The 72,089-nt window shown below is 39.4% G+C and overlaps 3 protein-coding genes and 1 pseudogene across 6 annotated transcripts in view; 2 read left to right on the plus strand and 2 right to left on the minus strand.

Moving 5' to 3' along the window:
• Window positions 1–1,365: 1,365 nt before the first annotated feature.
• Window positions 1,366–19,646, plus strand: LOC127657652 (E3 ubiquitin-protein ligase CBL-like; the record flags this gene model as incomplete). The annotated part of the gene is made up of 11 exons (XM_052146512.1): window positions 1,366–1,873; window positions 2,112–2,668; window positions 10,950–11,096; window positions 11,230–11,386; window positions 11,513–11,634; window positions 12,437–12,574; window positions 15,116–15,203; window positions 15,330–15,461; window positions 16,173–16,358; window positions 17,783–17,902; window positions 19,569–19,646. Coding segments are annotated over exons 2-11 (1,512 nt in total), but the record flags the coding sequence as incomplete, so codon positions are not given.
• A 16,134-nt stretch (window positions 19,647–35,780) lies between these two features.
• LOC127657653 (interferon-inducible GTPase 5-like) lies at window positions 35,781–36,732 on the minus strand (annotated as a pseudogene).
• Window positions 36,733–36,869: 137 nt separating this feature from the next.
• LOC127657464 (interferon-inducible GTPase 5-like) lies at window positions 36,870–45,464 on the minus strand. Of its 3 annotated transcripts, none has more exons than XM_052146228.1 (4): window positions 45,097–45,464; window positions 44,675–44,829; window positions 41,187–41,238; window positions 36,870–39,713 (listed from the first exon to the last, which is right to left on the minus strand). In XM_052146228.1, exon 4 carries the CDS (start codon window positions 39,703–39,705, stop codon window positions 38,533–38,535), a length of 1,173 nt encoding a protein of 390 aa, XP_052002188.1. In that variant the 5' UTR covers window positions 39,706–39,713; window positions 41,187–41,238; window positions 44,675–44,829; window positions 45,097–45,464; the 3' UTR covers window positions 36,870–38,532. The 3 variants fall into 3 exon arrangements, with proteins under 3 accessions (XP_052002188.1, XP_052002185.1, XP_052002187.1); XM_052146225.1 differs by lacking the exon at window positions 44,675–44,829 and adding an exon at window positions 44,897–44,961 and having other exon boundaries at window positions 45,097–45,183; XM_052146227.1 differs by lacking the exon at window positions 44,675–44,829 and having other exon boundaries at window positions 45,097–45,463.
• Window positions 45,465–60,184: 14,720 nt separating this feature from the next.
• Window positions 60,185–72,089, plus strand: part of LOC127657714 (trypsin-2-like) — a 16,739-nt gene continuing 4,834 nt past the window's right edge. Inside the window, exons 1-6 of one of the 2 annotated variants that reach the window (XM_052146556.1) lie at window positions 60,185–60,260; window positions 60,352–60,502; window positions 60,591–60,841; window positions 60,972–61,108; window positions 61,237–61,338; window positions 61,465–61,642. In XM_052146556.1, coding sequence (XP_052002516.1) covers window positions 60,221–60,260; window positions 60,352–60,502; window positions 60,591–60,841; window positions 60,972–61,108; window positions 61,237–61,338; window positions 61,465–61,512 — 729 coding nt within the window. In that variant the 5' untranslated portion in view covers window positions 60,185–60,220 and the 3' untranslated portion in view covers window positions 61,513–61,642. Of the gene's footprint in view, window positions 60,261–60,351; window positions 60,503–60,590; window positions 60,842–60,971; window positions 61,109–61,236; window positions 61,339–61,464; window positions 61,643–72,089 lie in introns of those variants that run through there. The other variant, XM_052146558.1, reaches the window with a different exon arrangement.

The following is a 72,089-nucleotide window of genomic DNA, read 5'->3' on the forward strand; positions in this document are numbered from 1 at the left end:
TCCGGGGCAGGGTATGCAAATTCTGTCAACTTGACATTGGCCTTTTCTCAGGTTCAGAGGTATGTTTGGCATCCCAGACCCCTTGTGTCACTTCATTCGACACAACGTCGAGTGAGTGACAGAAGGGGAACATCAGTTACACGTGGGTTCAGTCAGTAGACTGAGAACCTCTTGCACAATAACGTGATAAACAAATTAGGGTCACAAATATGGCTGGGGTAAGGGGTGTAGCTGGTCAGCCTGTCTCAGATAGTGAAATGCTGTGAAGGAGAGACCTCTGCTGATGAGAGACTATTATGAGAGAATATTATTATATAGTATTATTATTTGTCTTGTCAAGATCTGTTTTGTGTATTAATGCTTTGGCAATATAGTATGTAAACACAACCATGCCAATAAAGTACATTAAATTGAAATTGAATTGAATATTCACACTTTTTAACTATTCAATCTAAGTGACGATTTTGTAAGTGTGAGTGATTTATAAGATGCAACTGTGCAGTTTAAAGTAGCTTGTAGATTGCATTTTGTGTTTGACAAGATAAAGAGTGTGGCATGCCAATCACCAATCACCAAATTTTACAACTTCGAAAAAATTATTCTGGATTTATATATGGATTATTGAGCATTCAGGAAACATTCGCCAAAGAAGCAAAAATTAAATAAAATGAATGCTCAAATAAGTTTTTACCCATATATATACAAATAAATAAACCAATACAAAAAATAAATAGCGCCAAAGGGAATATTTCCACTGGTCGTTTTCAGAGAAACAGATGCTATATCGTTATTTCTCCATTAGAGGGCAAAAGAGCCCAATTTGTGTAAAAAGTGAGTAAATCCCAATATAACATATTGTCAGTGAACGCTGGTTGTTATTAAGAGACTGATATCAGAGTCCATTACTTGGTTTTTGTTTGTATCTGTCTGAACGGGGTTAGTCTTTGATTTGCGTAGTGGTAATGGTTCAGTTTTTGTTTTTATCATTAGTTATTTTTGCTTTAGTTTATAGGCATTAATTATACCTTACAATATTTACTATATGAATTGGAATACACGGAATTCAAATGGGTAAATACACATCAACTCGTGAATAGACATGCCAATATTGTAAAGCTTAGTGTTAAATGTATATTTTATGTATTAGTCTAATATAGCCTAATTATTAGCCCAACTCTACAACAGTCACAGCACAGAACCTCTCTCCCTCCTTCTTGTCTCTTGTTGTTCTGACATGGCCTGTCCAATACCCCAGATGTCAAACAGTGTCCCAACTGCACACAACCCATGCTGCAAGGCTCTCACACAAAGAAAACAAACCTGTTTGTCTGCCTTTATCTACCCGGAAACTGATCAGATAAAGAGAGAGAGGGAGAAAGTGAGGTGAATGAGTTCCTGTCTTTAACCAACGTAGTGCGTGCCTCTTCAAAATTGAGGACTAATCATTTACATACAGATACAGTCAGACAGAATGATAGAAGCCATCTGGATGGGAGAGATCATGGCTGAGGAAGAGTACTAAATGTCAATGTGAATGGGTGGAGTGACGGTGAGACCGGGAGGCTGGTTGAACTGAGAGCTGAACTTGGGTATTTCAAGTATTTTTAAACATTCTGTCACGTGTCAGTCATTGCCCTTCAGAAAGGCAACAGATTTTTATGACAAGAACATTGGACTTTTTTTTCTTTTGAGCAATAACCTGTTTTTGAGGACATCTGAAACCAACCCAAATCATTTTTGGTAAGGGGTTGCACATTTGCTTGGTAAGCGTGCTATTCTTTTCTTGTTCCGCGTGTGAAAACATAGGTCAGTGGCAATGATGACAAAAGTTTCTCGGGGACCTACTCATGGATAACATACACATTTTGTGTTGGTAAGATGATTGATCACTTTGAAAAAAGACTTGTTTAAAGTACTTTTTATCATCATCCATGATAAAAGGTCAAAGAGTTACCAGGGAAGTGGTTTTAGATAAATCACACAACCTAAATATAGATCTCTCTTCTGAGAATAATGGAGATGCAAAGGAACCAATTGTTATTGTGTCTGACTGTTTGACAAGCTAGCCTTTGAGACTTTCATCTTTTCATGTCATTTCTAATTAAAACTAGGTGACTAGGTGATCACCATAAATGTGTACATACATACACACAGAGGACATCTACATCACCCACACTTTAATTGTGTGAAGGAAGTGAGTAATGTCAACACTATCTTAGTCGACTGTTAATTCAGACTCTTCAGGCTGGCTAGCACTCCACGTGTGGCTCACTAGATGCTTGAGGTCAGTCTTTGCACTTAGCGCTTCTATTTGAGCATCTATAATGGCAACGGCAAGAAGTTCGGGGACCGGTTCCCCCACCAGCGCTGACCGTAAACTTCTGGATAAAGTTCTTAAGAGACTGGACAAACTGCATAAACTGTGCACTGACCCAAGGCTGGGTCTAAAAAATAGCCCACCATACCTTCCTGAGCTATTGTCAGAGACTGCAATCCACCTATCAGAAGTATGGGCGCCCTACAGGGGAACCATGATGGCTGTGCCACGAGGGGACGAGGGAGAGTATCTTAGGATCCATATCCGACACTTGTTGAACAAGATAGACAGAGCTGTACTACTCTTCAAGGAGGGCAGGGAAAAGATGTTTGAAGAAACATCAAGCTGCAGGTAAGACAAACCCATGAATTTGGAAGGTCAGTTTTAGTCTGGTCAAAGTTGTGTACAGTATATGCATTCTTCTTTAGAAGATTCAAAATTCGAAAATCTCAAAGACGGGTCAAAACATCTATCGTTGAAAATCTTTAGTATAGCATGAAAATTCCTTTATAATGTGAATACATTTCATTGGTGATATTATACTGTATGTAATCTACTTTGCAATCCTACAAGCAAACAGGTTCTACAACATGTCTGTAATGATCTTCATTCATCCAGATCATTGTAAAATGCCAGGTAGAGACAGGCTAAGTTAAATCATTAGTTAAAGATACAATGTGGAAAACACTTGTTAATTTAAATTGGGGTTAAGTACAGAGATTTATTATAAAATAATTACAAACACTAATAGCCAGTACAATGTGTAATTTTGAATTTCTCAAAATAGATTTAAGATCATTAAGAGTCCACCAAACACTTTTAACTATACTGTTGGGACAATGTTGATACATGCAAAGATTTTCAATTAACATTGAATCTTCTTTAATGCTGGGCTTTAAATCGCCCTTTCCCTACAGATAAAAGTATATCTCATATTGAACCTATGGGTGTTTTTAGTCTATTCTCAAGTTAAACACACTGTGAGGCTGAGGTGGAAACACAAAACGAGTTTTAATTCAGACATCAGTTAAAATTTATTTGCAAAACATCTTGTCTGTCCACCAAATGTACCTCTAAACAGAAGCAAGTGGCTTTAGCAAGAAAGTGTGTGGCAATATATTGATAATATAAATGAATAGGTATCTATTTAAATATAATAAATGGATAAAGGTAGCCTTAAGCATATAACGGGACGGCAATATTCAATGTCTGGAAAATTCGCATCAGTTTTACATAGAAAAGTTCCAAATCAAGTAACTACCACCTTACCAACAACCTAACTGCAAACAAATTGGCTTACTTTAAATCTCAATAAACGGCTATTTTTTCAAAGAAATGGCTATTTAGTCCTCATTGTGAGTTCACTGGTCTGCCGTGACTACTAATGATCAGTGTGTGTAAAGTGTGCCATTATCGTGGAAATGGGGGAAACTTCCCCCTAGCAATGGAAGCCAGCATCTTAATTTTATGTTTCCAGCATAGCAGTGGACACCAAAAGCAGGTCTTTTCAGTCCGGGATTACTTGGTGACATATGTGAAATAAAATATAACCAAAGAAAAAGCACTTTTTAACAGAGGTGTAAAGTAATTGATTGAGCATTATCTTTGGGGGGATTTGCACTTTACACAAGTGTAATTTAAACAGAATACTTTTACTTAATTTTACATTTTACTCCCTACAATTTTATTAAAACTTGAAAAGTACTCACTACATTTTTCCAGATCATTTTCTTTCATCTTACTGGACTGAAGCCGCCTTTTCACTGCATCCGACAAACGACAGACCAGAGGTCAGTCATTTCAAATGAAGTGTCACACAGCGGCTATGTGGAGTTCTGACCATATGCAAAGGCAGAATTTCGGATCTGAGTGTTGGATACATTGAAATATTTGTGCGACTTGACCACCCAACAGAATGTGATGTATTCATTCAAAACTATGAGCAGGAAGTGTGAAACACTGACGGTTTTAATCATACACTTTATTCTATGCCTGCTACTTCTACAGATTGCACAGTTTTGAAATAAATAATTATCATTCACGTTGCAAAAATATATATAAAATAGGGGTGCAACGGATCACTCATCTCACGATTCGGTTCACAATACTGATCTCATGGTTCGATTAATTTCTTTAAACTAAGCCTGAATCAAGAAAATTTAAGATTGGAATTTTTATTATTATTATTTTATAGACAAATGCAAAAGAGTTTGTTTCCTTAAAAATGTAGCTAAAAGTATTGTTCTTAAAAGTGTTAAATGAGCCATCAGAGATGTACTTTTTTTAGTATTTAAGTTACATTTAAAGTAAATACTTTTTTACTTTCACTAAAGTATATTTTTAGCTAGATACTTGGATTTTAATTGAGTAATTTCTCAAATGTATCCTCAAGGGTACTTAGTTGAGTGGTGTCCCAACCTAATAAATATATTTTAATAATAAACCAATGATCTGTGAATTGCTTTCCAGCTGATCAGAAGTTTATTAAAATTTTCTCAATGCATGCACCTCACAACTGGACATTAAGCATTACGAAACGTAATTGTCATTAAGCAGTTGCAGTATGACTGCGTGCATACTTTAAATACACACACATGTTGCCCTCATTTATATATGTTTATTGTATTTCATAAAGAGTATATATACAGTAGTTCATACCAAATTCCTCAAAAAGTTTACTTTAAATAGTATATCTCTCTGTTTGTAACTAATTAAATCAGGGTGTACTGTATATTCTTTGGCTAATTCATTTAATTCACCCACTAGAAGAGAAAACCAAATCACCACACAAATCTAATACAGTACATGTGGGTAAACTATGCTCATTTCAACTGATTTGTGACTACAAGGCATTTCAAAATAGTTAGTGGACAGGACAGTGCACGTGTGGTAGAACATTTACGAATGCAGTCAGGCTTGCAGAAGAAGTGTGATTTCTTCTAACAACACAGATAAAAGGTAGAAAAATAGAAAAAAGGAGGGGTTTGTGGCATGTAACAGAAATGGCCTACAGAGAGAGTGAGAAAAAAGATCATAAGTGATTGTCAAAGTGGAAAGATTCAGTTGCAAACACGCCACACAGTTGGTCAGTTTAGCACTTAGAGAAATTACGCTTCTCAACACACTAACTCAAAATAACCACAACAGAACAAGTACAACAGTTCAAGCAGTGCAAGTCTTAAAACATCTTACTACATCATTCTGATCAAATTGATACTCTGAAACATTACAGTATACAGTATATTACATATGCCTTTAGATTTTGAACTTCTCTGTTTTCATTTCTGTTAATTGGTTTTGTGCTTTGCTATACTTTCAACACTGTATTTTCACACAGTAACCACAAGTATTTAGTGTCACGTTCACTGTTGTGTTTTGGTTTTGTACTGTTATTTTGAAGTTTAGTTTAGTTACTGTTTTGGTTTTTTGTAGTTTCTTTTATTCTGTCATGTTCACTGTTGTCTTTTGTTTTGTGCTGTCATTTTGAAGTTTAGTTTAGTTCCTGTTTCCTGTTTGGTCTTTGTAGTCCTCTGTAGATTCTTTTTATGATTGGTGTTCCCCTGATTGCTTCTCCTTCCCTGATTGTTTCCCCCAGGTGTCCCTCATTCCCTTGTTTGTTCCTCTTGTATTTAAACCCTGGTTCTTTGTTCAGTCCATGTTGATCGTTGTTTGAAAGTTGATGTTTGTTCATGTTCGCTGCTCCTGTATCTTGTTCGTTCGAGGTCTCCCCGTGTTTTAGTTTCCTTTTCCCATTGTGGACCTTTTATTTTTCTCGTGTTTGTACAGTTATTATTTGTTCATTAATAAAGCCGCGATTGTATCCACACCTCCCGTCTGCCTTCTCCTCCTTCCACACAAGCGTTACAGAACGATCGAACCAAGAAATGGATCCAGCGGTCCAGCAGGCCAACTACCAGCTGCTTTGTTTGAAGCAGGGGGACCAACTGGTAGAAGACCACGTCCGGGACTTCCTTTAGCTGGCAAACATCTCCGACTTCCTGGACTCGGCCTTGGTGGTCTTCTTCTGGGGTAACCTGAACCCCTCGCTGAAGGAGCGGTTGCCACTGGCATCGCGCGGCTGGACACTGCAGGAGATCATGGAAGAGACTTTGCTGGTCAGCGACTCGCCACTCACTGTGGGTGTGGCAGAGGACCCTACCTCACCTCCCGCAGTGGTGACCTTCCACGCGCCCATGGTTCTTCCCATCACGCCTGCCCCACCTGTCAGCGAGCAAACCCTCGCACCAGTCGTTTCCCATGAACCTGCATGGTCCACTTCGTTTGCCCGGAGGAGGAAGAGAAGACGGGCTTCCGCCTCCCGGCCCACGCCTTTCACTGTGAGCGAGCCTGCGCCCTCGTCAGCCACGGTGAGCGAGCCTGCGCCCTCGTCAGCCACGGTGAGCGAGCCTGCGCCCTCGTCAGCCACGGTGAGCGAGCCTGCGCCCACGTCAGCCACTGTGAGCGAGCCTGCGCCCACGTCAGCCACGGTCAGCGAGCCAGAGCCCGCGTCACCCACGGTCAACCAGCCAGAGCCATTAGCCCCCGATGTCAGTGGGCCGGCGCCAGTAGCCTCGACCGTCCCTGAGCCAGCGCCAGTAGCCTTGACCGTCCCTGAGCCAGCGCCAGTAGCCTTGACCGTCCCTGAGCCAGCGCCAGTAGCCTCGACCGTCCCTGAGCCAGCGCCAGTGGTCATGCCCGTCCAAGAGTCAGCGCCTCTCGAGCCTCCCAGGGCTCTGCCTCAAGTCTCTCGAGTCTTCCAGGGCTCCTCCTCCCGAGCCTCCCAGGGCTCCGCCTCAAGTCCCTCGAGTCTTTCAGGGCTCCTCCTCCCGAGCCTCCCAGGGCTCCGCCTCTCAAGTCTCCCGAGCCTCCCACGGCTCCGCCTCCCGAGCCTCCTACGGCTCCGCCTCCCAAGCGTCCTACGGCTCTTCTCCCAGAAACTCCCGAACCTCCTACGGCTCCGCCTCCCGAGCCTCCTACGGCTCTTCACCCAGAGATTCCAGAGCCTCCTACGGCTCCGCCTCCCGAGCCTCTTACAGCTCTGCTCCCAGAGACTCTAAAGCCTCCTATGGCACTGCCTTCCTCGGCTCCGCCCCCAGAGCCTTCCAGGCCTCCGCCTCTGGAGCCTCCTGCGGCGCCACCTCCATCGGCTCCGCCTCCAGAGCCTTCCAGGCCTCCACCTCTAGAGCCTCCTACGGCGCCACCTTCCTCGGCTCCGCCTCCTGAGCCTTCCTCAGCTCCGCCTCCTAAGCCTTCCTCGGCTTCGCCTCCCTTTGCTCTGCCTCTTGAGCCTCTAACGGCTCCGCCCCCTGAGCCTCCAGAGTTTTCCATGGTTCAGCCTCCCTCGGCTCTGCCTCCTGAGCCTCCCTCTGCTCTGCCTCCTGAGCCTCCCTCAGTTCTGCCTCCTGAGTCTCTCTTGGCTCTGCCCCCTGAGCCTCCCACAGCTCTGCCAACCATGGCTCCGCCTCCTGAGCCTCCCTCGGCTCCGCCTTCCGTGCCTTCACCGCCTACGCCTACGCCTTCTGCGGCGCCTCCACCCAAGTCTTCGACTGCTCTGCCTCAGAAGTCCTCCTTGGCTCTGCCAACTTCCCCAGTGGCCACTCCTCCTCCCAGGCCCCCTAAACCGGTCCTTACCTGGTGGCCACCTCCCTGGCCTCCTAAACCTGTCCCTACCCGATGGATGCCCCCCAGGCCACCTGACCCTGGCCCTACCTCACACCCCCATAGACTGCCTGCCCGCCTTTTCGGCCTCCCTGGTCTGCCTGCCTGCCCCCTGTGCCCCCGTGGACTGCCTAATTGGCCCCTGTGCCCCTATGGACTGCCTGATTGCCCCTTACGCCCCCATGGACTGCCTAATTGCCCCTTGTGCCCCCTTTTGTCTGTCTGTTTTCCCCCTTTTCTAGCCCCTCTCTCCTTAATTTTTTCTATTTTCTTGTTTCTTAGGACCATCTGGAATCAGGTCCTTTTGAGGGGGGGATTCTGTCACGTTCACTGTTGTCTTTTGGTTTTGTACTGTTATTTTGAAGTTTAGTTTAGTTCCTGTTTCCTGTTTGGTCTTTGTAGTCCTCTGTAGTTTCTTTTTATGATTGGTGTTCCCCTGATTGCTTCTTCCCTGATTGTTTCCCCCAGGTGTCCCTCATTCCCTTGTTTGTTCCTCTTGTATTTAAACCCTGGTTCTTTGTTCAGTCCATGTCGATCGTTGTTTGAAAGTTGATGTTTGTTCATGTTCGCTGCTCCTGTATCTTGTTCGTTCGAGGTCTCCCCGTGTTTTAGTTTCCTTTTCCCATTGTGGACCTTTTTTATTTTTCCCGTGTTTGTACAGTTATTATTTGTTCATTAATAAAGCTGCGATTGTATCCACACCTCCCGTCTGCCTTCTCCTCCCACACAAGCGTTACATTTAGACACGTTTGGACACTTAAAAATGTATACATTTCATTGCATATATAACACAAAACAAAACCAAGTGACATCTGCAAACAAATGATGCTGGAATTCTATTTTCTTCACTTTTTTTCTTTTTCTTTTTCTTAATCTTATTTTTATTTTTACTTTTAACTAAATAGTCTCAAATGAATAATTCACCCAAAAATGAAAATTCTCTCATCATTTACTCATCCTCATGCCATCCCAGATGTGTATGAATATCTGTCTTCAGCAGAACACCAACAAAGATTTTTGGAAGAATATTTCAGATCTGTAAGTCCATAATGTTTTGTAAAAATGGTTACATGTGCTTTTTTGGAGATTAAAAAAATTCACACCCATTCACTTGCATTGTATGAACCTACAGAGCTGTGAAGTTCTTCTAAAAATCTTCATTTGTGTTCTTCTAAAAATCTTCAATAAAGTCACATCACACACATCTGGTATGTCATGAGAGTGAGTAAATTATGAGAGAATTTTCATTTTTGGGTGAACTATCACTTTAAAGGGCACTGCTGCGGGAGGGGATGCCACTTGAAAGCTGAAAGCTTACAAAAATTAGAAAATGAATCTTTCCTCGAAAGGGCCCTTCCACAAGATGAAGGTTACATTCACTACATACACCCACTTCAATGTCTCTGCACTTCGGTGTGAGTAGGGTATAGGGAGAATCACTTGCGATTAGAATCCACCCCTGATCTGCTGTAGCACATGCTGTTAAAGGCACCTTTACTTAATTTTCTTTAACAGACCCTTGATTTACAAACAAATCTCATAATGACACATTAATTACTGTTATAGTGAGATTATTACGAGATTTTCATATATATATATATATATATATATATATATATATATTTTTTTTTTTAATTTCTTCCTTTTTCTGGATGACCAGAAGTGCACCTCGCACCCTTGCTGCCCCCTTCTGTGAACGTCAATGGAACTGACAAAATAATAACTCCCTTTTCACTGTACATTTTGCCATTGCAGTCTTTAAGAACCATCTTGATTTCAAGCTTGAATAAACTTCCTAGTGCTTGACGCATGCAAAGAGTGATAGATAGCGCTATAGGAAGTGCTAATATTTGTCATTAATATTCAATATTCAATATTCAAGCTTGAATTCATGATCACCAAGCAGATTTTTGATGTCAAGATTTATAGGTAAAATTGTATTTTGGTCTGTTTGCAACCAAAACCAATTGGTTCGCTTCAGAGGACATGGATTAAACCACTGGAGTCTTATAGATTACTTATATGCTGTCTTTACATGCTTTTTGGAGCTTCAAAGATTTGGTCACTATTCACTTGCATTGGATGGACCTACAGAGCTGAGATATTATTCTAAAAATCTTTGTTCATGTTCTGCAGAAGAAAGAAAGTGATCCACATCTGGCATGAAGTGAGGGTGAATAAATGATTGAGGACTTTCCATTTTGGGGGAAATATTCTTTTAAGGTCATTTTTAATGGATGTATTAAAATCGCACAAGTGCTTTAGCAGACTAACCACAGGTGTATTTCATCACATATTTGGACATGTTCCACTAACGTCTGACATCCATAAACTTTCCAAATACTTTTTGTCTTAATAAATGATAATTGGTTTGATATTTGATTATATAAAGCAAAGACATTCATGCATTTTGTCACAACTGTGGCTGAAGTGTCAAAATACCATTTGGGGCCCACTATACATATCATTATTTTCTCTTAATTTGGAAGAGCATCTCTCTTATAATGAGATTTGTTGGTGCAAAGTCTATAACAGATGAGAGGTGCTGTTTTGTGCCATGCTGTAGAGGATGCTGATGTTACCATAGCAGTTTTGGTCAATAACTAATGGAAAATGTATTTCAACCCAACCACAATGACTAAGGACAGGAAGCATGAAAGTGTGACTTCCTGTCTCTAGTAGTTAGATAGTATTGTTCTTTTTTTCATGCTTGTATTTTGGCAAGTGTAAGAATATATTGTGTATACACAATAAAACATGATTATAAAGGAAATCACATATCCAGAAAAAATGAAGTACTGCATGTGCATATATACAAAAATCAGCAAATAAGCACCACAGTGCTCCTGTACATTTGCCCTCTCTTTATCCAAACAGAAATGCAGACAATGTTTGTTTAATATTTGTGCTCATGAAACCTTTTTGTTCATATTTATATAAAAAATCTTACATTTTAGTTTGCTCTGTTTTTCAGGAGAAATCTTACAAAGATGTCACTTCTGTTCAGCCACATGCTGTATGAGCTGCAAACTATGTTTCCTGGGGGACACTTTCAGGGCGATACCTATATGGTTACAAAGACAGAGGCCAAAGATTTCTGGAGGAAAGCCTTTGGACACAAGTATGAAAGAAAAAAAAATTTAAATATAACTTAGTGTTTAGAATTATTAATTATAATTCTCTCTCTCTCTCTCTCTCTCTCTCTCTCTCTCTCTCTCTCTCTTTCTTTCGCTCTCTCTCTCTCTCTCTCTCAGGTGTATAGTGCAGTGGAACATTTTTAAGCAGCAGTTGAGGAGGGTTCATTACTTTGAAGAGGGAATGGAGGCTATGGCTTTGAAGTCCACAATTGATCTCACTTGTAACAATCACATATCCATATTTGAGTTTGATATTTTCACAAGGCTTTTTCAGGTATACTTAGTATATATAATATGCTTTGGTTGCTCACGTGAGAAATGCTACTTAAGTTTGCAATTTCTTTCCTTTTCCATATTATGATCACTCAAAAAATAACACAACATAATTTTCCTCCTTTAGCCCTGGTCAACTTTGTTACGGAATTGGAATCAGCTAGCAGTAACTCACCCTGGATACATGGCGTTTCTCACCTACGACCAGGTGAGGGTCCGACTAGAGCACTACAGACATCGTCCTGGCAGGTAAGACCCCCAGTGTAATGTGTAATGTGTGTGTTCATGTATTTCATGTCTTTTATTTTGAAAAGTTTAGTTCTTGTTCATGTCATGTGCTCCCTTGTCATGTGATTTCATGTTTCCCTCCATGTTCATGTGTCTTGTTTTCATTGGTTAATTGTCTTATCAGTTCTAGTTTGTCATTGGTTTAAAGTTATTAGTCTTTTTATCTTGTTTATAGTTCTGTCTGTTTATTGGTTTTCTTGTTATTTGTTTTACCCAATGTCTGTGCATTTAAGCCCTCATGTTTGCCATTGTCTCTTGCCAAGTATTGTGAATGTAACTTTGTTGTTTTGTTCATGCCATGTCAAGTCAAGTCAAGTCAAGTCTAGTCTAGTCTTTATGTCAAGTTTATGTCAAGTCCAGTTTTAGTTCAAGTCAAGTTCATGTTTATGTTTAGTTCACATTTATAGTTAGGGTTTTTGGATTTCATGTTTTGTTTAATAAACTGCACTTGGGTTCATCACTCCATCTTCATCATTGCCATTGCCACCAGCATCAACGTTACACCCAGCAGAGAATTGTCAAGCCACAATGAGATGCGGGGTCTGCAAAAATAAATACTGTAATTATTGAGAGTCCAGAGGTTAAATCTGGGCAATCTAGAGAAGGTTTAAGGCCATCTTAAAATTAATTCAGACACAGGGTTGGAGACATTGAATTTAACCACTATAGTTAATATACCTCAATTCTACTGAAATTATTTATAGTAAAGTCTTGAACTTTAGACTTATGGTTTAACTCTAAATGGTTGTTTGTGTGTCCACAGCTACATTTTCCGCCTCAGTTGCACACAAATGGGTCAGTGGGCAATTGGTCACGTGGCCAATGATGGCAGCATTGTGCAAACTATTCCCCAGAATAGACCTTTCTGCCAAGCACTCATTCAAGGTTTCATGGAGGGCTGGTGAGTTCACAACTTTTAACTTTTTAAATTATCTAGAGCAGTAAAAACAGTGGCCCCAAAAAGTGTTTTAACATTTAAGCCTCACTTACAAATGCATTATTATCTTGGCTTCATATTATAAAATATCAAACCATGGTGGCATTTACTTTGAATGAATGTTAGTACCAGCATATGTTTCAAGCAAAACATTTAATAAAAGATGTATTTAGGCTTTAAATGGTTTTAAATTATGAAATGGTAAATGTTCTGTTCGAAACTAAAATAAAAATAATAATTATTTAGACCCTTTTTTTATTTGGACACTTTCTTGTTGTCAAATGTTAGAGGAATATGTCCAAAGTTAATGTGATGAACTACACCTGTGGTTGCTCTGCTAGAACACCTTTGTCAACCTGCGAGTAACTGACCAAAAAAAACCTTTAGACCGTTTTGCTAAAAGTCCATCCATCCATTTTCTCCCACTCATTGGTTGTGGGGAGCAGACTGAGCAGGAGGGATACCCAGACCTCCCTCTCTTCAGCCACTTCAGCCAGCTCTCCTGGGAGGATACAGAGAAGTTCCCAGGTCAGCCTAGTGATATAATCTCTCCAGCTTGTCCTAGGATTGCCAAGCTGTGTGTGGAAGTAAGCCCGACTGTATCTAGCCGGTATTTCGCCATCTCCCACACCAGCTTGGGATTCTTTCCCACCAGTGAGGTTACATTCCATGTTCCAAGAGCCAGCTTCAGCAACCTAGGATCAGACCGCCAAGGTACAGACCCGGCGCCAGACACAAATTCACGGACGGGCATTACATTTTTTTCAGGGGGGCACAACTGAGATAAACCTAATTCCCTAATTGCATAATAACATTAAATGATATGACCGATTATGAATTGAATATGTATGATACAATGATAATGATCGATAGTAGCCTGTTACATAATGTACTGACGCTATTCAAATTCATAACTGACGCTAAACACATTTTTATTTTTATTCAGGAGTTTATTCATCATGTATATACAAAACGACAACTTACCAACTTGTAACGAAAGTTACAGTAGCCTATTGATAAAAAATATAAATAAAAGTGCAAACAAGCAAGGACTGGTGGTTGGTCGACTCCCGCGGGACTACTAACATTTACGACTAGATTTGATGGTCGAGTGCAGGCGCAGGCGGTAATGGGTTGCGGGAGAATAAAACGATTCGTGGGACTCCCTATCTAAATAAAACATCCAAAAACAAATACATTGTTATTCATCTATTGCACAAAAGCAATAAGAACATCTAAACAAAATAACGATTTACAGTCGCAAGCATAAGTAGATGTTCTCATTAACCTATAACGTGTTTTTGCAGCGTTGTGCAATGTAGCCAATCACAGACATATGTGTTGATTTCTAAAACGCAATGGCAAATCAGATGCATTTCAGACAAAATCCACTCACCGCTCAAAACATTGGAGTTTTTGTTCAGTGCTGAATTTTGCATGCTGCATAATAAAAGAGCTTTGTGAGATCGCGATTAAATGAGATGTGAGATGTGACGTAGAGTTGATGAAGGGAGACAGGATCGTCCAGGGCGGGCACTAGTGACTCACAGGGTGGGCCAGGCCCCCCAATGCCCGCCCCTGGCGCCGGGACTGCCAAGGTACCAGCCATCGACTGCCACCTGATCCACGCTACACCGGACCCTTATGTCTCCTGCCATGGGTGGTGGGTCCACAGCTGCACAGTCCCATGTTGCTCTTTCAGGGCTATGCCCGGTCGAGTCTCACGGGTGAAGGCCCTACACCAGGTGCTCCTCAACGTTAAAGTTCGAACAGCCTGTGGGATGTTATTTTCTTTGGATACAAATACAGCTCCCATCTTCTTGAATTTGGAATTGCCAAAATCTCCAAAATGATTGGTCAAGATTGTGAGCAAATATGATATTTCAAATCAGTAATAAAATTTCACAAGTGCATCGTATATTGTGCTATCAGTCTAAAAAATGATATTTTGCATGGTTGATCGTGTTAATGTGTATGCATGTTCTCGATGAAACCTGATTGGCATTGTCTCTATCAAAAAAGCATTTGATTGGCTCATTTCACCATAAGGCAGGACGTCCATTCCTAAAGCCATCATATTCTGCCTTCCACCAGTGACCCATCTCATTCTATACAGCACCATTTGTTTCCAATGCTACTGGGTTAGATATTTTGTATTCATATGCATAATTTACTTTTGCCATGGCTGATGGCAAAAGCTATTTTGCCATGGCTGATAGCTATTTCAAGTCCCCACTACTTGAAATAGCTGACAGCAGAGCTATATACAATACAGAATAATACAGAAGAAACATCTACAATTGTTGAGCAGGTGCTTTCATTTTGTTTCTGTATGTTATAATGAATGGCGATTCTGGATGCCCTTAAAGTGAACATTTTACCACTACTAGACCAATAAGTCATATTTAATATGGATTTATCCACTGCTGAAATATTCCTGAGACCGACAATGACAAGTATTGGGATAGTTATTAAAGTTCTAATTTTTAATACTTATATTTGAAGCTACTTGTACCCCGATGGGCATGATGTAAACCCTGACCTTACCCACATGTGCAATCCAGCTCACAAGGGTCGAGTCAAAGTTACAGAGGTAACAATACACTGTCACCAAAAAGAACATTTAAGAGATTCTGTACTAATGTCTGGTTTGCATGTTTTTTTGTTGTGTGCTACCTGGACATCATGCTCTCTTCTTTTGTTTAATGTTTCTCTCCAGGAGCAGTATGAGTTATATAGTGAGATTGGCAGCACTTTTCAGCTATGCAAAATTTGCACAGAGCGAGACAAGAACATTCGCATTCAGCCTTGTGGGCATCTGCTGTGTCAGCCCTGCCTGACTGGCTGGCAGGTATATTGTTGTTCTAATTGTGCTCAAACCATTAGATCTATCTCCTATTCACATGCACATTCACTGACGCAATCAATTCTCTGCAGACGCAAGCGGTTCTCTTGCTGTACAATACATGATTACATGTACAGATTGCGTGTTTTGCCTTCTGCTTGATCAAACATAATAAACATGATTTATTGGAAACTCTTTTAGAAAATAATAATTTTATAATTATAAAAAATTAACATAACCTAACATTCCTCAGTCATTCAGACTGTGATGACTTTTATCGTGTGGTATTGTGTGAAATTAAGTGTTTGTCACAGCACAATTCAACAAGACCTAACATTTTGGCTGTAGCTTCCTGCCTGTGTTTGATCAAGTTGTGTGTATGTTTGACTGTTTTTCCACTGCTCTCAAGTTCACAGTTGCACTTGATTGCATACTGATATAACGTTAACCTCAAAGAATGAAAGTGGCATTATGCATTTCTGCAGCTCTAATGTTAATCTAACACAATTTTCTATAAATAAACACATACAAATATTAGTACAACTCACACTGATAAGCTATCAAGCGGTGAGCTAACCTTTCTTGTGGTGTGATGTGTGGTGTAGGGATGCCCTCTTAAGGTGGGAATGAAGAACTAGAGTCAACAATCTTAAGCCTTACTAACCCTGTGCAGTAGATATTGCATTTATGTATATTTATGTGAACTATGTCATACAGAAGTCAGACGGACACACATGCCCCTACTGCCGGTGTGACATCAGAGGCACTGAGTCTATCCTCATTGAGCCGTTCCAGTCAGCGAGAGACAGTAGGGATAGCCGGAGGGAGGAAGAGGAGGAAGACGAAGAGGATGATCATGAGGATATAGAGCTGGTGATGAAACAACTGGCTTGTATGAAAAAGGTGAGAGTGTGTAGTTGTGGCTTCAGGAAACCTTTGCTTGTGAATACTTAAACCCATTCTTAATGGTTTCAACGGACTACTCCATTATTTCATTGACAAGTTCAATGAGATTTTGTTGTTATGTGTTTACAAAAACTTTTAATCACTTACTAATTGCATATTTATATATTATATTGTATAGATAGCAAAATATCAAACCAATTAGCATCTTAAGATCCTAGACCTTTTCTCAAAACTAACTTTACAACACTGCCATTTTTGCATTCACTTTTAACCACCTGTTCTCAATGTCAATTTAAGTATATAAAGTACAGTATTTATGTTATATATTTAAAGTCAGTTCCCATGAAGTTCACACAGGTGTCCTAGCAGAGTAACCACAGGTTTTGTTCATCACAAGAGCCTACATATCCTTTATTATTAGCAGTGTCTATACTAATGTTTGCCAGTAACACAATTTGCTTTTTTAAGCTTCTTTACTAAGAAACTATCTGCTTAGAAAATCAGTGCAATGGTAAGAGTAAGGTTATCAGATTAAGAGATCGGTGTGAAAGTGATTCTTAAATTCATTACCACTATGGACCTTAGTGTCCCAAGGTTAGATGCAATATTTAATTTGACACAAATGAAAACAAGGGTTTAAGAAAATAATTGCCAGAAAATAGGTTGTTGTACTTAAATAGTTCTAGGCAGTGGGCACATTAACACACAGGCTTATACGGGCTGAAGCCCAGGGGCCTACAACTCCCATGGGGCCCAGTGCGAGGAGTGTGTTTCAATGCTTCCATCAGGAGACGAGGTTGTAGACAGTGTGCAACCGTTAAAAGCGTCCGTGTGGTGCTTTTTTCAGTACACAGCAGTTACCCCACCCCGCTCAACATCTTGAAGGGGGCCTCAGCGGACCAGCGATCCCATGGGCCCAGAGGTACCTTAAAACGCCCCTAGTTCTAGATCACGTATCAAAGTTTTTGTCCATTTGACAATTTTGGAAAGATGTTCTTCTAGTGTTTCTTGGCTTCAAGGTACCTTTCAACAAAAATCTAAAGTTATGGCAAACATGCTGCAAATATGCCACTGATTATTTTCACTTGCAAATGAACTTTGCAATTTGACACAAACTGTCTGTCAGAGTTTTACTGGTAGTGGTGAATCTACAGCAAACCTTAATTTTGGCAACAATGGACAATTTGCAACTATTGGCAAACCTGTGGCAACAATAAGGAGTTTGGCGCACAGCTCGTTTGCATGTGAAAATAATGAGTGGCAAATGTTTGGCATGTTTGCCACAGGGATTTGCCAGACCTCTGATTTTTGTAAGGAAACACTGTTGTTTTCATTTGCGTCAAATTAAATATGATGTCTACCCTGACTAAGGTCTATAGTGCTTTATTAATCTAACACTCTCTCTTCCCTTACTATTACAGATATCCAGCCTTTCACCTCCTCCTCTTCCTCCAAAACACAGCACACTCTCCCCCTATCCCTCACCTAGACCACACTCCAAATCTGGCTCCGGCACAAAGACCATGGCTCAGTCTAGCTTTGTGGGTCTTTCTGTTTGTCTTTATATCTAGGCAATATATTTAAGGCCCCTTCACACTTCAGTCGAAATCAAAGAATCATATCATAACATCCCACATGCAAAAATATGTTTTTGTGTTTGTTTCGGTGGTTCATAATAGCTCGTAAGGGCGAACTTACAGAAAAACCTCTGACTGGCTGCTAAACACCTATTGGTCCACGTCATCAGCAGGTGTGACCTGAAGCTCCACATACTTTGAGGCTGACAACTAATTCCTGTTCAGTCAGTTAAGATCAGTCAACATGAACACACTGACATGCAGAATTATTAGCAAACTGGTGCCATACCTACATCTGTATGATCATTCGTGTTTCCAAGAACATGTCACATGATTTGTTTTGTATAATTAGTCTACAAAAGGAATGAAATCTACTCAAATACTCTGAATTGCCCACTCACTCTGTTTTATGATATGCTGCTTCACTCATGTGCCATCTGCAGCCAAAAGCCATTCACACATCTGCCCAAAAATAAATAAACAAGATATATCGGTACCTATTATCATTCTTTTGTCTGTATTCTGCCCAGTAATATTCTTTTATACACCTGTCTTTACAGTAGTATCAGTGTCATAAATTACAATAGCAGTGTAACAGGTGCATATTATTGCCGCATATTAGTGGGATAGCGCATTAGCAGCATGAATGTAAAAGGTAAACATGACAATTCACATGTTATCTACTGCATACTGTATATATTAATTTAAATCATCATCAAGTGGTTAAAATAGCTAATTTTACTGATCTCGTGTGAATTATAGAATGAGGCATGAAGTTATTGATAACACATTTTAATATTCATATTAGTTTAGCCATAAAGGTCATATTAGTTGATATTGAGTGTGCCAGGGCCTTAATATATATTTTAACTAGATTTAGATTTAGCAACATTGTGTGATTGTGGTTGGTAACCTAATTATGAAATTATTTAAACTTTTAAAACATGTTTTAAAAAATTATTTATTTTGTGTTCTTTTTTGTTTTTAATTACCTATGTCTTGCTGCTGTTTTTGGTATTGTTTGTATTGTTGTAGACTGGAAGCTCCTGTCACCAAGACAAATTCCTTGTATGTGTAAGCATACTTGGCAATAAAGCTGATTCTGATTCTGATTCTGAAATGATTTTCCCATACCACTTTGCTATGTGCATGGTCCTCAGTGGTTGATGGCTAAATAATAATAATAAAAAAAGACTGATTATCACAAGAAATGTTTGCTTCGGCTCTGTTGCGTGGGTGATGCGGCGGGTCAATGCGCATTGCTTGGTGCCCCCACTCAGCAAGGGAATACTCTGGTCATGTAATTGTTTACCCAATGACTCGTTATGTTTGAACTGTTTGGTCAGACATGTGCAAATCCATATGTTCACTTCGAACTATACGTTTGACTCCTGGTTCTTTGTGTTGTGCTTGTAATTTCGCCTTGCTTTGTGTATGCTGTATTGTTTTAATGTTTTGTTTTGATGTATTTATGTTTGTTGTTGCTTGTAAAGCACTTTGAGTTTGGGAAAAGTATTATATAAAATACATTTATTATTATTATTATTATTATATTATTGTTTATGTTAAGAGCATTCTTACCTGCTATGTCCAACTGTATTCAGAACATGACATTTTATTCTCTCCCCAGGAAGCCACACACAGACCCTGGTCAGAAAACCTGCCATGTCAAACTAAAGACTCCTCAGATAGGTATGACATGAAGAATTATTTCACAAATATAGAGGGGCAAGATTCAGCTGACCTTTATTTTAAATATTATGATTTTCTATGTTTATATTGTCTTTACCCTGCTAGTTATATGTGCATGATGTATTACGAAAAAGTATGCAAAAACAAATCGCTTACAAGTGCTGTCTCTGTTATTCTATTACTGCTCCCATTTCACCCTGCCGTCACATGTGAGGAACTCTCCAAACACACCCGTCCTTCCACTTCCCCTTCTGGCAGACACAGTGAGTTTCATAACTAACTTTTTCATCTTAATCCAGGGATTGGCACCCTGTATACTTATTATGACTGTAATATTTTTTCTAACTCATTACCTGGATCAATTTACAATTCATTCATCAATTTCATTAGCCCAAGGAAAGTAACACATTCTCTCAACACCTAAGCTAAGCAACTTTAGTTGCTGTTGTACTGACATCTAGAGACAGATCTTAAAAAGGACACAAGTGAATATAAGCCAAGTTTGAGGAAGCATCATTCCCATCTCTCTTAGGTGGGGTGGCCTTGGAAAGGCCTTCAGAGACTGTAAAACAAGTGGAGGAGAGAGAAAAGAAAGGAGAAGGAAGAAGAAGATTGTGAAAGTGATGTGTTGGATTCATCACTCCTCTCAGGAAGACATTGTCATGGGGAGACAGAGAGAAACACTTCATCCTGACAGGAGACATTACTGCTCATACTTCAGAGTGTGTGATATATATATTGGCAAGACAAACAATTGTGCTATCAACAAGTCTCGACAATCAAACTTATTCAAATTATTTATTATTCACCCAATTCAGAACAAACATATGAATGTTATCGCAGTTCAAGTGACCTCTGCACCAACAAAGCAGAAAACAAACATCTTACTGCTTTTGAATACTGACTCACTGACATTTTACATTTTAACACATTTTAAATTCTACCTCATACAACTAAATGTAAAAGCACTGTCTTTTGGTAGACTGCACATTAATAAACTTTTTTTCTATGACAACAACAACTTTTTTCCTTTTATACCTTTCTAGACAGACAGACAGACAGACAGACAGACAGATAGATAGGCTATTCATGTGATCTCAATATGACGTCTTCCAAGGAGGTGACCCGCTCCATCTAGAATAAAACAAGTTTAGTTGAATGCTGATATTACCGTAGTTTCATTTAATATGAATATACATATTTTGTCACTATCCTGGTGAGATGATTTGGTTTGTTTTGTTGGTCTGCGTGCATCCTGATTCCTTTGTGTGGCTTCGGGTGCCACGTGATTGACGTGAGTGGCGTTTTCATGAGAACGCTCGTTCATGCCGCTCTTTAACTGATCGGTGGCACCTGTGTCTCATCTCCTCTCCCCTATTCAGTCTCCCTTGTGTATGCTGTTTGTTACCAGACTATTTTTGTGAGTTTGCGCAGTGTGTCCTACCTCCTGCTGGTCCTGTTTTGTTCTTTAGTGTTTTTTCTCAGTCATTATTCCCTGTGCCTGTTGGATTTATTCGGATCATGCTCTGCAACCATCTACCCATTTCTCATCAATCTCCTCATCTCCTCCACCAAGGTGTCCAATCTCTTCATCTCTTCTGGTGCCACTGCAGCCTGTCATTTCCTCATCACACTGTCTGAACTACTCCTTCGTTGATCATTTCCTGCCTGGACAGTTTACTCTGGTTTTTATTGCTCATTTCAGTAAAACACATTGACTGTTTATCCTGCTTGTGGGTCCTCTCTTCTGTGTCATGACAATTTAATTCATGTTTAGGATTGGGTTAGGTTAGAGTTACTTTTCAGTGAGGATAAAATTACTGATTGTACATTTAAGATGTGTTTAGGCTAGATAGATTGTGAATTTTTGCTCTAAATACCACCACAAGTACCTATCCTGAGGTCACAGAACCTGCTGGATCCAGCACCATTCCTGCTTGGTATCGGCAGGAACGAACAGGTAAGTCTGGGACAGTTGGCAGCTATTGACTAAATAATTGAAAACATTATAATTAATAAGAATAATGTAACATTATTGCAAAAATGACACTTCAAGACAAGTGGTTTGAAAAAAAAGCTAAACTTTGATAAATAACAGTCTTTGATGATGTCTAAGTACAGTATATATCCAAATACATAACTTGTGAAACACATCTCAAAACTAAGTTTGTTTAAACACTGGATTACAGACTAGATCCATCTAAATCAATGGATCACTATAGCCACTAATGGCTTTAAGTATTAAGTCATGTTTTTTTTTCTTCCCCCACCTGGCAGCAAATGCTCCAAAAGCCATGTCATATTTTCTTAATTTGTCAGATTAATGAAGTTTATGTTTTCCCAAAAGTTAACTTTATATAAAGTGTTTATTTATATATATATATATATATATATATATATATATATATATATATATATATATATATATATATATATATATATATATATATATAATTAAATAAATATATATAAAAATCTAATTAAGTCTAAATATGATCAAATTCAAGATGAAATGCAAAAGTTTAATATAATGAATTTATTTAAATTAATTTTCCTTTATATAAAAAATAACAATATATGATTACCCTATCAACAGTAAATGTGTTGGCATGAAATGAACTATAACTATACGTTTACTTGCCTCGGATGCTTTCACTTCTGGCCTGGCATGCATAATACAGCGTTTTTTTTATTTTTCGTGGATCTGTGTGAACGGGGATCGTTTTGACAACGATCCCCGTTCTTTTCCGTTTTTAGTACATCGTTGTCGTGTAAACATGCCCTTAGATTTCATGGAAACGAGTTGGCAGAAAAGGCAGGGCAATGGATTGGTAAAAACATTAGGCTACTTGGCAAGACCACCCAGAATTAGCCATACTGCAAAAAAACTATAGGCTTAATCAACACCAGAAGCTGAATGTATAGATTGAAAAATTTTAATTAAAATTGGTTATTAAGTGAATTTCTTGGTATAGTAAACAACATCTTGAGACTCGAACTCTTAAAAAACACGACAACGCAACACATTTCCATATTTTATGTTATTTTTAATACATGTACATATATCTACGTCTCTGTCTGTGAAAGCTACAGCTCAGTTTCTGAATTTTAACGGTTGACTGGCCCATTTTCAAAATTCAGAAGTGTTCAGTTCAAGCGCGTAAGCTCCGTTCAGACTAAACGCATTTTTGGGATGAAAAAAAAAAAAAAAAGACGCAACACAACGATAACAGAATGCTTCAAGACACGTTTTGAAGTTCTTCATAATTTGAAAAACAACAAGGTGAGGCACAATGGACAAAGGCGTCCATTTAGCTTATGCTTACATAGAAATACAATTGAAAAACAGTAAACATAAAGGGCTTTTTAAATGCTTAGTAATCTTTAGATAATGGACCCACAACCACCAGAGGCCAAGCCCACCAAATGTGGAATAACTATTGTGTGTATGACATGAGATAATTATTTTTATAAATAACATAAAATGCTAACATTTTGTTAACATCATGTTTTCTATAGATTGTACATGCCAGGAAATTTTCAAATTTATATATAAATTTAAAAAGAATATAAATAACATGCTTGCTGTAATAAACATTAAGTAGATTGGATATGTAGGGAGAATGGTATAAGGCTTCCACCCTCTAGGGGGAGCTGTAATTAATTTTGTTCCAAATGGTGTTACTGAGCCTTTCATTAGAGTGTTGAAGCTGTTGCTATGCTACAGATTTGTGTTCCCTCTGGGAAGCCTGCTGTTCCCCTTATGTCTGATGTAGAGAGAGGGAAAATAATAAAAGAGAGCTGCCCTGCTTCAAACACAGCAATGCCTGGTGTCCCCTCTCCTTTCTCACTCACACCCTAACACAACGCAGAGAATAAACTAGTGAAGAAGAGAGGGCCTATAGTGCAGACAACCCCGAACAAGGGTTACATCTTTGGTGCCGTGACCTGGATGCTGGTTCCTATGTTGACTGGAGCAGCTCTCTGGCTTTGAAAAAGTGATAACATCAGTATATCCTTTTTGATCATTTTAAAGTGAAAGTGTTAAATATTAATGTGATTGCTGAAGTGAACTTGGGTTAATAACATTGGACGTGTTATTGTGTTTTAAGTTTTTTATATTTTGATATTTGACATTGGTATTTACTGTGAGAAATATTTGAATTTGTGTTTTTGAAACTATTCTGATATTTTGTTGTTTGAAAAAAACAAAAAACAAAATCAAACTACTGCAATTGAGACATTGACATTGCTGTTAATTTTTCTTTTTATTATTATTATTATTATTATTATTATTATTGAGAAAGAGGGAGCAAAACAAGAACGATACATTAATTTACTACTTAGTATCTACAATTTCAAATATTTACAGGTACATTTATGGTATATTGCAGCTCAAATCTACAAGCACTACACCAGTGGTGGACAGTAACGAAGTAAATGTAATTAGTTACTGTACTTAAGTAGCTTTTTTGCATATCTGTACTTTACTGAAGTATTTAAATTTGGGGAGACTTTTACTTTAACTCCACTACATTTCAAAGTCAAATATCTTTTTACTCCACTACATTTTCAAAATCAGTCGTTCCTTTTTATTTATGAGAGGATAAAAACGTAACTGGTCAAACGAGCCACCAATCACAGTACAGCACGTGCGCGCTTTGTTTTGAACTTGCCTTGGCGGCATCTACTAAGCGCGAACCAGGGGTGCGTTTCCCAAAAGCATCTTTAGCAACTATGGTCGCAAGTTCCGTCGTTATCATCATAGTTCAACGAGTCGGTGTTTCCCGAAACCATCGTTCCAACGAACATTCGCAAACAGCATCGCAGAGTTGTGTGGTTGGAACGACAGCTCTCGACCTGTGGTTAGAAGCAGAGTTTCTTGTTATTATAACATGTGGGCTTAAAAAATTATTATCTTGAGCCAAATAAGCACGATGACATTCAGTACAATCAGTATCTTTTATTTAGAAGACATACAAATGTCCTTTATGTCTTTTAGTTTGTCAATAGATTTAAAGCACCATTTTTGAAGAGTGCGCATGTGTGAACGTGCACTAGTGCGTAAGAACGAGCCTATGATTGAATCTGGAAATAAAGCAAATAACTGAGAAAAATATGAGATAGTCCTCAGATGACATGTCCGTTAGCATTAATTCGATCGCAAACAGATTCATTAAAAGTAGTTTTTACTCCACCACATGTGTGACATCATTAACCAACGTGGTTGAACAACCAATTTGCGACAATACGGTTTCGGGAAACAGTCGTGACTAGCAAGTTGATTTCTTCAACAGTACATCGTACTACGGTAGTGGAGCAGCAATTTACGTCGTTGTACGGGAAACGCACCCCAGAGCCGTTAAATATGAGAGTTGCGAACAAGACGGTTGCGACAGTGATCTCGCCGCCGCGCGGTCACGTGATTCGTGTAGCTCTCAATAGTTCCAAACAAATTACGTTGCCAATGATTTTAAGCGGGGCAGAGAGCAGCAGCTGTTATTGCAGCAATTATCGGTAAATATTGACGCATAATGTACATTGCTTATTATGTTGACACTAAAATTACTTGCATATAATAAAAAAAAATTTCTGGGGAGTAGCAGAAACACTGCATTAATACGTTTTTGTGTTTAATTTTGGAGGGAAATTGGCTGCTCCCATAACATAGAATATATATATATATTCTATGTATGTGTGTGCATGTATATATGTATATATATATATATATATATATATATATATATATATATATATATATATATATATATATATATTTAATGGCGTTGTGCAGGTTTATGTGAATGTATCATAACATTAGGATGTTAATAATTATGACCATAGACACTCGAGAAAAATATATACAGTAAATACTGTAAATGTATTATATGGGAACAGTCCCTTCCCTCCAAAATTAAACACACAAAAAATGTATTCAATTCATATATATATATATATATATATATATATATATATATATATATATATATATACATCTGACTAATTAATGTAATTTTATTAATAGATTGGTGTGCCAAGAGTGACATTAGTCTTCATGTAGACTGAGTTAAGCAAGAGTCTTGTGACAAATTATAATAGGACATTATGATCATAGTACTTGGATACTTAAGTATATTTGAAGGCAAATACTTTTGTACTTTTACTCAAGTGAATGTTTAAAGGCAGCACTTCTACTTTTACTTGAGTAATATTTTACCTTGAGTATCTTTACTTTAACTCAAGTACATGGTATGTGTACTTCGTCCACCACTGCACTACACATAATACACAACTGTAAAAGTGTGTGTTGCGCAGGCCAAAAAAAAAAAAAAAGAGAATCATACCAAAAATGAAGAAAAATAAAATAATGCAGAGTTCTCACGAAGACACTCCTTATCGACCGCATCCCCTCCCCTTATCAACACTGAGACAGCCTTTCCCTGGCACTCCGTGGTTACCAGCAGACCAGGATGGATGTCAAAAATATCAAATACTGTCTGATGATCAAAATAAAGAACCTGTTGCTCAGGCTGCTGACAAGCCATCCCTGAAACAGTCTGTAAGGCCAAAGTCATTTCAGACAATAAGGCAAACACAGTCTGTGAGACCCTCAGCAGCGAGTTGGTATCAGATGGGCACAACCCCCACCCCACATATGCAACATCAGCCCTCAGTCCATACGCAAGCCTCAGCAAACTATACCTATGGGCTGCAAACTGACATGTCAACTTATCAACCTGACTCAACACCACCTCAAGTCATTGCTGAATTGCCCCCTGCAAGAATACCTCCCCTTCCAGCCCCGGTCCGAGCTCCATTAGCATCTGCCTGTAGACTGCCTGCTGTTACGTCGGCCTCCCCACCTGTCCCACACCAACCACTAATACCAAATGTATCATCCTACACCAGCATACAACCTCAGTCAGCCCATATTCAAGGTCCACAAACTTCCCTCCATGGGCTGCGAGCTACCATGCTCCAACCTAGCCTGCAACCATCTGTACCAATAGCTCCTTCACCATAGACCCACTTGTCTAACAAGCAAGCCACCTGTCAAACTACCCCATCCCAAATGTATGGGATGCCTGTGGCTATGCAAACAGATATACCTACCACACACCCACATCCAGTGCCCACTTTCTTGCTCCAAACTAACATTTCTCCTCAAACAGACCCTGTCCAAGCTCCACACACCTCCAATAATGATCTACAATACATGCATTCAAACCACATTATTATGTTCACTTCCTCAACCCCTCTGTATGCTCCTATGGCAATGTACTCTGGTCCACACATGTATTCTCAGCAGGCCACACCAGTGCAAAACCCTCAGTCCATACCTCTGTACACAGCCGATCTAAATTCTGGAAATATCTATGGCTCCGTATTGACCATGCAATAACCAAGCTTTACACAAACACACCAAGTAAGAAATGTGCAAGTATTCAGTGGGGGTCCAGTTTGTAAGGTACTAATTGATGACTGGATAAGAGATATGCATTATCTCCTTGAAGCTGGTGGGACGCCAACAAATCTGTGCTTTGCAGCAGTAGTCAGACACTTGAATGGCGAAGCAAGGAAGCTGGTACTGAATCTCCCTTCTCATGAGCAGAGTCCTGGCAGAGCTTTTGAGGAACTACGAGCTGAATATAGTGATATTCAGACTTCTCTGGATCTTTTAGCTGATTTTTATGAGAGATAAAACTTCCGGTGAATCAGCATGCTCATATGCAATAGCTCTGGAGGCCACCCTGCGGTCAGTAGAAGAGGCACAGTATGGAGGCCAATCCTTCCCAGACCGCGATAGCAAATTGACTTGACAGTTCTTGAGAGGACTGAATGATGAAGAGGTTTATCACAGGATCGCTCCTATGAAGCTCAGGCTTCTGAGTTTTTGTGAATTTCAAGCAGAACTCCGTAATCTAGCCCGTGAGTCAAAGAAGTTTCAAATTCAGCAAAAAAAAAAAAAAAACCTACAACCAGGTTCAATTTACAACTGCAAGCTGCTAACAGAGTGCAGAAAACCTGAGAACTGAGAAATTAAATAGAGTTAACACAGATCTGTCTGAACTCACAGCTTTGGTAAAGAAACTGGCAAGAAGCCAGGAGGTACAGATCATCAGGCTCTCCCAGCTAGAGGCTAAAGTTGGAGTACCACCAAACACTAAACTTCCTCAAGCTAATATACTGAAAGTCAATGGCGAAGTCAGTGGCATAGCGTGCTACTGATGTGGCAAACCTGGGCATTTTGCTCGTCTTTGCAGGACTATGCTGGCAGATGATACTGACCAAGCTGAAAGTGACGGTCAGTCTGGGCAGGCTTTAAACGCTTGAAGCCTGTGGTGTCAGGGGCAACCACAGGCATACAACAGGATCCCCAGCCTAATGAAATAAAACAATCTGATACACCCCTGGTAGGCCCTTGTAATGAAGGAGAGGTTGAAGTAAACGGGAAAGTGTGTAAGGCTCTAATTGACTCTGGCTCTCAAGTAACCACCATTACTGATGAGTTTTGGTGCAGACACCTTGTCTTATGCTTTCAGAAGCTGAAGCCATCAGATATCCCCATTGAAGGTGCTGCTGGCCAACCTGTATCTCATGTTGGTGTGATCTGCGTCAACCTTAAGTTCCTAGGAACGATGTACACAAATGTCCCTGCATTTGTTGTCCCTGTAACAGAATATTGCACCAATGTTCCACTGCTAATTGGGACTAATGTAATCAGGGCTTCAAGAAACCACCTCCAAGCATCATATGGCAGACAATATCTCACCAAAGTGAAGCTGACAAATCCAGAGTGGCACACCGCCCTGCTGAATGTAAGCAAAAAGGAAATTGGTGGAGCTGAAGGAAAAGTGGGTCCTGTAAAGTATGCTGGTCACAGAATACAAGTACCACCAGGTAAAGAGTTGGATGTTAACTGCAGGGTCATGGGTGGACCAAAGAGCACAACTTACACAGTTTTTATTGAGAGCCAGTCCTCCAAAAGGGTTCCAGAAGGCCTTGTGGTTGCCAGGCTGCTTGCTCATGTAAAAAAGGGGTGTGTTCCTGTCCGTCTTCTGAATCTGTCTGAAAGGGAGGGGGTTGTCAAACCAAGAACTTACCTTGCTGATGCCTTTTTGATTCAGAGTGTGGTTGAAAGTGGGGATGAGTGCCAAATGTCCAGCCATAACCTGTTAACATTGACGAGACAGTCTGGGCAGAGTACATGGCCTGGGTCATGCCAAAATCAAGAACAGATTACAAGTGTTGAGTCTGAAAATGGTTTAACCTGTGGGGTGGATCTTAGTGCTGCAGCAGTGGAGAGTGAAGAACAGCTTTTGATGTTAAAGGATTTAATGAGAAGGAATTCTGATGTCTTCTCCGAGCACTTCATGGATTATGGATGCACCACCACTGTGCAACATGAAATACCTCTGGTAGATCCAAAACCATTTCGCCTGCCTTACAGAAAAATACCCCCCTGTCAGTACCAAGAGGTTAGAAAGGCCTTATCAGAGATGGAGGAAGCAGGTGTTATTCGTCAAAGCAAAAGCCCGTATGCATCACCCATTGTTGTTCACTGAGGATCTGTGTGGACTACAGAAAACTAAATTCCTTTAGTACAAGAGATGCTTTTCCTCTGCCAAGAATAGAGGATGCATTGGAGGCATTAGGACAAAACACTTCTCAACTCTTGATCTCACTGCTGGGTACTGGCAAGTTGAAGTGGCTGAACATGACAAGCACAAAACTGCTTTCAGCACACCAATGGGACTGTATGAGGCCAACAGGATTCCCTTTGGGTTACAAAATGCCCCCTCAACCTTCCAAAGTTTGATGACATGCTGCTTTGGTGATCTGAACTTTGAGAGCCTCCTAATCTACCTTGATGACATAATTATGTTCTCTTGGACCTTTTTAAGAGCACCTGGAGCGGTTGCAAGTGGTGTTTGATCGGCTCCGCAAACATGGTTTGAAGCTAAAACCTCAAAAGTGCAGTCTACTGAGGAAAGAAGTTCAGTACCTTGGCCATGTGGTATCCTCGGAGGGTGTACGGACTGACCCAGAGAAGATTAGCAAGGTCAAAGATTGGAAAAGACCAACAAATGTCAAGGAAGTGCTGAGATTCCTTGGCTTCTCTGGATACTACAGGCGATTCATTGAGGGTTATGCAACGCTGGCTGCACCCCTGTATAGACTCACCTCTGGAGACCCTAGGAGGAGGAAAAGAGGTAGTAAAGGAACACTTCAACCTGTAAAAGCATTTGAGCGGTCGAATGAATGTGAGATAGCATTTGAAACCCTGAAGGTGATGCTCACAACAGCTCCACTCTTGGGCTACCCGAATTACAGTCTGCCATTTGTGTTACAAACAGATGCATCCAGTGAGGGTCTGGGAGCTGTTCTTGCACAAACCCAAGATGGTGTTGAACGGGTCATTGCCTATGCAAGCCGAGGACTGAGTTCACCTGAAACCCGCTATCCAGCGCACAAATTACAGTTTTTGGCTCTGAAGTGGGCAGTGACAGAAAAATCTTATGACCACCTATATGGCCACAAATTCTCAGTTTTCACTGATAACAACCCACTAAAATATGTGATGAGCACCACCAAACTGGATGCAATGGGCCAACGGTGGGTGTCACAGCTTGCCATGTTTGACTTTGACATAGAGTATGCAGGAGAAGTGCAGCTCAAATGCAGATGTTTTATCAAGAATGTCTAGTCAGGAGGTCACACAAGCACTTGTGTGACCTCCTGACTACAGCGAACCTGCTCTCTCCAAAAAGACCAGGCCAGTGAAAATAATTTGGCAACACAAAAAGCTGATGTTTATCAGCCAACAGAGAGACCTGTGGTGAGTCAAGGTAGAGAGTCCATGGTGGGGTGTGATGAGCCTGTTGATTTCTTTGATGGAGCTTCAACCGATGCTCTACCTGCAATAACAAAGTGGGAGATCAGAAAAAGTCAAAAGGAGGACACTGTCATTGAACCCGTTTTACACTACAAGACATTGAAAAACAAACCCAGTCGAGGGGAAAGGTTAGAGAAAGGAAAAAATACACTACTTCTCTTAAAAGAATGAAGGAGGTTAGTGGTAAAAGATGGAATCTTGTACCGGCAAGTGAAAGATGTTCAGAGAAAGTCTACTGATCAGCTGGTCTTGCCAGAGAAAATGCGAGTTCTGGCTAAAACAAATCTTCACGATGATTCTGGTCATTTGGAATTTGAACTCACTTTGGGTCTTGTCCAGGAAAGGTTCTTCTGGCCCAGAATGCATCATGAAATTAAGTCCTGGTGTGAGCAGTGTGAAAGGTGCTGTCTGAGGAAAACCCCCACTTCAGGCATCAGGGCCCCACCGGTAAGCATCCATACTAATGCGCCCTTGGAACTTGTTTGTATGGACTTTCTCATCTTAGAAAAATCCAAAGGAGGAATTGAAAATGTCCTGGTGGTCACTGACCATTTCTCAAGGTTTGCCCAGGCCTACCCCACGAAGGACCAAAAGGCTGTCACCGTGGCAAAGGTGCTGTGGAAGAATTTCTTCTGTCGCTTTGATTTCCCAGCCAGACTCCATGCAGACCAGGGCCGCAATTTTGAGAGTACAGTAGTGAAGGAGCTGTGCAAATTAACTGGGATTACTAGGACCCATACCAATCCCTACCATCCACAGGGTAATGGAACCACAGAAAGATTCAACAGAACTCTGATGAATATGCTGGGCACTCTTGATTCTGATCAGAAATCCCGGTGGCATGAGTATGTTGATGTATTGACACATGCCTACAATTGTACTCAACACGATTCAACCAGTTATTCACCATACTTCCTAATGTATGGCAGACATCCAAGACTCTCTGCTGATCTCATCTTTGGCCTGTCCACTGCCAAATAGCCAAGCGAATACAGTGAATATGTTCAGAAACTGTGTGAGTGTTTGACTTATGCTTATGATCAGGCAAATAAGATGTCAAGGCATGCTAAAGATCTCCAGAAGAAGCAATATGACCATAAAGCAAAAAGCACTATGTTCCAGTCTGGTGACACAAGTGTGTCACATTGAGGGCAAACAAAAGCTGGCCGATCAGTTGGAGCCACGTCCATATGTAGTGGTGAAGAAGCAGCCAGGAATTCTGGTGTATGTGGTCCGTTCAGAAGATGTAGACAAAGAAAGAGTTGTCCACCGCAATCTCCTGCCCCAGTGCATGTTTTTTCCCTTGGAATCCAAGCAGCCAATCCAAGAAGAGTCTGATGTGGAAGAAGCTAGTGAAGTGGAGTCTACAAATTATGTTAAAGCAGTAGAAGAGGAGGAGGTTGAGACAGCAGAAAGTGAGGAAAGTGCCTGCATAACACAATGTGTCAGTACAGAGCAGTCCAGTGAGTTGGGATAAGTGGATACAAATTTGAGCCCATTGAAAGAGACAGTGAGTGAAAAGGAGAAACATGAAGTGCAGACCCAGATAAAACACTCAGAACCTGAGTTGGTGGGACGAAGATATCCTGAGCGGAAAAGATGCCCACCAAATAAACTTTCCCTTGAGCAACATGTCACCCCAAGCGAAAGAGACCTGCAGAAGATAGAGAGAGGAAGAAATCTTTGGGAGAGGGCCAAGGCAAAGAAAGAGAAGCTTCACCTTGGCAACACACACACACAAACACATCACACCCACACATTTAAAAGGGATTAAACCTGAAGTTCCACAGAGTTATTTTTTGTTTTTTGTACTAATACCACTTGATGACTGAGACGCCATCATTTAAAGAAGGGGAGGATGTAGGGAGGATGTTATAAGGCTTCCACCCTCTAGGGGGAGCTGTAATTTATTTTGTTCCAAATGGTGTTACTGAGCCTTTCATTAGAGTGTTGAAGCTGTTGCTATGCTACAGATTTGTGTTCCCTCTGGGAAGCCTGCTGTTCCCCTTATGCCTGATGTAGAGAGAGGGAAAATAATAAAAGAGAGCTGCCCTGCTTCAAACACAGCAATGCCTGGTGTCCCCTCTCCTTTCTCACTCACACCCTAAAACAATGCAGAGACTAAACTAGTGATGAAGAGAGGGCCTATGGTGCAGACATCGCTATATATAAAATATGGCAGATACAAACACTGTGTGTTGTCTTTCCTTCTGCTTCCTTCGCAAAGTCTTCAGAGACTCAGACTCACCGACTGCATCTCACTGGGCACGAACATAGACAGGGACCTGGGAATTGGAGATTGCGACTAGATCCAAGATCTTATGTTTAAGAACACTTATGTTTAAATTTGACTTATTATTGTCTAATTGGAATTGATGAATGTATTATTTTACCTGGTAAATAAATTGTTACATTTGAGTTTATTTTAGTTAAATAAGTTAAGTCCATGTTTCTGCAAATCTATGACCAGATTAGTAGCGGATTAAAGCTCAGTTCTGAGTGAAGCATGGGGCACACTTTAGACTATAGACTTTAGAGTTCTGACTAACAGATTGGCATTGGTTGTGCTTAGAGTGTACAGGCTTGATATGGAATTTCCATATCTTTAGGACAACATGTGATATATTCTCAGTTGACTTTTGTTTGTGTACTTTTATTTTGAAATTTCTTGTTAAAGTTCCTGTTCCCCAGTCGTGTTCATATGTCCTGTTTTCCCTCTATGTTTATGTGTCTGATTTCCATTGGTTCATTGTTTGATTACTTTGATTCAATTCTAGTTTGTCATTGGTCTCGTTGGTTAATTGTCTTGTTATCTTGTTTTAGAGTTCTGTTTGTTCATTGGCCTTTGTTACCCATGTCTTGTGTATTTAAACCCTCATGTTTGCCTTTGTTGGGTGTCAGGTATTGTACATGTAACCTTGTTGTTCTGTTCAAAGTTTAGTCTAGTCAGTGTACTTGTAACCTTGTGGGTTTTGTTTTGCTCTAGTCTAGCCATAGTCTTAGTCTTAGTAGTAGTCAAGTCTAGTTTTGTCATGTTTAGTTAGGTCCTTGGTTTGTTTTTGTTTTTTTATAATTAGGAATTCTGGTTTCACGTTTGTGGAATTAAACTGCACTTGGACTCCTCAACTTTATCATCTTCGTCTCTGCCTGTTTTGTCAACATTGTTACACAACATTAAGTTGATCGACCAAGCCTTAATAAGGTGTAGTCTAAACCTCTAGTTATTGTAATATTTGCATAGGAAATTATGGCATGGTTATTTAAAGACATTTTTTATTTTGGTATTTTTGGTCTATCTTTGTAAAGTTTAGAGGAGTAAAGTTCATGACCTTGGTAGAAATAATGTTACTCCAATTAAGTGTTTATGATCTAAGGGGACTAGACAAAATACTTTTAGATAAAAGGTTAAGTATAAGCAGCCATCTAATAAGCATTTAGTAAATTACCTCCAAGATTACCTCCAAGACCTCTAAGACCAAGATTGGCTAATTTGTGACTGAGATCCGTGTACATGTGCGAGACTCTCTAAGCGACATAGGAATATGAATGAGTACAATATTAAATGTTATTAAATACAATAATCAAATGTTAAACCAAATTTTATTATAATAATTAAATTAGAACATTATATCCTTGGAAACTTTTACAATTGCAGTCAGATAAAATAACGGGGATCATAAAACAAATAATATAGTTATTTAATTGGAACAAAATAACTTAAAAGTTATTGCGCACGATTAGACAGAATGCCCAGGAGACTGTCAGCCACACCATTGATACCGTCCTTGGGCCATTGGGTGGCCTCCCCCTTACACTACATCATGATTCTGTTAAAAATAAACTTGTGAACAAAAAGGTTGAGATTAAGTTGTCATGCAAGTCTGGATTGAGTCATGTTGAGTCATTCCTGTGCTGAAACTTGCCTTTGTTGCTTTTTGTGAAACAAAGGAGGGATAAGTCTTATTTTTCTTAAGTTTAATATGTCTTTCCTATGCTCACACCCATGTTTACCAACTTATCAAGTTGAACATCATTAACCATATTATACATTTTTTTTTAAATATTTTTTTACACATGTAAATGTGTAAAAAAATATTTTAAATAAATGTATAATATGGTTAATGATGTTCAACTTGATAACTTGGTAAACATATAATGAATTAAAATGCATTTTTAAATACATAGAAAGTATATTGTTTAGGGGAAGGTGATATTGTGATGTTTGTAATATCTGGTCTCTTGGCCTGCAGCCTTTGTTAACGTTGTAAATCAATTTAAAATTTCAGTGTCCAAGGATTGTACAATAAAATAATCAGACAGCAAATCCAACCCACCACACAGGCTAATTCCATTGGACAATAGAGTTGTCATTTTACCCAATTCTTTGTAAATATACTATATATTATTTATTCAATTCCATTTAGCATGCACTATGCAAAGATATAAAGAACACTACTGGACAATATTCATTATACTGTAATTTTCTCTTTCCAACCCATTTTCTTCATTTTGTATTCTGTATTTGTTGTACCTGGGATATAACTCACCAAGGCAAAATCCTTAAATTTGCAAAGATATGGCCTATAACTCAGACAATAAACTCTGTTCTAATTCGCTAATTCTTGCATTTGGTAAGCATCTCTTTGCTGCACCAGCTTACTCTTATTAATGCAAACCTGCCATGTGAAGAAATTCTTTGATATTATCTATCATTTCATTTAGACCTTGTAAGGAATTTTAGGAGTGCCCCTTAAATATCAATCCAGGTCTGCAGTTGCTGTTCTCGAACCGGTTCCTCATGAGAGGAGAGATGACATGACACACATACACCAGAGTATATCATATAATTCCCTGATGTTTATTGTTCAACACATCATTATATATTGTTCAGCAAAGTAACATTTCCACTAGACTAACCAATAAAATCATATTTACCTTATCTGGGCGTGACATACATATTTGATTTGAGATACACGAGGGCTTAGGAATGGCAGTTTGTCGACACGCCCTGATACGAAACAGAAAACACATCAACTGTCCTGCAGAACAGGAAGAACACAATTATACTGACTAAGAAGTTATTGAGAGGCCTTATTATTTTACAGACCTCCATTTAAGACAGTGTATGTAATTCTGAAGGCCTCAGCAGCATCACAAGCCTCTTCCACAAGACGTTTACTTTCAAGCAGTTCGACTAAGCTTTTTACTGGTTTTCTTTTGTATGAGGTGGAACCCACAGTCTGTTTTCCACCTCTAAGCAAAAGGAGACTTTATTGTTGATTATAGCTGTGAGATAGGCTTGTTGACCCTCTCTGACAGTTTCATGAGTGAATTCTCATTCAATCCCAAAGTGTAATGGCAGCTTGTGAGGAAGGCCACCAGTACTATCTTGTCAACAGCCACTGACACAAAAAGGACCGGGATCAGAGTAGCAACATTTGAGGCCAATGCTGCAAGCCAAATAAACTTCTCCATAGTCTACTTTTTCTTCTCTATTATAGCCTGCGAGCATACAGTCAAAGACTGAACCAGAGCAAATATCTTGTGTTCTAACTCTAATGTATTTACCAGGGTTTGGAAGTCATATCTTCCCAAGTCATATGAGAATATCAAAAACACCTTTTGGTTTACAGTCCCCTTCAAGTTTCTGTGGCAGTCACCTATAACTGCACAAATTACCTGCATTCAAATTTCTGTTCTTTGCCTCTTAGTGAATGTCATTATCGATCTTAGTCTGGACAAAATAAAATGTTTCTGCTTTTTAAAAATCTCTTTGGCCAGAAAGACATAATTTTCCTTGAACCGCTCTGATAAAACTATAATAAATTAATCGTAGTCTCAAATTTGACTTCTTTGAGGTAATTGTTTGCCTTAAGATTTGGCATACCAATCACTGGCAGGTCCCATAGTCTTAAATTTGACATTGTGTGATGGGTGTACAAGGTAACCTCCATTGTTGTTTCAGTTATTCCAGTTGGTGCAGAATTTTCATCATCATCATCATCATCATCCAGACCTCAAAAAGCATTATTGGAGTTAGATTTGTCTGATCCTATTTCACCAGTCACTGCAATATTCAGAGTAACATTGACAAGAATGTTGAGTTGTTTTTAACCTCTGCAACATCTTAATTTGTGTTACATTCTCCCAGTCTCTGTAAAGCTCCAGAGAAATCTATGTCAGCAGAAGAATCTTGTGTCAGTTTGCATGATTAAATTCTTCAATGTAAAAGACTTTCGATAAGGTATAAATCATTGCATTCTATAGGTAAAATGATCAAGTACAGTTCAGTTAGGACAACTTTTGGAAATATATTAAAGATTTTTATTGATGGTAATTACAGTGGAGTAGATTTGGTATTGGCAGACTAGATATTTACATATGCTGCTGCTGCTGCTGCTGCTGCTGCTGCTGCTTGAAATGAGTCAATATGCTGCTGCTGTTTTCATGGACACATGATGCTGCTAAGACAGAAGTGTCATGCTGCTACTACTGTACAAACAGCAAGATACATCTTGCATTAAGCAGATCTAGGCAGGTGGGGCTGGGGATGGTGGAGGGTGAACGCTGCATCTAACGGCCCTGCTGTGGCCAGTTGAAGGGGCATAGTGTTAGATGAGTACCAGTTTTATATATTTTTAAAAGAGGGAAAGAGGCAGTAGACAGAGGAGTGCCTGGTTGACCTATCATCCTGTGCCATGTATAGTTTCCAAATTAAACTTAATTGTCATTACAACACTCATTACAACTCATTACAACACAGGTCATGATGACTTCTTTAACTGGTTATGAACAGTTGGGAAGTTTGTTAAAAATTAAGTATAGTATAGTTGTATAGTGGCATATACGGTACATGTAAGCGATAAGACTAGCAGCTGTACATCATCGCACCATTAGCTGGGTAATTCCCAGTTAATCACATGTAAGCCATTGCTTTATAAGTCTGCTCACAATCTATCACATTGCTGTTTCAGTGTGCTAACATAGCAACCTCCACCACCCCACCGCCACCAGTTGAGTCCGGCAGGATATGATGGTTCCAAGTACAACTTCTTCGAACCGCTAGACAGGGCCTACGCCAAAGAGAGACATTACTTTTCTGTTTAATGTTTATCAAATAAATGTAATCTTAAATTTCACTCAAGTCTGCGAGTCTTCCTGATAGAAAAAAATGTATCACAAAAATCAACAAAAATATAAAACACATTTTTATTTTATTACGTATTATACTGTACATTATACATGATTCTATGCAACTGCAAAATTATGAGATTGAGATAACATTTTGGTGTCTTAGCAGTGAAAATTATTAAAGATGCAATAAATAAAAGCCCAAAATGAAACTGTTTAAACTGATCAAATATAAATGTATACAGTCTGGCACTCATCATGACATAACTCCAACATCAGCACACAATCTAACAAACAACATCATATGAATATTTAGTCCATGACAGAGGCAGAACCTGTTTCTACAGGTAATAGATTGTTGTGGAAATTTTGTAAAATAAGAGACTCAGAGTCAGAAAATATCTTTGGAAGTAGTCTACAGAAATCAAAAGTTTCCACAGGTGCAGAGCAAAAAGAGCTTTTTGCTCTTTTTTCAGAGCAAAAAGAGCTTTTTGCTCTGCATTTTTTCAGTGATACCCTGTGCCAGGAGCAGACTGGCCCCTCTCTTCACTGACCACTCAGTGTCCATGCTTCGTCCATGCCTCAGGCATGTGAACATCTCGTGTCTTACTCTACTAACGCTGTTGCTGGGCAGAATGAAAAGTAGGGTTACATAAAGGACTCACACATTTTATCACCAAGCATAGTACAGAGCGCCCACACATTATATGGTATGCAGGTGAGAGAATAGACAGAGAGACCTCAAAGTACAAAGTAGAGAAACAATAGAATACAAAGTCTTAATAAATTTCCATTACAAGGTCAATAAACAAAAGCAATAGACAACACACATTCTTTAGATGATTATAAAAAACAAAACATATGTTCAGGCCAGCTAGGAGTTACTGCACATCGGGTCCAGTCCAGCTTCTTTTCTGATTTCTCTAGCAGTATTTGCCAGTTCATTTAATCCTTCTCTCAAGAGGTAAAGTGTAGTGCCAAAGGACAATCCTGCAGCAGCAACACTGCCCACACCTGGAAAGAGACTAGCAAACCATTCAAAGGTAGCCAGTGTTGCGATTGATGCAGAAACTTGTAATCTGGTAAGTGTTTTATTTTGGATGGCAGCAGCAATCTTTGATTTACCCAGATATTTCTGCAACGGCTTGTTCACTTTTTCTGAAAGCTTTTTAATTGATCCATCATCCAAGCCAAATGCATAGTAGCATCTTGTGAAGAAAAGCAACACAATCCCTGCATCACATGCTGCTGACAGGCCAGGCACAGGGACAACTGCTATACCAGCAGAGGCGAGAGCTGCAGCCCAGATCACTCTTTTAAAAAATGTAATCTTCTTCTCGAGAGACTCAGCAGAGCACACTGGCCAGGCTTGTAGAAGAGCAGATCTCTTATGCTGTGGAAGCTCTTCTTCCAGGGAGTTTTGAAGCTTTTCAAAATCATATTTCTCTAAGTCATAAACTGATATCAAGAAAATCTTGGGGTTTCCCACCTCTTTCAAGTTTTTCTGACAGTCCTCTCTTATTTTAGAAAGAGTTTTCTGCTCATCAAACTCCTTTTTCCTTTGCTCTGCCAAGATGTCATTGTCAATCTTGGATCGAACAAAGTAAAATTTTTTCTTTGCATTTTTTATTTCTTTAGCCAGCATGATGTCATTCTGCTGGAACCTCTCTGAGCTAAGGATGATGAAGAAATCATATGTGCTGAATTTGACATCTTTAAGGTATTTATTTGCTTTAAAGTTTGGACTTCCTATTCCAGGCAGATCCCAGACTTTCACATTTGGCATCGCAGGGTGCTCATACATGGTGGCCTTCATTGTAGTTTCTGTGACTCCAGTGAGGGCTGCTCCATCAGCATCATCTCCTAAACCCCTAAGTGCATTTACAAAGGAGGATTTCCCAGCTCCTGTCCTTCCAGTCACAGCGATGTTAAGTGAAACATTTAACAACTGTTCAAATTCTGCTTTAGCTTTTGCTGTAGCTTTTTCCAGTGTGGATTCCCCTGATAACTTTACTGCCTCAATAACATCAGGGTCTTGAGTTTCCATGTTTAAAACTGAAAATAATTATAAATTATTCTTTATTCAGAAATGGTTTCTCTGCTTTCAGAAATGAAACAATTAATCTAAACTTGTGCAACAGAAAAAATCAAAATGCATTGAATATGCTGCTTTGAACATAATAGCTGGTAGGCTGCAAATTCAATAGTATTTTTCTTATTAAATAATTTCTGGTTATGCTAATAATAGTTATACAATTTCAATGGTGTGATCGCCATTCAACACTGAAGTTCTTTGTTAAAAAAATGTAGAATCCTTTTCTAATTGGCACCTTACTGTATACACCATTGGCTTATTTTCAGTATAAAAAGTAATAAATACTACTGTTCCTTGGTATTAACTTACAGTATGTTGTTTGTTTACAATGAAACTTTTCTGTATGACAGGCTTAGGGGTGCCGGGATTGTTTTGGGAGTAACGGACACACTGACAGGGGGCCCCCAAAATAAAGTTTGCTTAGGGCCGCCAAAAAACTAGGACGGGCATTGCTGGTACTTATACTCATAAAACTACTGAAATGCCAATGATTTCATCCAACATTCTGCTGTTGGTGTCTTTGTAACATTCATTTATTAAAATTACAAATCAGTGGCATGATTTGTGCATGTGCTGAGCTACTGTTGAAAGAGCAAAGACACAGAAAAGCTCTTGCACAAAATACAAGTGCACACTGACTTACAATCAAGCAAGTATATTGAGTGCAAGAATGTCCCCTCTCTCTAATAGTACTGTGAAGATTTCATTCAAATTCTTTATAGCAAACTGTTTTGATGTTTTGTTTCTAATTTAAACATACAATGCAGTCCTCAAATCACTTTCACTGGCAGGGGGCCTGGGTAGCTCAGCGAGTAAAGATGCTGACTATCACCTCTGGAGTCGTGAGCTTGAATCCAGGGCATGCTGAGTGACACCAGCCAGGTCTCCAAAGCAACCAAATTGGCCCGGTTGCTAGGGTCAGTAGAGTAGCATTGGGTTAACCTCCTCATGGTTGCTATAATGTGGTTCTTGCGCTCGGTGGGGTGCATGGTGATTTGTGTGTGGATGCCGCAGAGCTATACTGGGAACTGGGCATTCCAAATATGGGAGAAAAGTGGCGGAAAAAAAAAACTTAACAAAAACAAAACAAAAAAACACTGTCTCTGCACTGTCCTTTTTTACAGCATTACTAAAAATACTGGTATTGCTGAGCACAATTTTTTTTTAACTAATAGTATCAAAAAATGGTATCCCTACTTTTACAATCACCTCTCATTGGAGAGTCTTTCCAATCCTGATGTTTGATATTGATTTGATAGTGAATGTTTGTATTATCATTGCAATTTATCAGTTCTTTTCATGATACATTGCAATGATAAAGACATGACAGTTAAGTAGCCACACAACTATATTAAGATGTATAATTTAAATGATCAAATAGCCATAGCATATGATGATTGTTACATGAAATCTTGAGGATTTCTTATACTGACCTTATGTGTAGAGAGATTTTGAACTTCTTATTTCCCTCTATGTTCCTCTGCCCTGTCCAGGAAAAATAAAACAAAATTCAAAGAAACAGTGAGGATGACTGGGGACAATTTAACATATAAAACTAAAGAGGAAAAGATAGGTAAACTAATGTTTTAGTACTCCCACAACACTTAAAATGAAATAGAAAAAATATAGACCTATTATTTAATAAATGCATAAATACACAATTTAATTTTAAAATAATCCCACATGTTTTGTCATTAGGAAAAAGAATGTTGGATTATAAAAATAACTCAATGAAATCCCACAAGACTTTACAACTTGACAAGAGACATTTTGTGAATTTAACCATGCGTGGTGGAAGCGTGGGCTAAAACACATAACTGGTAAGCAGAAGGTTGACATTGCGATCCCCACAGCCACCACCATTGTGGCACTTAACTACAGGTTGCTTGGGGGGATTGTCCCAGTAATAAGTGCACTGTAATTTGCTTTTAATAAAAGCATCTGCCTAATGCATAAATGTAAATGTAAAATGGCAGGAAACTTTTTCTGCAAAAATATTGTTTTATTTTCAAATTTACAGTCTGTATCTCCGAGGAAATTAACATCTTAAAGTTATGAACATTTACTTTTACTACTGCATTAGGGCTGTCGATCTCCCCAGCCTTTCAACTATCTGTATCACCCAGGATACATAAACCAAAACTGTATCCATTCTGCTGTACTTCAAAACGGATTGCCTGTATAAAGATGGGTTGACTGTGTTGGCGTCATCATGTGGGATGGATGGGGCATGTCCTAACAATAATTTGATATCAAGCATACATGAAGAAATATCTAAAGTGACAAATAATACAATTAGGAGATGATTCAGGAACAACACCCCAGCACTAATCCCAAACTGTCCCCAAGGACTCACAACTGTGCAATATAATCATGTGCAATAAAAATTCACTAATATTTATATAAAATGTATTCAACATACCCTACCTTCAACCATTACATTCCCCAAACATTACAATTTGTTTATATTTAATTTTTCCTTTGTCTTATTGTGTATATCTATATATTTTTTATTTTATCTTATTCTTACTGTATTTTATTATCTGTGTCTTGATATTGTTTTTCTATGTGCACTGGAAGCTTCTTTCACCAAGACAAAATCCTTGGGTCTGTTAGTGAGCTGAGTGAGCTGCTTTGCTGTAGCCTGCCTTCATAGGCAGCTGTCTTCTATCCTTACCAAAATGATGCCTCATCTGCAGGGGCAGAGCTAGGGGGTAGCCAGGGGTGGCCATGGCCACCATGAACCGAAGCCTGGCCACTCCACTAGCAATTGCTGTTTTGGTCATTTTTTTTGTCTTGGACACAATTTAGTTTGCATTTCTATTCCTGTAAACTGACACGTCCAGTTGTAAAATCGTCTGTGACATTTATTATAAAACAGCAATTTTATCATAGTAAACTCCACACAGTTCATTCCAAAATGATTTTTTTTAGTGTAAAATATGTTAGGCAAGGCAAGTTTAAGTTAGAGATTAGCAGACAGGCAGTTAATTCATTAAATGATGAGCTGTTTCCTCACAAAAGCGGTTTATTCAGGATTGCGAAGATTCTCCTCCATAGACATCCATTAAAAAGGACTGCTTCTTGTCTATTTGCCATTGTACCACCATAGAATGTATATGGAACAGCCAAGTTAAGCTAATCTAGGCTAACCTTGTAGGCATATGATGCGAACACACTCTCAAGGTAATAATCAACATGTGTTTTCAACAATTACGATGAAAACTAAATACAACATATTGTATAAAATAAGCACTGAATAATCGCGAAAAGACAAATAACTGAAAGTTACAACAAATAAAATAACACCAGTATATCTAAAATCAGCAATAAGTAAATCAAAGCAGTACCCACTAATCTGCATAATTTATTCATAACACAAAGCACTACTGGGAAACGCAGTGCAGCTTCTTATAACAGTATTATTAGACACAATGTGCATGCCTGACAGAAACGCAGGATATAAGTACCGGTAATGGAAAATATTGCTTTGTGGCTTATTCTGTTTAAAGAATAGCAGAAAGAGCACTTGACAAATCATTAGGGCTTTTCACGTTTTCTCAAGTATAATCTGCTGGAAGGAATTCAGACACAATGGATATAAAAATGCAAAAAAAAAAATGCAAAAAAAAAAAAAAAAAAATCACAGAGTAAACATATGAGCAATTAATCTTGAAAATAATAAAACCATCCTTTCTGCAAAGATCTCTGCTCTCTAAGATGTATGCGTTTATTCTTTACATTTGTTTACAAATATATATTTCGAGGTGTTGTTTTTATTTGGCCCTATAGGTCCTATACAATTAAAACTATATAAAACAACATTCTTATTTTGTGTAATTTTAATGGGTAACACTAATGGTTGTAAAAGTTAACATTACTTAATAAAATATTAACTAACATGACCAAACAATAAACAATTGTATTTTTATAAATTGACATTAGCCTAGATTAGTAAATACTGGAAAATTGTATTATACATTGTTAATGCTAACTAATGCAAACTTTATTGTTGTTACCCAGAAATGATCATACTTGCAGTTTCCATGACCTCATACTGTATTAATTGAGACACTGGTTTATTTGTATTTCTAGAAAAAAGACGAAAGGCGAACAACATTTTTCACAGCACCTAAAATACACATATTCCTTTATGCATGCATGTTAACCTGGTGTTGGGGAAAAAACCTATTGGACCTATTAATGTTATTTGTCATCTTACATCATATACGGTAGTACAGTGCTTCTTTTTTAGTACTTTCTATTTAAAAAATCTACTCATCATGTTTGCAGTGGTTCTATGAATGTTTGAATGTTACGTCATGATCATTTTCATGACTTCGCCAAGTGCCACACAAACCCACACAGACACAGGCCCAGGAAGTGACGTTTCAAGCGCACGTGATCGTGAATATTCAACCTACACGTACATGGTGCTGACTTCACAGAAGTTTCACTAGCTGCTACATTCTTCATTATGTAGGCTACAACTGTTTTCTCAGACCAGCAAGGCAGCCAGGTAACTCCGCCCTTTCAGCTATCTACAGCAAGCCGCGTGCGTGGGGTTCATGAAATATCCAACATTACGCACTCCGCTTTGACGGTTGAAAAAATGCATCATCCAGGTACTTAAAGTACACTTATTTTTGTTGCATCTTTAGTATAAACATACTACTCGCACTACTTACGCTACAAAGTTACATAATAGTGCAGAAGTGTGGTTTGGAACCCGCCTCAAAGGAAGCTCACTAGGTTTTGGAACAGACCCCTTGTATGTAGGAAGCATAGTTTGATTATTTATTTATTTGCTGATTAAGCAAAGAAGTGTCATTTTAAAGATGGTTGGTTAATGAGAAATCAAATATTTAGACTATTCAAATTTCATTCAATAATGAAACGGAAAACAAAAGATTATAAAGACCTTAACTTCTTGGTTCCAGCAGTAATTAACCAACATACAATCTTGTTCAGATGAGTTTTCTTCAGTCATTGAGGATTTAGAATAATAATAATAATAAAAGAATTCCAAGGAGATGGAGTCCGACAATACTTTTGATCAAAAACTGTTGCAAAAGTCTGAAAAATAGAAAGAAAGAAAGAAAGAAAGAAAGAAAAAAAATAACAATAAATATAGCCTAAATACCTCTTAATCCGTTAAACAGTTGCTTGTTAAAGTTGTCAACGTTGCCAACAATCAAAACAGAGTTGCTGTATCCACAGAACAAAGAGTTTACATTTCCTTGTTTACACTACGCTTGAAATTCATTTTAGATGACTCCAAATATTTTGATAATATGCAGTAATTAGTGATATTGTAAGTTGTAAGATATAAAATTAAATTACCTTGAACCATTCCGGACCATACAATCGATTTCCGTAACTTGTGCAGTTCAAATGCACTTCATGTGAACTTGCTGTTTTCCAACGCGCGCATTCGTGATATGAGAGACTGTTGAGGATTGGCTTTAATTTAAGAGAGTGTGATGCCTTTGCACATGAAGTTCCTGCTTTAGATTTTTACCATCCAATAAAACTGCATAAACTAGTAGGTGCTTCTCTGCATCCACCAACGAAATATACTAAATATATTTAAATCTATGTACATTTATATAAGATAATGTACATTTAAGATTTGTGATGCAACTGTACAGTATGTTTTATTAGGAAATGCAACACAGTGCTACAGTAGCCTATAACTAACGACCATTAAGGATCAAGTCATTGAATATGGGTAATTTTAATCTATTTCAGTAAACTTAAACAAAAAACTATTCTTAAAAAATAAGAGTCATTCAAACATTGTCAACATGCATTTGTTTCACTCATTTTATGCAGCCTATTGTACTTTGGTAAAGTTGGTTTTATATTGCACATTCGCACATTCGCGGACTTCCGCGTTCAGTAACTCGTGAACTAAACGTTGTTGCTACACACAACACCTATCATATATAACTACAGATAAAACACCAGAAGCTACAACATAAATTTCCTCAAAACGATCTTTCCTTCGCACTGTACAAAATACATTGATCTCTATGCGCAGGCTGCTAAGAAGGGACCATCTGCAAAGTTCAAACCCGAAGGAAAGCTCGTTTTGAGGAGATTAAAATATTAAAACAATGTTATTTGTGTAGTAACAATATTCAGCTCACGAGATATTGAACGCGGAACTCCGCAAATATGCGAAGCGAATATAAAAAGCAACTTTACCCAAGTTGCAGACTTGATCATGTAGGACCTTCAGGACCACATAGCCTACGTGAACAGCACCATGAACATAGTCAAGTTTAAAAAAAAACCCAACCAGGGTAAAAATAGTTTCAGGTTTGATATTTGCTGGGTATTCACCTAGACTGCTTTAGTGTACTTTTGTGTAGGCTGTTGTACATACAGTACGCAAAAATGTTTTATGTAAAACTTACAGTAATTCACCAAAGGGATTTTTTCATGTTCCAATGGTTGTATAGTATGTTCCTACTGACCAGACTGACTTACTACAGGTGGAAGTTTGACAGTACCTCCCTTACTGTATGTTCAGTATACAAATATTAATTAAAAAAAATTACAGTAATTCCCCTAAAGTATTTTTTCCTGTTCCAAAGGCTGTAGTGCTTTCCTATTGACCATACTGACTTACTACAGGTGATATTTTGACAATAACTCCCTTACTGTACTTACTGAAGGGTTGGGGTCAGAATCCCCTGTCTCTTCAATTTAATATATATATATCCTTTTTATATATATCCTTTTGAATGATTACTTTATTCTTATTAAAAATTCAACAATCAATATCCTAATCATTTCTGTATTCATTTTCTTTTAGGTGCATTCCAGTGTGTGCCCTTGGGTTGTGTTCACATGCAAGGGGCCTTTTGATGATAATTGTCTTGGGATTCAGAGAGCAGCGAGAGAGACTCTGTACTCATGTATTGCATATATATTATATATATATATTGTAAGTAAATCAAAACCAAATCATTTACAAGCTTTTAACTTCATGAGGTGCAATGGCAAGGTATCATAACACCGGAGACGTCCTTGGTGAATCTGCCTCTGGGTTGGACATTACTTTACAGTCCTTTTTAAAGTCCATCAACTTTTTGACATGTTCAGAAATCCCCTCCTGGAAACTCCCTCTGCATACATTCAGTCTTTTACAGCCAATTGGTCAAACATAAAATCTTGAACTGTCATTATTTCTGGAAGACCCCTTAGGACTTTTGCATATAAAACTCTTCGTCTCTTTGTCCTCTTTTTCTGGACCTTTCCATCATTGCTGTATCTTCTGTATCTCGTCCGCAACACATAGACGGTAATGATGGCATTTTTCTCCTTTCTTTTGCAAAGCTGTTTCTAATACATTTTCAACTCCTCTCTACTCTGCCACCATCATCTGCTTAATAAATGCTTACAACATTCAGTGTGGTATGTTTTTCTTTATAAACCATTTTCATAATAAAAATCTTTATAAAACAAGTTGAGGTGTTTTTCTTAATAAACTATTTTCTCAATATATGGTTACAATGATTATTAATACAAGTGTTTTACAGTAAACACATTCTTAATAAATTGTTTAACAACTACTTATGGTACCTTTCATTATATAACCACTTTTTATTAGTTACAATTGTGGTTTACTATGACCCAGAAATACTTCATATACCAAAAGCCATGATTAGAATAGAATAATTGCATATTTCACAATAATATCTGCATCTATATATCTGTCTTAGTTGACTTGTATAAGTTTGAGGGTCAATTTATACATAATTAAGTGAACATCTCATGTGTATTTCTTTAGGGAGTGGAGTAAAGGGGCATATTATCTTTCCTGCTTTCCTGGAGTGAAATATTTTATCAGCCTGTTAAGGTGGACTGCTCTTCTGATAATTAGCTCAGGCCTTCTTCAGCCTCGAAGAGAACTGTTGTTTGTCAGTGTTCTGTGTGTGTGTGTGCGTTTGATAGTCTTTGCAGGTTCTGAACTTTGTGATATAGCCTAAAACATTCTCGGACCCTGGAAGAAGGTCACCACCACGGACTTAAATCTCGGAAATGGACGACAAATATTCTGATTAACGGCGATATACCCACTTATCTATCAAAAATGTATTATTGTTTAGACTTTGTTTTCTTAGCCAATCAGAAGTAAACGATTGTGTAATGCATGTCCTTGGAAAAGGTATAATTGTGTGAGATTTGTTTGTAAGGTAGAGTTGGCTTGCGACCTCCTCGTGACTTTGACGCTGGCTCTACCAATTTAACTGCAAAATATTCTTCAGTAAAATTGTACTTATTTGATTGAATTTCACGACTCCTGGTCTTCTTTCATCATATCTGGTCCTGGGTCTTACAACTGTACCCCCCCCCCCCCCCAAACAGTACATTTATCAAATAATGTTTTCCTGTTCCAATGGCTGTAGTGCTTTCCTATTGACCAGACTGACTTACTACAGGTGAAATTTTGACAATAACTCCCTTACTGTACAATTATCAAATATATGTATGTAATAAACATTATTACATGTGTTTATTACATATGTTTATGTAATAAACTATAATTCCCCTATAGTGTTTTTTTATATTTATATTCCAATGGCTGTAGTGCTTTCCTAGTGATCAGACTGACTTACTACAGGTGAAATTTTCACAATAACTCCCTTACTGTACGTACAATAAACTAATAAGTTCAAGAAAACATTACTGTCATTCCCATAAAGTATTTTTTCCTGTTCCAATGGCTGTAGTGCTTTGCTAGTGATCAGACTGACTTACTACAGGTGAAATTTTCACAATAACTCCCTTACTGTACAATTATCACATATATTTATGTAATAAACATTATTACATGTGTTTATTACATATGTTTATGTAATAAACTGTAATTCCCCTATAGTGTTTTTTTATATTTATATTCCAATGGTTGTAGTGCTTTCCTAGTGATCAGACTGACTTACTACATGTTGAATACTGCCAATACCTACCTTACTGTAAGTATATTACAATCATATTATTCTGAAGAAATTATTCTATTTTCACCTTTTTCATGTTCCAGAGGTTATAGCATGTTCCTAGTGATTACTCTACTCAATTAACTTTGATCAATGTATTAGGTAAAAGTATGTATTATAACTGCTGTTCCTTGTACAACACATTTCTTTCATTGATTAAAGAAATTCAGATACTTTAGATTAATCATATTTTCAACGTTATAAATAAGCAACACCCTTATTGTAATGATTCAAGTTAAGTTTTTGTTATGAAGTCCTGAAGAAGTGGATTCTGGAATACAGGATAATGTATGACATTCAGTACCACGGACAGTAATATTTCTGCAGGACTGTAAACATCAATCAATGTACATGAATTGTGTTATTGTTAAAGTTCCATGTTAAACACAGATGTCATACAACAGGAAAACATAAAATAGAGTTTAGCCATTCTTTTTATTCAACACCTGGAGAATACTGTTACACACTCTTTATCACAGATAAAAACAGAAAAACAGAGGTGAATAAAACAGCAAGACATGGGCTGTAGTATGTTCTGTAGGGTCCAGACAAGATGATCCAACTTGTTTTGTAGCAGTCGTCTCGATGCTTTTCAAAACCTTTTGAAATATGTCATTATTAAAACCACCACACTTACACAGTTCTTTTTCATTTTTTTTCTCAAATAAATAAATAAATATAAACGTTGTAAAATGAAGCAATTAACTATGTCCAGGAGATTAAACATGATTTTCCTTTCTACAGTCTGGATTGTTACCAAATTACAGTTCATGTACAGATTCATTCATTATTATTTCATAAACACATTTTTAAACACCATCATTATAATGCAGGTTTTGTTGCTAAAGGACATTCTATAGCATCAGAACACATAATGTGAGAGATATTTGCCAGTAGGCTACATCTGCAGTTGGCTAAAATGTAGTTGTCTGCTTGCACACGATGAAAAACAATATGAACTTTTTAGACGGTCCCTATCTTGGTTACGACGCACATCTCTAAAGTACATGCTTAAAAATATACTTGCCCATTTTGATCGATTGTAAAAAATGTTGTAGTTCACAACCTTTGTTGTCAATATCATGTAGCTGCTTCGAATCTGAAAAAATAGCTTTATTGACTATTTAATTGAAAAAGTTATTTAACGCGAATGTGCGAATATAAACGACTCAGTAACTAACGTAACCTCGGTTCCCTGAGAGAGGGAACGACTATTGCGTAAGCTGCCGTGCCTGTGCTTGGTCAGTCGCTTCAGTCGATTTAACCTAAAGAACCGGAATGACGGGATGCTCATTATATAGCCCTCATATGCTAATTTCAGCAGGCTATGTGCGCGCGAAAGCGGGGCGCGCCCCCATTGGTGGCGCGTTCTAAATCGTCCCGTCATTGGTTCGAGCAGTTGCCGCAGCACAGCCAATGACCGAGCTGCTTCGCTCATCACTGTCTGCTGTGCAGCTGCAATGCGTTTTACATAAAGACTTCAATATTTCTCGAGAAACGGAGTTTTCCAATAGCGTAAGCTACTTACGCAATAGTCGTTCCCTCTCTCAGGGAACCGAGGTTACGTTAGTAACTGAGTCGTTCCCTTATCGAGAGGTCTCTCCTATTGCGTAAGTAGCTTACGCTATGGGAACCCCATGTAAAATGCCGTGCGTGCTGATTTCGCTGTATAAAGCCAGAGGCGGGTGCCTGAGCCTTAAAGCAAAGTGATGTTCCACGAGCCGGCCAGAGGCGAGCTATTTAGTGGGGTATGACAGGGCGCCCTTACCTACAAGGTGGGGTGCTCCTCGTACAAACACATATCTTATGTACTGAGTTTTTGTGTACTGGTACGCATAATAAACCCTCTAAGCCGGTCAGAGATGGACCTTATAAGGGAGAAGATAATGCCCAGCATGTACATACTCCAGTTCATTCCACAGTCAGACTGATAGAATGTTGGAATGTAGTGAGGGGACCTGTAGGTTATAAAACCTGATAAATGTCGAAGGCGAGGCCCAGCCTGCCGCTGCACAAATATCTTCAATGGGTATCCCACTCGACCATGCCCACGAGGAGGCCATGCTCCTCGTAGAGTGAGCTCTGACGCCTAAGGGGCATTGAAGGCCCTTGGCTTCATAAGCTAGCGCTATAGCATCCACTATCCAGTGCGATATTCGTTGCTTTGAGACAGCGAGACCCTTAGTTCGGCCGCCAAAGCATACAAATAATTGTTCCGTCTGTCTGAACAGGGCAGAATGTTCCAAATATACGCTGAGCGCCCTGACCGGGCAGAGTAAATTTGCGTCGCCTTCGTCTGCTGAAGACGATAGCGCTGCCAGAGATATCACCTGTGCTCTGAAGGGTGTAGAGAGCACCTTAGGAATGTACCCGTACTTTGGCCTAAGGACAACTCTGCAGTCGTTAGGTCCAAATTCCAGGCAAGCAGCGCTTGATGACAGTGCGTGCAGGTCGCCCACTCTTTTAACTGAAGCGAGTGCCAGCAAGAGCGTGGTTTTGAGCGAGAGCTGCTTGAGGTGCACGGTTCGGAGAGGTTCGAACGGGGCACCTTTGAGTGCGTCCAGGACCGTGGCCAGGTCCCAGATCGGCACCGAAGGTGGGCGAGGAGGGTTCATCCTCCTAGCGCCTCTTAGGAAACGAACGATCAGATCGTTTTTTCCTAATGAATGTCCTTTATCAGGATTGTGTGACGCCGCTATGGCAGCCACATAGACTTTGAGCGTGGAGGGTGTGCAGCCTGCCTCCAGCAGCTCCTGCAAAAAGGCGAGTACACTCGGTATCTCGCATGTTTTGGGGTTCAAGCTCTTGGTATCACACCAGTCACTGAACACTTTCCACTTTTGGGCATACAAGCGCCTCGTAGAGGGGGCTCGTGCCTCAGCAGTGGTTTTCAGAACTCCACTGGGGAGGTTCTCGGGAACCCGTTGAGGGGCCATGCATGGAGGGCCCACAGATCGGGGCGGGGATGAAGAATCATCCCGCTGGCCTGTCCGAGGAGGTCTTGCCTCAGCGGAATCGGCCATGGGGCAGATTGCATCATCTGTACCAGCTCTGGAAACCATGTCTGGTTTTTCCAGAGTGGGGCTACCAGGAGCACTGCACATTTCACCTCCCTGATCCGACTGATGACCTGAGGCAGCATCGTGATCGGGGGAAAAGCATACAAGGGGCGGCTCGGCCAGATTTGGGCGAGCGCGTCTGTGCTTTTTGAGAAGAAGAGAGGGCAGTGCGCGTTTTCCTTGGAGGCGAAGAGGTCGACCTCTGCCTTGCCAAAGGTTCGCCATAACCACTGAACAGTCCGAGGGTGGAGAGACCATTCTCCTGGGAGAACTTTGTCTCTGGATAGCATGTCCGCTCCTTGGTTCAGGGCACCTGGCACGTGTGCTGCTCTTAGCGAGCGCAGGTGGTGTTGTGACCATAGGATGAGCTCCCTGGCCATAGAGTCATGTTGTCCGTTCGGACCAGGACGTGTTCGTTTTGCAGGTACGGAAGGAGGGCTCTGAGAGCCAAGGCGACCGCTTTCATTTCCAGACAGTTTATGTGTAGGCGCTTTTCCGGGTTTGACCAAAAACCGGAAACAGGCCTGCCCTCGTAAAGGGCCCCCCATCCTATTTTGGAGGCATCTGTCGTGATAATTTTTCTCCGCGTATTCACGCCCAGACTCACGCCGGTTTGATACCATTTTATGGCTTTCCAGGGCATCAGGTCTTTTATACAGCCGTGATTCACTCTGATCAAAAAGTGGCCTGAGCGCCACGCGTGAGTGGGGACGCGGCACTTGAGCCAGCGCTGGAGAGGACGCATGTGCAACAATCCTAGCTGGAGTACAGCTGATGCCGAGGCCATGAGGCCGAGCATTCTCTGAAATGGTTTGACGGGGGCGTGCGCGCCCGTTCTGAACGATGTTGCAAGGCGTCGAATAGAGAGTGCGCACTCTGATGAGAGGCGCGCTGTCATCTGCACTGAGTCTAGCACTATTCCCAGAAAAGAAATATTCTGGCTGGGGGATAGCACGCTCTTTGCAAAATTTATTCTCAGACCCAGGCATTGTAAATGGCTGATAGTCCAAGATCTGTGTGTCATTAACTGAACCTCTGATTGTGATATGATTAGCCAATCGTCGAGGTAATTCAGTATCCGCACTCCCCGCTGTCTCAGGGGGTAAAGTGCTGCATCCATACATTTCGTGAATGTACGGGGGGCCAATGATAGGCCGAATGGTAGTTCTGTATACTGGTATGACTGTCCCTCGAAAGCGAATCTCAGAAAGGGCCTGTGATGAGGCGCTATCGGGATGTGAAAGTAAGCGTCTTTCAAATCCACTGATAGAAACCAATCCCCGGGGCGAACTTGCACGAGGATATGTTTGGTTGTTAACATTCTGAACGAGCGAATCATTAACGCTTTGTTCAGATGTCTGAGATCCAGGATGGGGCGAAGGCCACCGTCCTTTTTCGGACCACTCATCCAGCCGGCTGCGGGCAGGTTCTTCCAGGCTGAAGGCATTTGAAACAACGCCTTGGAAAATTACTCTTTTAATTCTAAAAAGCATCGCGGGGGCGAACGCTTGCAGAAGAAAAAGGATATGCGATGCGCGCCGGATGGCGTAGCAGAAGGCTTCGAAGGCGGCTGAAGGTGCCGGCCAGTGTTGCCAACTATTTTCAATGGAAAGTAGCTAAAGCCTGCTCGAAAAGTAGCTAAATGTCGCCAGATGACGTCATGCGTCATTAGCATATTAATGACGTCATCGCGTCGTATTTGCATTCTGCCTAATTTCTCGGTACTGTAGCCTACTTTAGTTTATAATAATGGTTATCTCCCCTAAACCGTGCTCATACTGTTTTTATATAAGTATATAGCCGAAAAACGGCCAAATTAAATGTTTTGAATTAAAACAAAGGAGAAGGCAGCTGATATGTGATCACTGATTGGTTCCTGCTAACACAGCGTGCACATGCGCAGTTCATTCATGTCTATGTCCGCTGGCGTGCAGTCAACGGAATGTGCTGCTCCTCTCAGCCGCTCACTGAACAGAGCAGACGCAGCGGGGAAGTAAGACCTCACGCTTGCAGTACTGGCGATATTTGGAATTTGGAAAGTTGCTAAGGTTTGTCCAAAAAGTCGCTAGATTTGTCGCTAGTCGCTTTTTTGAAAAAATGTTGCTAAAGGGGTCTGAAAAGTCGCTAAGTTGGCAACAATGGTGCCGGCGTCCTCTCAGCAGTCCCGCTGTAAGCGTGTCAACGGCGGCGAAAGACTCCAACAATCCGGAGGATCCAGCGACGAGAAGGTCTTCACTAAAGGAGATTAAATCTAAAGAACCGGAATGACGGGATGCTCATTATATAGCCCTCATATGCTAATTTCAGCAGGCTATGAGCGCGCGAAAGCGAGGCGCGCCCCCATTGGTGGCGCGTTCTAAATCGCCCCGTCATTGGTTCGAGCAGTTGCCGCAGCACAGCCAATGACCGAGCTGCTTCGCTCATCACTGTCTGCTGTGCAGCTGCAATGCGTTTTACATAAAGACTTCAATATTTCTCGAGAAACGGAGTTTTCCCATAGCGTAAGCTACTTACGCAATAGGAGAGACCTCTCGATAAGGGAAACCAACTTTACCTAAGTGCCTACTGTAAGGAAAGGCAGACTGGGTAAACAGTTCTATATATGCTTAAATGAAGTCAAAGACAATTTTTCATTATAAAGCAAATTTAAAGACAACATAAGGTGATCCAAAGTGCTTTACATTTCAATAAAAACAAGATAATTAAAATAGAACATTTAAAACAATAAAACAATGAATAAGTCCACAAGATAAAACAACAACATACTAAATCTCACAACTGTATCAAATGCGAAAAAGTAACAATTAGATTTAAAGGAAGATTTAGAAATAACTAGGGACGGAGGGGACCTCACGTGAATGGGGAGATTGTTCCAGAGTTTGGGGGGGATAACAGAAAAGACACGATCACCCTTTGACTTAAAACAAAATAGGGGGACATGGTTACAATGCCAGCCAGAGACAAGAGAGAGCCGGACAGAAACATGTCTAAGCTGTTAAACACTTCAAATACAAGTGTAGCTGAGAATAAACTACTCTTTCCTGAAGTTTTAAAATGAAAGGCAATTTAGAAATAGGCTTGTAATAATTATGTAGAGCTGGATTGGGATGGGCTTTTTTATTTTAGCAAAGGGTGGTGAGTTGCATATTTAAAGCAAGTTGGTACAACTCCATTTGCTAGGTGGCTATTAATTATGTCTGTCAAATTTGTACTATCAATAGCAAATACATCTGTAATGCACTGTAAGCCACTGCAGATGGTCCAGCTGCATCATGTCTGGTCTTCAATCAACCAAAGAGGATTCATGTCACCCCACACTTGATTTTACTCCACTGGCTGCCAGTAACTGCCAACATCAATTTCAAGGCTTTGACTCTGGCCTTCAGGACAGCATGTGGAACAGCACCCTCTTACTTTAATTCACTCCTCCATGTCTATGTCCCAACCTGCTCTCTGCGTTCAATGAACAATGGCACATAGTGGTCCCGTCGCAAAGAGACACAAAGTCCATTTCACGACCATTCACCCTCTGTGGTGGATTGAACTTCCATGATCTGCTGATGCCATCTCAGCATTCAAGAAATAGCTGAAAACACATCTGTTCTGTGTGCAATTAACCAATCCACACTAAATGCACTTACTTTTTAACAATAATAAATTAAATCTGTGTGTGTCTCTTTCTACTGCATTAGCATCTTTACTACTCCAGCCACTGAGAACTTGGCAGTGCAACACTGTAGATATTGTTGACTTTTGTATGACAATTTGCTCGTTCTTCTTTTGCAAGTTGCTTTGGATAAAAGCATCTGCTAAATAACTAAATGTTTCAAAAGACATGTAGTAATAGCATCCATCTTACAATTTGAACACTTCATATGTAATTGTGAAGTTTATCAGCTGGAAGGGGAAATAACTGCGGTGGATCAAATGTGCACAATTGTATCTTCTGTTCGCAACAGTTTGAGTGTGTCTCCAGGCAGCGCACTCTCATTAGGGTTATGATTAGCACCATGCCGCCAAGTGCTTCATTGCACTTGGGTGGGCATAGGGATAATGGGGCACAACCCAGCACCCCCCTTGATCTGACCCTGATGAAAAGCAAAAGTAGAGGGATTTAACAAGTCAATAGTATTAAACAGTACTTTGGACATATTAGGATTTTCAGCAATTGATTTGGAGAGAAATTTTTATTTGGTCTCTTTCACAGATCTTTGATATCTAATTGAAATTTCATATGAGATCTGTAGTTTGTCTTTTTTCCACTTAGCATTGCCTTTCTACAGACTTGTCTAAGAGTGCAGGTGGAGTCATATAACCAGGTCTGGGCAGCATCCTTAATTTATTCTCCTTGGCTTCAGAGGAGCAGTGTCTGGAGAAAGAGAACATGATTCTATAAACATTTAAACCAGCTCCTCAGTATCAATACCATTAGACAGAGCATATGTGAAGTGTGATAGGCCATAGAGGAACTCAGAGAATAGTTCCTCTATGGCCTATGTACATGGAGCAAGACCCATGTCAATCATTAATAATTGGACGTCAAAACTAACAAAAACATGTCCAATTTTTCAAAGTCCCTTTACTGAAATAAAATAAAGTATGTTAACCATTTGTTATGGCATATATTTTCTGTCCACTTCTGACTAATGTGACTAATGTGGATTGTGGATACTTCCCCAGTACGTTTGTACTTCGCGGTGGTCTATGACAACTATTGACAACAAACCCGCCGTAAGCTGTCACAAGACTATCTATGGTAGCCCATAAAGGATATAAAAAACAAAAAACAAACGCTGCACACGCAACGACGGGCCGCACTAACATTAAACTTTAATGTCAAGTAGGGGGCCACAAAATATCACCCCGCGGGCCGCGAGTTTGAGACCACTGTAGTAAAGGGTATTGATATTGTTAGCTGTGAAACTATGTGTAAACTAATTTTGGATGGATGGATGGATAGTAATGCCATGTAAGCATGAACGAAACCTGAGCATACATCGTGAGGCAATCGCCACACAATGCACGCAACAGGCGACAAAAACAAGACAGGACACCTGTGCAAGAGTTCGGCCACACACACATCTGACACCTTAGACTGAAGTGACCGAACCCCAGCACAACATCAAGACATCTTGCAACCAGAGAGCGCATGGCAGGGAATAAAATCAAAACCGCTCACTCACACAAACCCCAAAACCCAGAGTGACAGGACCGTGACATTTCTAGCTTTGAAATATTTAGAGTTCCAGACAGGCTAAATAAAAATCTCTTTCCTTGGTTTTGACCTCTGACTAAAATGCAGCATCTGGGTGTTTCTTTCCCAGTTTAAAGATACAAACTTGGATGGTCATGTGTGCTGTTCTGTAACCTTGATAATAATATTTTTTTACTTTTATTCTTTGAAATTCTTTATCTATGTGGATCATGTTTAGTGGTCCTGAAAGCAATTCTTTAAAACATGGCATTAAAAATGCAATTAAGTATTGTAGGGTTTCCTCAATGTACTGGATCATTCTGTTTCCTTTCCAATATATATATATTTTTTCATATAAACAAAATTACATTAAAGCTCAAAAATCATTGGAAAAATAATCCTTCATACTATGATGAACAGAGTCAAGAAAATAAAACGGAATATATTACACACCGCCTGGCCAAAAAAAGTTGCATACTCTAATATTTTGGACCGCCTTTAGCATTGATTACAGCGGACATTTGTCCTAGCATAGTTTCGACAACCTTATGCAATTACACAACATATATTACCTTCCAGAGTTGCAAGAATTTTTGGCCTTGATCTTGTATTGATGACGGGATAGTTGAACCAATCTGTAAAGTCTTCTCCAGCACATCCCAAATACTTTAAATGGGGTTAAGGTCTGGAATCTGTGGTGACCAATTCATGCGTGAAGATGATTCCTCGTGCTCCCTGAACTACTCTTTTACAATTTGAGCATGATGAATCTTGGCATTGTCATCCTGAAATATGCCCATGCCGTCAGGGACGAAAAAATCCATTGATGGGATAACCTGGTCATTCAGGTCATCAGATTACTTAATTTTATTGCTGCATAACATTGCTGAGCCTAGACCTGACCATTTGAAGCAACCTCAGATCATAACACTGCCTCCACAGGCTTGTACAGTGGACACTATGCATGACAGGTGCATCGCTTCACGCGCTTCCCTTCTTAACCTGACGTGCCCATCGCTTTGGAATAGGGTAAATCTGGACCCATCAGTCCATATTGACTTGCTCCACAGTTCAATCTTTATGCTCCATAGCAAATTGAAGTAGTTTTTTCAATTAGCTTTACTAACAAGTGGCTTTCTTGTGGCCACACAGCTGTTTAGTCCCAATCATGTATGTTCTCGTCACATTATGTGTGTGAAAATGGTCTTAATTTCACTATAAAACACAGCTGTGAGTTCTACTGTCGATTTTCTATGATGTGACTTCAGCAAGTGTTTTAGTGATCTCCGACCATGATCATTCAAGAGTTTTTTCCAACCATATTTCTTTCCGCAAAGCTGGTGTTTCACCACTATCCTTCCAGGTTTGAATAATGCATTGGACAGTTCTTTTCATTTTCTTTTTAGAGCTTCCCATTTTCTCCCGCATATGAGATCGTCAATCCGCGTTATCGTCAATCTTATCACATGGCTTGTTGAGCGGGTTTCCACAGAGCAGGTGTGGAGGCCCACGCACAACTCACCACATACCCCACTGAGAGCGAGAACCACACATTATAGCGACCAAGAGAAGGTTACTCTCTGTGACTCTACCCACCCTAGAAACTGAGCAAATTTGGTTGCTTAAGAGACCTGGCTGGAGTCACTCAGCACCCCCTGAATAGTCAGCGTCAATACTCGCTGAGCTACCCAAGCCCCACTGTGTTTGACAGTTCTTAACACAATTCCAGTGATTTCTGAAATGTCCTTAGTTGTTGTCTTTGCTTGAAGCACTACAATAATTTGCCCCTTCTGAAACACAGTAAAATCTTTTCCACCGGATATGTCTTCTGACATGGTTGTTTAAGAAATGAAAAGCTACACACTGGATCAGTTAGGGTTAAAAGCATTGCTGCCAGTTGAAACATATTAATCACTGCAGTAATGATCCAATTATAGGCTCTGTGCTTATTTAAACCCAAACTGCAAATTTTGGTATTTATTTTTTGGCTAGATAGTGTATAACAAGAATAATTTATTATGCCATTAGCCATAATGTATAATATTTCTTAGTACTCCAATCTAATGGTATTCCAGATAACTTTATGTGTGCTACCTAAGGATGTACAGGGCTTATCTAAGGGCAATTTCATTATGCTTCCAGGTGTCTTCTGCATGTGTCTTCATTAATTATACAAGTCTTAAGTGGCTCATCCACATTGATCTATTATATGAGTGACTAAACTTGTTATGATTAATAATCAGTTAGCTGTTATAATTAATATCCAGTTCAGTTGCCTTTGACTCAACTCAACAGATACATTAAGACTCTTGAGCAATGCAAGGTAGGCCTAAATTATGTAAAAATTACACAGAAATCAAGTGTTTTGCAAAACTTTTAGATATAATGTTTTTGTATAGATCATGTAAATGCATCCACATCTACTGTAATTTTAACCAGACTGCACTGAACAAATAATGTCAGTAGAAATAGTTAGTAGATTAAATCAAATTAAATACATAAAGCACATCAAAATTATTTCTGAACATGCATGATTTTGTTTATCAACTACCAACAAAATAAATAGTATTAAAAAACAACTCATAAATAACTAGCAATATAAAAAAAATCTACTTCAGACATTTGCCACAAAATATTTTCCAATGTATGTTCGGGCAAAACATGACAGGTTCAGATGTAAATATCGGTGAGAAGATGGACAGCTGCTGAAAGTCTGTTTCAGGGAGAAACCCTGCTTTCAAGGCTATGAAGGTCTAAAATGTGCAAGTAGAAAATCAATATAGTCTAATTTGATATTTTCAGGTGGCTTTTCACTGTTAGATTAAGTTTTTGTCACATAAAACTATTTATCTCAGAAAATATCACAAGCATAAATACACAGAATATCTACTAGCTTATAACTAAACGTTCTAAAGCATAGAAAAAAAAGGTATATATATCCTGAAATAAAAAACAGATAAAGAGTATCATTCCTCTATCTTCAATCTCAACGTATACTAACATGCAAATAATCAATCTCAAAATGTTATATTATATCTCGTCAAGGGAACACATTGAAAGCTTTTTACTAATCAGACTTTAGATAGGTCTTTTGGAGCTGATTGGTCATAGTCAGAACGTTGGGGCGTGGATCTATAGCCATTTGAGTATTATAAATACTGCAAGTGAAGAGTGAGACCATCATTGAACGGGTTCAATCAGCAGTCATGAGGTCTTTGGTGTTCCTGGTGCTCCTCGGAGCTGCCTGTGAGTAGAGACTGCATTCTTTTTTATATTAATTTTCTATTGTACAGTACACTTTTGTCAATATACTTAGAATACCCTTTCACTTCTGTAGTTGCTCTGGAAGATGACAAAATTGTTGGTGGATATGAGTGTCAGCCTTATTCCCAGCCCTGGCAGGTGTCGCTGAACTCTGGCTACCATTTCTGCGGTGGCTCTCTGGTCAATCAGAACTGGATTGTGTCTGCTGCTCACTGCTACAAGTCGTAAGTGACTTTAAGTGATCTATCTAGAATAGTTTAGTAACAGGTTCATTTATCCAAATTGTTAACCATATTTGATGTTCTCTTTAAGACGCGTTGAGGTCCGTTTGGGCGAGCACAACATTGTTGTGACTGAAGGTTCGGAGCAGTTCATCTCCTCTGACCTGGTCATCCGCCACCCCAACTATGACTCCTGGAACATCGACAACGACATCATGCTGATCAAGCTTAGCAAGCCTGTGACCCTCAATCAGTATGTGCAGCCTGTGGCACTGCCCAATGGCTGTGCTGCTGCTGGCACAATGTGCAGAGTCTCCGGCTGGGGAAACACCATGAGTTCCAGTGAGTACAGGGCTGATGATATCATTACCTCAGAGATGTTCTCAATGTCAAACTTATGAAATTACATTTCCTGTCTCAAAGCTCTTCTATTTACTCCCTCTCTTTTGCTTTATTATTCATTTCTTTGTAGCTGCTGATTCCAACAAGCTTCAGTGTCTGGAGATCCCTATCTTGTCTGACGGTGACTGTAACAACTCCTACCCTGGCATGATCACCAACTCCATGTTCTGTGCTGGATACCTGGAGGGAGGAAAGGACTCTTGCCAGGTACAGGATCACAGACACAGTGCTTTCCATTTTGTGGCATTTAAACATAGACAAGGAATTGCATTGTGACACCAATATTACTTGACACGATTTTAACAACACCCATCTGTTTTTTCACTCTCTCTTAGGGTGACTCCGGAGGCCCTGTGGTGTGCAATGGTGAGCTGCACGGTATTGTGTCCTGGGGTTACGGCTGTGCCGAGAAGAACCATCCTGGTGTCTATTCTAAGGTAATATAGTCGTATATATTTTCTAATTAAGTCTCTTAAGTCACTGTGAATTGCATGTTGATTCAAAACAATGTGGTTGTTTTATGAAGCACTGAAACTAACTCTAAAAATATTATATTTTCCAAGGTCTGCATCTTCAGCCAATGGATCGCTGACACAATGGCCAGAAACTAAAGCCTATCAAAAGGCAAATCATACCTTCAGCAAACTCTCATGTAACCTCCAATTCTACAATCCATTAATTTTGTTTTTCTTTGTATCGTAGATCAAATCTGTGTGAAAATAAAATCATTTGAAAACATTACGTTTATGTTTACATAAGTGCTTATGTCATTTTTTTCCCATTCGTCAATAAACGTTCACTATATTGCAATTTCTTGGTAATTTATGAAAGTAATCTCACATTTGGGGAAGATGGGGTACACCACCCACTTAAGATTAATGTGAATTTACTGATAAATTGTTATATATAAAAAACATTTTTTAGTTTCGAGAGTACTTGATAATGATGCATCATTTAATATTAAAAGAGGCCCCATTATGCTTTTGGGGATTTGACCTTTCCTTTAGTGTGTAATATAGCTGTTTGTGCATGTAAAAGGTCTACAAAGTTACAAAGCACAAAGTCCACACAAAAGGGAGTTATTCTCTCCCACAGACAACACTACCCAGGAACTACATGAAACAGCTGGTTTATAGTCCAACCATTCCTTCCGTAAAGTATCTATGTCACTATGTAACATATTTGCATAATGCCTGCCTAAGGGCTAATTTGTCCCGCCCTCAAACAAACATAGTTATAGCTGAGGCCAGGATCAGTTGGGATAGTGTTGTCGCCATTTCAAGAAGATGCTGTTTTCTTCACTGTGAAAGCAAAATCTCTTTGTTTGGACTTCCAAAGAAGACGATATGAAGTTTCAGTGGATAAAATTTATTTTTACCACTATTCCTCAGCAGTACAACCACAAACTTTTGTTGTGTTCCCTTCATTTTACTGAGGACTGCTTCCTGAACCGTGCACAGTTCAATGCCAGATTTTCAAGACAGTGGGGCAGTTCCCACTTTGTTGGGACAATCTGGCGATTCAGGATCACAACCTGTAAGTATTTTTTATTATCTGTGGATTTATCTGCTACCGAGAGTTCAAATGCTGAGTTTTGTGTTGTAGCTACTGTGTACACCCAGTGCACAATTGTAGGCCTCTGCTAACCTGCTAGCCAATTTTATTATGTTGAAATAGTTTTGCTTATCAGTTGCTGGCCCACTTTTACCTAACCTGCTATGTAATGTTATTGTTTTGAGAAAGTTAAATGTCATCCTTGTGTATCTCATAACATACAGTGTTGATTACTGACACACTCAAGTGCAATTTTTGTAATGCGTTTTCATGAAACAACGTCTGTAATATTCATTAATTGTATATGTACTTTCTAACAGGTTTTTCTAAGAAACTAGCCAAAACTGCACACATGAAGGACTGTGAGGTGTTGAAGAAGTGGCTGACATAACTGCTGGGGGGCTTCCACAGATTGATCCTGCATTTTGCACCCAAGAATGTGGTTTTCCCTTTCATGGGAATGTTGTTCAGGTACTACACTTTATAATGGATTCTGTAACATCTTATAACAAAGTTATTCATTAGTGGCTACTACGTCATGTGTCAAAATTAATTTATGGATTATTAATTATTGCAGGTTGTACCTTGCGGTCATTCATTACAATGAAAATCAAGCAACAACATCTGCAGGACAAGCTGTTTACAAGGTCGTGTACCCCAAGTCAAAGAAGGGTGAATGCACCGTGAAGCCAGTAAAAACAGACCTTACATACAGTAAGTTGTAAAATATATTTTTATTACAAATATAATACAATTATATATCATTTAAGATGTACATTTAGAAACACAAGAAAGTGACTGTCTGTATGAAATACTTTTTACAGATTATGTGGATGACCTGATGAGGCTTTGGTGAATCTCCATTCCCACATATCTGTCATCCCAGTTTGAGAGACCCTCAAAGGAAGAAGTGATTGCCCACCATGTCTCACACCTCAGTCAAGGGGTGGTCGGAACCAACGTAATGACCAGCCGGATCAGGAATCTCCTGGCGTATACGGAGTACAACACAGGACGGGATGACAACCCTGGCATGCCGTACTAAGTAGCCCCAGCACCAGCTGACAAAGCTGTGATAGGCCAGATGATGTTAAAGCCTCTAATGAGAGAATTGGACACTTAACCTTTGCAGAAAAAAACAGCATTAGATGTGTACTTATGTAGGTTTCAATGTGTATTTAGAATTGTTTTATTTTTTTTATTTTGTTAAAAATAAATGTATTTTGAGGACAATATTTATTTCACATTTCTTCATTTGTTTTTTTGGGCATTGTGGTATAATGATACCTCATTTTAGTGATATTATTTTACACAGTTGTATGTTATAACATGCAACAAAAAATTACTGTTCTTCTGTTCTGCGTCTCAAAGGTCCATAGTCAGCTCTGTAAATGTTGTGGATGTTCTACAGGGTGTAGGGATTCAAACAGTTGTGTTCTAAGCCTTGATGGTGTACCATGCATGTCGGAGGGACTGGAAACTGGTTCATTCATCTTACAACCTAAGAAGGAAAACATGACACTGACTTACAAGAAAACAATTCTTTAGAATAAAGCTTGTAGACAACATCACTGCATAGGAGCAATACTGATCTGGGAAGCAAATTGTGTCTCACTGTCAAACTTTTAATTAAAAGAAAATGGTGTTTTCAAAGGAGCCAATAGGAATTTGGCTAACTTTTACATATTGTAGATTACTAATATAATTACAGTAATGAGGTGATTTAAAATGCAGATTAATTAGATGATTATTTTATGCAAAAAATTACTCTTACAAAACAGTGTAAAATCTGCCAGCCACAGGACATTTACTTCAATGCAATGATGTTGCTGAACTGAGCAACTATTTATAGTGCAGTCAACTCCTGTCCATCTTTTTAATTAAAGTAATTTTCAACTGTACAAATATTTGACAATGATTAGTTTGTAAATATTTCTCCATAAGAACATCAGTCCTTGTGTGTTTAAAGTCACTGCTGACAGTGAACCTCTGTTTAAATGACTCTTTTGTCAAATCAGGACTTTAATCACATTACTGGTCATAATGCAGAATGCAGATTTGTTGGAGAACGGTTACAGTAAACATGACAGCTAAGACATGTAAAAGTAAAACACATTTTTACACATTTGTTAATGTAAAAAACACAGAAGTCTGTACTCACAAAATCTGTTGTAGGCCTACTCTCAGAAAATTTGCTAACTTAACGAATCAAAACATATTTGGTTTTTAACAGGGAACATGTCAGAGTACCTCAATTTTAATCAGGATAACTTTGGTAATATTCCCCAACACATCGTTACAGCAACGTTAGTCAAAATATTAACGTAATTACCAAAAAACGGTTATGATTTAGATGTGTGCTGTTGGTGTTTCCACGTAGTTAGCTACATAATGTTGTAATCTATTGTACTACCTTTCGTATTTCTTTGCAACAGATGTTTTCAACATCGCTGGGCATTCTGGCACAGTTGCCACATGTGCACCTAAATAAATAAAAAAATATACTCTTCAGTGTGTTGACTTTTTTTTTACAGTCTATGCTGGCATGGTCTATGGTGTTGACGGACATACTACGGAAGCTCAAAGGGGCCTTATTATTTTTCTGTCTAGTTTTCTCGTGATCTCGGCATAACAAAAAGTTGTTTTTGCCTTTAATTTTCTCAAAACACTATACAGTTTTAATTGACCTACAGGATTTACAATTCAAAGTTTATTACAAGGTATGAAGGACAATGAGAGATCCTTGGCAGAAAAGTAAAATGTATTATATGTAAATGTAAAGTTATGTTAATTAATTACACTTTGGTTATAAAATATTCACCTGCCCTATCCAAGAGTCTTCTAAACCAATCACCTTTCACATAGGCTAAATCAAACATATTAATAAACACCAACACGTCACAAACACTTAATAAACGCTTTTTCATCAATAGAGTAAGACTCGCTTTCTTCTGCACTCAACAGGAGAAGAAAGTCTTTCTGTGCATTCCGCAAAGTACCGTTATAACTGCAATATGCGCGCACTCGGATCTAAATCACGGCTGGCTTGACCGCAGTCATGCAGACGTCCCGGTCCCTCAAGTTGGCTGGCAATGAAATTGACCAAACGTTCAGGGTCACTGTATTTTCTATGACAAAGTTGTAGACGTGATAGTCTTCTTCTAAGGTATCTGACACTAATCTGAATGTTGTCAATGACTGAGAGACAGCTTGAGTGAGTCCTTGATCAAAGTAATGACGTATTGCGTTTAGCTGTTGCCTCCAAATAGCCTTATTAAAACCAACTTTTTGTTATGTCGAGATCACGAAAATAATTAAGTCGAGATCGCGAGAAACCAACTTTTTGTTATTTCGAGATGACGAGAAAACTAGACAGAAAAATAATAATAACGCAAGGCCTCTTTGAGGTTCCATACGAAGCCTCCGGACTCCGGAGCTGAAACTCGGTTATGGTAATAGATGTTACATGTCCTACACACGCTCTACACGGTTGACCAATCACAACAGTCTGGGCCTGCTGACCAGTCAGAGCACACTAGCTATTTGAAAAGGGGGCTTTTGAGAGACGAGGTAATTCAGAGCGTTTTGGCCAGAGTATTAAAGGGGTCATGACATGGGTTTTTTTATTGTATTATTATGTTCCCTTAGGTGCAATTATAGTATTAATATATTTTTTTTTAAGAAAAACTTTTAAAATCTAGTGATTTATGACCTTTTCCCACCCTGTTTCTCATCCTCTGATTCAAACAGTCTGTTTTGGGGGCGTTTTCCATTTAAGACTTCAGTGTTAACGCCCACTGTTATGATTGGCTAACGTCAGTGCCTATGTATCAATTATTGACGCCCCAGCCAGAACAATATGCAAGTAAACTAAGTAAAAACACTGTGATTATTCATAATGAATGAAATTGTGCTTTAAAAAGTAGTTTAAAGTTTAAAATAGATTACTTACAGTTTGCGTCGTCGTTGTTCCCAGAATAGTCGGCACGGACTTATCTTTGAGCAACAGTTTTCTGGCAAAGCCAGCATCATATTGAGATTTGTTCTCAAAACAGTCATCCTTAAAATGTACAGAACAAACACTTAAGTTAACACTGCCGTGACTAGGACGTCCATAAAAAATAAACTGCATCCATTTTTCCCTGACGTCTGGATCTTTCGGCAGCTTATTCAGAGGTTTTGTTTGACCACAGCCAGGAACAGCACATCTGTGTGGCATCGTAATTTTCCTGTGCACAAGTAGTCTCTGTCAGAGATCGCTGTCCATCGACTGAACACTTGTGAGGCGCACGGCGATACGAAATGAGCGTAGTTGTCTTGCGCTTAAAGCGTAGTTATCTTGTGCTGGAGGCGGTCATATGCAAACGCTGTCACGTCACTTCTAACCATGAATCCAGAATGAGCTGTATTTTGAGCTTGATTAAATAAATGATTCGTTTAGAATGGGGAGGACGTCTTAAAATATTAAACTTGCAGGACGTTTTAATGATACAAAGACCTCTTATATACCAAAAGATCAAGGCAAATTTGGTTTCTCATGTCATGACCCCTTTAAGATAGGGGAAAATAAATGTGTTTTTTTTGAACGTTAAAGCATGTAAACCTATTCTAGTAGACCCCCAAAATAAAATTATGAACCTTTAAATAAGCATAATATGGGCTTTTTAAAGAAATTAAAGACACATGATAATTCAGTTGTTATAACATGAAATTAAAATCATTATAATGGGGCAAGTTCCCCACTTTTGTTACAGTTGTCCCAGCTATCAGCTGATCTTTACAGGGGTTTTTTTTATCTGATATCAAATTAAAAACTTATTTTTGAAAAAAAAGTGCCAATTAATGAAAAAGAAAAAGTTCCTTATTAATTTCTTTCTTTTTTTCTTTTTTTTTGGCATTTTGCCTCGAGAAGAGAGAGTTATGTCGATTAAACGTATTAATTAAATGAGCCAGACACATTCTTGTATGATGAAGATCAGTGTTCTGACAATCTGTCCTACCCGCTCAGGATGTGCTACCGGTAGTTCAAGCTGTCATATTGTCTAACAAAATGTGCTTCTTTCTCAGAATGAGCTACTATTTATATTAAAAACCGCCTTAACAAAGATGTAAAAACAGGGGTAGCACATCCTGTCAGCTTGATATACCCCATCAGAATGAACTATTACCTTAATAAATGATGTAAAAACAGGGTTAGCACATCCTGTCAGCTTGATATACCCCATCAGAATGAACTACCGCCTTAATAAATGATGTAAAAACAGGGGTAGCACATCCTGTCAGCTTGATATACCCCATCAGAATGAACTATCGCCTTAACAAATGATGTAAAAACAGAGGTAGCACATCCTGTCAGCTTGAGATACCCCATCAGAATGAACTACCGCCTTAACAAATGATGTAAAAACAGGGGTAGCACATCCTGTCAGCTTGAGATACCCCATCAGAATGAACTACCGCCTTAATAAATGATGTAAAAACAGGGGTAGCACATCCTGTCTGCTTGATATACCCCATCAGAATGAACTACCGCCTTAATAAATGATGTAAAAACAGGGGTAGCACATCCTGTCTGCTTGAGATACCCCATCAGAATGAACTACCGCCTTAATAAATGATGTAAAAACAGGGGTAGCACATCCTGTCTGCTTGATATACCCCATCAGAATGAACTACCGCCTTAATAAATGATGTAAAAACAGGGGTAGCACATCCTGTCTGCTTGAGATACCCCATCAGAATGAACTACCGCCTTAATAAATGATGTAAAAACAGGGGTAGCACATCCTGTCTGCTTGATATACCCCATCAGAATGAACTACCGCCTTAATAAATGATGTAAAAACAGGGGTAGCACATCCTGTCTGCTTGATATACCCCATCAGAATGAACTACCGCCTTAATAAATGATGTAAAAACAGGGGTAGCACATCCTGTCTGCTTGAGATACCCCATCAGAATGAACTACCGCCTTAATAAATGATGTAAAAACAGGGTAGCACATCCTGTCTGCTTGATATACCCCATCAGAATGAACTACCGCCTTAATAAATGATGTAAAAACAGGGGTAGCACATCCTGTCTGCTTGATATACCCCATCAGAATGAACTACCGCCTTAATAAATGATGTAAAAACAGGGGTAGCACATCCTGTCTGCTTGAGATACCCCATCAGAATGAACTACCGCCTTAATAAATGATGTAAAAACAGGGTTAGCACATCCTGTCTGCTTGATATACCCCATCAGAATGAACTACCGCCTTAATAAATGATGTAAAAACAGGGTTAGCACATCCTGTCTGCTTGATATACCCCATCAGAATGAACTACCGCCTTAATAAATGATGTAAAAACAGGGTTAGCACATCCTGTCTGCTTGAGATACCCCATCAGAATGAACTGGGGTAGCACATCCTGTCTGCTTGAGATACCCCATCAGAATGAACTACCGCCTTAATAAATGATGTAAAAACAGGGGTAGCACATCCTGTCTGCTTGATATACCCCATCAGAATGAACTACCGCCTTAATAAATGATGTAAAAACAGGGGTAGCACATCCTGTCTGCTTGAGATACCCCATCAGAATGAACTACCGCCTTAATAAATGATGTAAAAACAGGGTTAGCACATCCTGTCTGCTTGATATACCCCATCAGAATGAACTACCGCCTTAATAAATGATGTAAAAACAGGGGTAGCACATCCTGTCTGCTTGAGATACCCCATCAGAATGAACTACCGCCTTAATAAATGATGTAAAAACAGGGGTAGCACATCCTGTCTGCTTGAGATACCCCATCAGAATGAACTACCGCCTTAATAAATGATGTAAAAACAGGGGTAGCACATCCTGTCTGCTTGATATACCCCATCAGAATGAACTACCGCCTTAATAAATGATGTAAAAACAGGGGTAGCACATCCTGTCTGCTTGAGATACCCCATCAGAATGAACTACCGCCTTAATAAATGATGTAAAAACAGGGGTAGCACATCCTGTCTGCTTGAGATACCCCATCAGAATGAACTACCGCCTTAATAAATGATGTAAAAACAGGGGTAGCACATCCTGTCTGCTTGATATACCCCATCAGAATGAACTACCGCCTTAATAAATGATGTAAAAACAGGGGTAGCACATCCTGTCTGCTTGATATACCCCATCAGAATGAACTACCGCCTTAATAAATGATGTAAAAACAGGGTAGCACATCCTGTCTGCTTGAGATACCCCATCAGAATGAACTACCGCTTTAATAAATGATGTAAAAACAGGGTTAGCACATCCTGTCTGCTTGATATACCCCATCAGAATGAACTACCGCCTTAATAAATGATGTAAAAACAGGGGTAGCACATCCTGTCTGCTTGAGATACCCCATCAGAATGAACTACCGCCTTAATAAATGATGTAAAAACAGGGGTAGCACATCCTGTCTGCTTGAGATACCCCATCAGAATGAACTACCGCCTTAATAAATGATGTAAAAACAGGGGTAGCACATCCTGTCTGCTTGAGATACCCCATCAGAATGAACTACCGCCTTAATAAATGATGTAAAAACAGGGGTAGCACATCCTGTCTGCTTGATATACCCCATCAGAATGAACTACCGCCTTAACAAATGATGTAAAAACAGGGGTAGCACATCCTGTCAGCTTGATATACCCCATCAGAATGAACTACCGCCTTAACAAATGATGTAAAAACAGGGGTAGCACATCCTGTCAGCTTGATATACCCCATCAGAATGAACTACCGCCTTAACAAATGATGTAAAAACAGGGGTAGCACATCCTGTCAGCTTGATATACCCCATCAGAATGAACTACCGCCTTAACAAATGATGTAAAAACAGGGGTAGCACATCCTGTCAGCTTGAGATACCCCATCAGAATGAACTACCGCCTTAACAAATGATGTAAAAACAGGGGTAGCACGTCTGCTTGAGATACCCCATCAGAATGAACTACCGCCTTAACAAATGATGTAAAAACAGGGGTAGCACATCCTGTCTGCTTGATATACCCCATCAGAATGAACTACCGCCTTAACAAATGATGTAAAAACAGGGGTAGCACATCCTGTCTGCTTGATATACCCCATCAGAATGAACTACCGCCTTAACAAATGATGTAAAAACAGGGGTAGCACATCCTGTCTGCTTGATATACCCCATCAGAATGAACTACCGCCTTAACAAATGATGTAAAAACAGGGGTAGCACATCCTGTCTGCTTGAGATACCCCATCAGAATGAACTACCGCCTTAACAAATGATGTAAAAACAGGGGTAGCACATCCTGTCTGCTTGATATACCCCATCAGAATGAACTACCGCCTTAACAAATGATGTAAAAACAGGGGTAGCACATCCTGTCTGCTTGATATACCCCATCAGAATGAACTACCGCCTTAACAAATGATGTAAAAACAGGGGTAGCACATCCTGTCAGCTTGAGATACCCCATCAGAATGAACTACCGCCTTAACAAATGATGTAAAAACAGGGGTAGCACATCCTGTCTGCTTGATATACCCCATCAGAATGAACTACCGCCTTAACAAATGATGTAAAAACAGGGGTAGCACATCCTGTGAGCTTGAGATACCCCATCAGAATGAACTACCGCCTTAATAAATGATGTAAAAACAGGGGTAGCACATCCTGTCAGCTTGAGATACCCCATCAGAATGAACTACCGCCTTAATAAATGATGTAAAAACAGGGGTAGCACATCCTGTCTGCTTGAGATACCCCATCAGAATGAACTACCGCCTTAATAAATGATGTAAAAACAGGGGTAGCACATCCTGTCTGCTTGAGATACCCCATCAGAATGAACTACCGCCTTAATAAATGATGTAAAAACAGGGGTAGCACATCCTGTCTGCTTGAGATACCCCATCAGAATGAACTACCGCCTTAATAAATGATGTAAAACAGGGGTAGCACATCCTGTCTGCTTGAGATACCCCATCAGAATGAACTACCGCCTTAATAAATGATGTAAAACAGGGGTAGCACATCCTGTCTGCTTGATATACCCCATCAGAATGAACTACCGCCTTAACAAATGATGTAAAAACAGGAGTAGCACATCCTGTCAGCTTGAGATACCCCATCAGAATGAACTACCGCCTTAACAAATGATGTAAAAACAGGGGTAGCACATCCTGTCTGCTTGAGATACCCCATCAGAATGAACTACCGCCTTAACAAATGATGTAAAAACAGGGGTAGCACATCCTGTCTGCTTGAGATACCCCATCAGAATGAACTACCGCCTTAACAAATGATGTAAAAACAGGGGTAGCACATCCTGTCAGCTTGATATACCCCATCAGAATGAACTACCGCCTTAACAAATGATGTAAAAACAGGAGTAGCACATCCTGTCAGCTTGAGATACCCCATCAGAATGAACTACCGCCTTAACAAATGATGTAAAAACAGGGGTAGCACATCCTGTCTGCTTGAGATACCCCATCAGAATGAACTACCGCCTTAACAAATGATGTAAAAACAGGGGTAGCACATCCTGTCTGCTTGAGATACCCCATCAGAATGAACTACCGCCTTAACAAATGATGTAAAAACAGGGGTAGCACATCCTGTCTGCTTGATA

Source organism: Xyrauchen texanus, chromosome 17 (genome assembly GCF_025860055.1).
Source record: "Xyrauchen texanus isolate HMW12.3.18 chromosome 17, RBS_HiC_50CHRs, whole genome shotgun sequence".
NCBI classification, from domain to species: Eukaryota; Metazoa; Chordata; class Actinopteri; order Cypriniformes; family Catostomidae; genus Xyrauchen; species Xyrauchen texanus.

What these genes read in the sequence shown, in the direction of transcription:
- LOC127657464 (XM_052146228.1), bottom strand. Translation starts at nt 39,705, where the DNA reads ATGGAAACTCAAGACCCTGATGTTATTGAGGCAGTAAAGTTATCAGGG.